Source organism: Lactuca virosa, chromosome 5 (assembly GCF_052849685.1).
Source record: "Lactuca virosa cultivar CGN04683 chromosome 5, Lactuca_virosa_CGN04683_v6, whole genome shotgun sequence".
NCBI lineage: Eukaryota > Viridiplantae > Streptophyta > Magnoliopsida > Asterales > Asteraceae > Lactuca > Lactuca virosa.
In genome coordinates this window covers 449,280,656-449,352,744 of record NC_136430.1, presented here as the reverse complement: position 1 = coordinate 449,352,744, position 72,089 = coordinate 449,280,656, and the positions used below count along the sequence as shown (strand labels likewise).

Genomic DNA, 72,089 nt, shown 5'->3' with positions numbered 1-72,089 from the left:
CTTGGCGCGTTCTGCCACCCTTGTGCATAGTAGGGAACGTATGCGCGATTAGGACAATTTCTGGCAATGTGTCCAGGTGTTCCACAGTGAAAACATGTCTTTTTCTTCCCTGTGAATTTGTTTCTTCCTGCCCCTGGTGGCGTATCCTTTCCTTGTCTCTTATTTTTCCCACAAGCACAATTACAACAGGCACTCTGTTTCACTGGAATTTGTGGCCTGTATTTCTCAACAGCAGGTTGATCAGAAGCAGTTGAGTTCGAAGCAACAGATTCAGAGCTCAAGGAGATGTTGGTTTGTTCAATGGTTTTCTCCTTGTTCTCATCTTCTGCTACTTTACTATCAGACACACTCTCTTCAGCTGCTTTCTTTGATTGGTTTAAGGATTGATCTGCATAGGAAGTAGAAACATTAGTATTTTCAACATTAATAATGCCTCCTGACACAAAACCAGTTGGTTTGCCATAAATCATGAATGGTTCGTTGGCAATCTCCTCTTTAGTCAAAGGGTGATACTGATACGTGTGATTGAAAGGAGGAGGCGCTTTATCGTATCCTAAACCATTTTGCTGGTTATGTTTGAACTGCAGGCAATGGTCAATCATGCTGGCAACTACCTCGCTTGATACATCAAACCTTTTAAAATCAAAATTTGCGGTTTCAAATTGCCCTTTTAATGTATCAAGCTCAGTAATTAACTCAGCATTCTGTCTCTTGATATAATCATAATGTACACATTTGATACTGTAGTCTTCCTGAAGCTTCCTAAAGTCTTTGGTTTTTGCTTCTAATTCAGCCTTCAGGGGTTTCTGTCCTTTCCTAAGTTGATATCCTTCGTATCTCAGGTCCTCGACTTCTCTTTTTAATAAATCAATTTGTTCACGAAGAATTTTAATCGTATCTTCACAAGATGGAGTACATGAAACTTCATTGACCGGGATGCTTGCGGAACTCATTGTTTTTCCACACTTCAAAGCGTCAAGTTCTTCAATTACAGCAGCAAGACTAAGATAATTTAGATCTTTTGTCTTCTTGATGACAGCTACGTTCATATCCCACGACTTCGGAAGGGAATTCAGTAGCTTTTTGTTTATCTCAGATTTAGTTAAGAAGATCCCAACTATATTCATCTCAGTAGTAAGTGTAGTAAATCGCTGCAACTGAGCTTCCAGGGTTTCTCCAGGGATATAATCGAACATGTTGAAATTTTGTCTTAACATATTCTGACGATTCTCTTTCATGTCTTCATTTCCCTTGTTGACCTCAAAAGCCATTAAAAACACAACTAGAAGCCAAAATCAAACTTAAAAGTCAAACTTAAATTTAAAAATGTCATTTGACTATAAACCTCAAAAGTCAACCTTAAAAGTCAAATTTAAAAAGTCAAACTTGAAAAGTCAAACCGAAAAGCTAAATTTGAAAATTTAAAAGTTAAACGAGAAAGTCAAAGTTTAAAGTCAAAGGTCAAACTTTTAAAAGTCAAAGTCAAAATTTTAAGTAAAAAGTCAAAAATAAAAGTCAAAAATTAAAAGCTAAAATTTTTGGTTGAAAATGGAATTTTAAAATAAAAGATTTTGAATTTTGGGGTTAAAATTGTAAAAAAATGTGAAACTTGGTGCGACAGGAACTGGTTATGAATAAAAATCGGAAGGATTAAACCAACAGGTAGCTTGGCCCAAGTGGTAAGACGCGTTGTTGTGTTGGGAGGAGACCCGGGTTCGATCCCCCGCACCCCCAAAATCGATTCCTATTTTTTAGATGCGATGCGAGGCGAGGAAACTGCTGCGATGCGAGGACGCTGTTGCGAGGCGAGGACGCTGCTGCGAGGCTGTTGTTGAACGAGAAGGAGTGCGAGGTGCTGGCAGCAAACCGAGGACCGCAAACTCCGGCCGTAAACCGTCGGGCCGTAAACTCCGGGAAACCCTAGCCGTAAACACCGCCGACCGTAAACCCTTCAAAGGCCGTAAACTCTTCGCAGATTACGTAAAAAACAGCGTTTTTCACCTCTTTTTGCTCCAAAACTCGATCAAAAACACGAAGAACAACCCCCCCCCCCCCCTAATTATCAGAGATCTATCCAAAAACGCAAGAATCTTTCAAAAATAAGATCAAATATGCTCCATATCTGACAAAATTGACTAATACAATCGAAGCTCTGATACCAATTGTAAGTCCCTAATCTGCTTGTGTATCAATCGGATCCAATTGATGGTGCGAAATTCCAACCAATTGGATGATGTCAGATCAAACATAAGAGAAGGAGAAGAAGAAGATGATGAATCTTGAATGTATTGATTAGAATGAAGTTCCCTTACACAAGATTCACACACTTACACACATATGCTCCTTTCTCTCTCTCTCTCTTGGCCGTACACTCCTTTTCTGTTCATCAATCCCTCCTCAACCACCTAACACCTATATATATACTTGGGGAATATGGGCCATAAATGGGTTTACGGCCGTAAACACCCATTGGGCGGTAAACATGGTTTACGGCCGTAAACCTGTTTACAGCTGTAAACACCCACCTGGCCGTAAACCTGACCGTAAACTCATAAAATATTACATAAAAATACAATTGCTCAGAAAAGCAAAGTATAAACCATAATTTTGACCCAACACAATCCCCAAAACTCATTTTTAGTGTAAGAATATAAAATTCTTGCCACTATTAGAATAGGTTAGATTCTAACATTTTATGCAACGACCCTTTCGTAATGTCACTGCACAAAAGTCACCAAGACTCAACCAATGAAATTACAAAGTTCTCTATCTGAGATTGTTTCAAGACAATTCCATAGACCTGAAGTCTCACATTCAAAGTACATTCCTTTGAACATCCTTCTTGCATAAAAGTTCCTAATCTCGACATAGATTCTTAATATCCAACTCCCATTTATGGAAACATTCCATATTTGCCATATGACAACTCATTCTAAATAGAATCTTATCTATTCATAATAATGTCGATATGGTCCATCCAATATTATACTTCCAACTACTCACAAGCGACAAATCCTTAGGAAATCTTAGATCGTCCTTTGACAGATGTTTAATCATTTTAGTCAAATCCGGTTCTAGTCCATTTTCCCTCTTAATGCTCTAGGCATTTGGAAAATTTTAGAACGGTCAAATATTATAGCATATGCAATCGATCCTATACCCGAAGCGTATGGGACATGATTCATAATGTCTCACATAAAGACGTGATACTAGACTAGTCCTCTGCTATAATATTTCTAATTGCCATGTTCTCAAAATTTTGATTATGAAAAGGGATGTCATAATCATAACCAAATTTTGAGAATGCAATTATCCTTTCCATATATAGAATTTCCTTATGTTCAACCATTCCAACATAACATTCGAATATATTTGACTAAATTTGACTAAAAACTCACAATCTAAGCTTTTAGATTTGAAATGAAGTATAATATTCTCTCCCTTAATTATAGCAAAACAACTCTTCATCCCTTGCAACTTTGCAAATTAAAATTCTTGTTTTCTATAATTAGTATTGTTAACTCGCAAATCATAATAATCATGCTCCCACTAACATGATAATTATCTTCTTACCAGCATAACAGTTATAATCCCACTAGCTTTGACATGTATTCAGAAATCAGTTGGACTTCTAGAAATCAATACTTATTGACTTTCTTACCGAAGTTCATATTTCTGATACGAGATGCTTCGATAAGCTTTTATCTAAGCTCATACACCTTTTAGAAAGCTCACGTGTGTGTCTAAACAATTTCAAAACTTATAGCAATAAGTCTTAATTGTTCAAACCAATTGCCAAATCTCACAATTCGAACTATGAAGAGGGATGCCGTAATCATAATCGAATTTGAGCATGCAATTTACACAACTTCTATCTCCTTAAATTCTTTCTTAGTGAAAGCGTTTCCTCACAATCATTTTCATGAATTTGAGAGAAACCTTATGACACTTAGATTTTATGGTGTATGCGTTCCTATCCATGTGAATTTGCCATAACCATAATCGTAAGACAAGGTTTATGACAAAATCAAACTCATATTGACATACAAGCATTGAACACAAAAACTAGAAACCCTAGGAGGCACATGTAATTTTCGAAATTAACATATAATTAGGGTTATGATACATACCTTGATTGTTATATTGTAATAACAATCAAATCCTTGAAGATCTTGAACTTTGGTAGCAAGCGCCACAAGTGTCGCGCCTCTAATGGCTCACAAACAAACCTAGCAACCAAGGATTACTATGGAGAGAGAGAAGTAGAGTAGAATTTCGGCCCTTAGCCTTTCTTGGAGTGCCTTAGACGAAATCCAACCCTATAGGGGTTTATATATGTGATAAGGAAGGTTTAGGATAAGGCAGGTGTATCTTAGATAACCCTAATCTCTTAACTTTCTCCCTAAGACTTCCAAGGCACCCTTAGAGCCCAAGGAAACCCTAGGACACTCTAGATTTCGTTCCCCACCCCTAAGGGAGGTTCTAGAATGCTCAATGCACAACTTTTGAACGTTGTCACCTTTAGTCCCTGCAGTTTCAATTAATTCCTTTAATCCCAAAATTAATTCCAAATTAATTTCTGATTAAATATTAATTAAACAATATGATTTCTAATTAATATATTATATCCATAATACATTAATAAATCATTTATCTTGATTATTAATTTATTAACCAAGCAATAAATTAATAAATCATTCTTCTCTCTCCAACGATTATCCTATTCAATTGCCAGGTTTGAAGGCAACCCAAAAGGACATTGCTACTATCAATTCAAGTACATAACAATTATAGTTATGGGCTTACACACCTAATCCAACAGCTTTTGCTATTGGCGTGCTTCCTGGTAACAAGTCTATTCTGAACTCCACTTGTCTATCAGGCGGTAATCCAGGAAGATCTTCGGGAAATACTTCCGGATAATCACACACCACATGAATGCTCTGTATCTCCTTTTTATCCTTCTTTGCGTCAATTACGAATGTCAAATATGATGTACATCCTTTGGCCAAACACTTTCTGGCTTTCATTAGGCAAATAATCCCAGAACTTACTCTGCGTTTGTCCCCATACACCATAAATGACTCCTTCCCAGGGGGATTTACTTTTACTATCTTCTTCGTGCACAGTATTTCGGCATCATTGACACTAAGCCAATCCATTCCCAGCACGATGTCGAAACCACTAAACTCAATGGGCAATAATTCCTCGTGGAACTTATTCCCATTCAAATCAATCAAGATGTTTTTCATGCAATGGCTAACAGGTATAAACTTGCCACTAGCAACCTCGACTAATAAAGCATTATCTAGTCTATCGAAAGGCAAAGCTAGTTTTCTACCAAATTCACGCGAAATAAAGGAGTAGTTGGCTCCAGAATCAAATAAAATTTGGGCAGGCAATTTGTTTACGAGAAAAGTACCTGATGCGACATCAGCTTCTTCTTTAGCAGCTTCCAGTGTCATCTGGAAGGCTCTTGCTTTCGGCTTTGGGGGAATATTGGGTCTTGCTGCCTCCTTCTTTTTAGGAAAGTCTTTCAAAATGTGCCACTCTTCGTTACATCCAAAACACACTCTCTTGTTGGACTGACACTCTTTGGCATAATGCCCCGTCTTTCCACACTTGTAGCAAGTCACTTCCTCACTACATTTCCTAGAGTACTTTTTCTTGCACTTTTCACATCATTTTGATTCGCCCCCTTTTCCTCCTCCAAACTTTTTCGAATCAGACTTCGAAAATTTGTTTTTCTTGTTGGAACCTGAAGTTCCTTCAAACTTTCTCTTTTCACCAACTTCAACTTTTTTGGCGGTTCTCCCCTTGATCATATCCACAACAGACTTGGCAGCCCAAATAGCTGCCTCCAGAGTAGGTGCCTGACGTACTGGCACTGCGTACTCCCATGGGAGTCCCTTTGCGTACCGGTCAACTTTTGCCAGCTCATCTGGGACGATGCGCAGAGCAAACTCTATTTTGTCTGTAAAGGCATTAGTGTATTCATCAACTGACATGCTGCCTTTTGTCAATGTCAGAAACTTGTTCTCCAACTCTAGCATATTTTGGTCCGAGCAGAAATTACGCTTGAATTGCACCAAGAACTCTGCCCAAGTCAGTTCCAGTGGCTTATTAGGGCTTAGAGTCTTCCCCAGAGTGTTCCACCAATGCACAGCTCCACCCTTGAACTGACGTACTGCGAAAGTGGTCTGCAACTTGCCTTTGCAGCCACACGTCATGAAGGCTAGCTCCATTTCCGAGACCCAATCCATAACTCCGATTGGATCCTCCTTTCTAGTGAAGGTCGATGGTTTGCAAGTCAAAAAGTCTTTGTACTTGCATCCAAGTCCATCAATTCCTCCCTCCTGGTGGTTTTGTCTAACTAACGGTGGGTTGGCTTGACCAATAATCCTACTGAAGTTTCCTCCTTCCGACTGCCCTTCACTTAATTCGGGATGCACAATCGGCATCGAAGGTTCTTCACGATTTTGTTGAAGCAGACGTCTCATTTCTTCCATCTGACGATCCAACATCATTTGAATCATCAATTGTACACCAGCCATTGTCATTGGCTCAGGTGCTGCTGCTACAACAGGTATTTGCTTGATTACAGGTGGTTGGTTCCTGTTTTCGTTCACGTTTCCAACTCCACTTCTTGTTCTTGCCATCGTTGATCTATACACCGAACAAGGTGAATTTAGATCCTTATTCACGACTCACTCCGAAACGTTTACATGCTAGTTCTAATACCGTAGTCCTACGCTTAGAACCCTAAATACATAAGGTTTCCAGATCTGGTAGGCAACAAACAGTAGATCTGAACAAATAATATCATATATGGCAAATATATATCATTTAGCACATAAAAGCATTTTAGGCAACTTTCCTAAAATAAACTAGTGCTCGTGTCTTAAATATAACAGACACTCATCTCACAATCTTCACTTAGCATTCTAAGTTTAAGTCTAGAAATCCTACAAATTCCTAGTTCGCTTAAACTAATGCTCTGATACCAACTGTGACATCCCCAAAATCACGGCCAAAAAAGACCGGTTTCATTTATGCTTTTAAAATAATTTCATAGTAAATCCATTGATTTAAAAGAGTTGCGGAATTTGTCCCCAAAACAAAACATGATAAAATAAAGTTTATCAAAGCATTTCTTAAAGAAATGTATTTTCATTATATATCAAAACTCGGGATGTCATGTTCCGATACAGACACAAAAGCATAAACAATAAAACATAGACCTTACACAGTTTTATACAACTACTGGTCTATAAACAAAAACATCTTCACAAGTTCTCCAACTTATGCTCTCGCGCCACTACTTGTAATACAAAGAAACTGAGTGGGTCAGGCTTGGGAGCCTGGTGAGCATATAGGGTTTTCAACCCATAATAAATAATTATATTTAATTTCACCAACCAATAATAACCCGATTACCCATTCCCGTTATCCTCACTTTATATCCCTATGACAACAACTATTACAAGGGACCTAATCTAGGATTTTCATCGAGGCGGACACTACTGCGAAGGGGTTTCCTCAGCAATGAATGTCCTAAGGCAACCATGAGGGGGATAGAATACAGCAAATGAACACCCAAGTTCACTACACCTACAGGTTATGAGCCTGCCAGCGTTCCACTGAACTGTCTAGAAAAGTCTGTGGTCGTCATCCATATTCTGTTGGACGACTAGATCACAATCACATCGAGGCCTCTCATCATTTTATTTCATCACTCAACAACTGTCTACCCATGTTCTACCCAACATATTAGTATATAAAAATATATACATTTATATACAGCTTAAAACCTGTACAAATCATTCATTCAATAATTATTTCAAACAAGCAAATAATATACAAACACATAACACGTATTTTGTAGAGAATACTTTGTATCTATGTGTTAGAAGAAAAGGAATATACACTCACTCATAACATATACCTAATACATTCAAACAATACTTGTATTAAAATCGTGTTTATGAAAGAGACTATACACACACTTGATCAGAAGATGATCGGACAGCACTACGGCTCTAAGAGTAGTATTCTTCGGTGAAACCGGGAGATCTTCACAAAAACCGGGCTTCTCGTGAGCAGAGTTTCGGCTCGGGAACTCTGTTTCTCAGGATCTTCGGGGCTTCGGGACTCGCTTCGGGTCTCGAGATGATACCGGGGCTTCGGGGGTATACTTTGCACGTAAAACGAGGTAATATGGAGTGAGAGGAAAGAATTTGACAACCAAACTCGGCTGGACTTGTGATCTATTTATAGGGTGAATCCAAGGTTGTAGAAATCGCTCGACGTAGGCTAATCGGTGGACCGGGGTCAAGGGATTAATTGGTTAGGCGGGGATTAATCGGGGACCATTAATTATTAAAAAATTAATAAATATAACATTAATCCTAAGAATATAACATTAAATATAATATTAATAAATATAACATTATATCAATTTAAAAAATTATTTAAAAATTAATAAATATAACATTATAACATCAAACTATGATCACAAAAAACCCCTTTGATCCTTAATACATCACATTTCCATATACATTCTTAAAACAAAAGAATCCATTCTACTCATACAAATGTATCTAGTTATCAAATGAATCCTATTAATACATCACATTTCCATACACATTTCCAAAAGAATCCTCTTAATACATCACATCACATTTCCATACACCTTTCCAAAACAATCCTCTTAATACATCACATTTCCATACACATTTCCATCTACTCATATAAATGTATCAAGTTGTCATATAAATGTATCAGCAAGTTGTTGCACCTTATCAACATTAACACTTTCATTATGAGCTCATAAACAATCCATTCTTATGTCCTGCAATGCACAATCCATTCTTGTGAGGCATGATTTCACCAATCAATTCATATTACATGTTTGTCTATCAGTGTTTGTCTGCATAACCCTCCATCTGTAACGAAAACAATATTCACTCAGGCAATTGATCGAACACTTAGTGGGCAGATGATTTCAGACACAAAACAATTAAAGATATCATGTAGATATAATCCATCCATCTATAACGAAAAATTACTAGGTCGGACATAAATACACGAAGAATAGAAGAGATTGAATTGTAATCGATAGGTTGGAGAAAACATAAGATCAGTAATCATCAAGAAACAGCGAGAAAACGAAATGAAGAACTCATATGAGTCGAGATTGAATTTAAAAGAAAACAACAAGAAAACATCTGATCTTCAATAATCATACCACTTGAATTCTGTTCTTGCTACTAATATGAGTCGAGATTGAAGAACTTACCATGGTACCAACGGTATGAGGCTCTGAATATCCTATTCAATGGAGCCATAGCAGAAGACGATCGCGTGAAGGAAGAGGGTGCTTGTGTTTTTCTTCGAGGGAGCTGTGAGCCTGTCATAAGAACTAAAGAGTTAAAAGTTACCACATCGATGGTGGGATAAAAGATGAAGGCAAAAGTTATTCTATAAAAGGGGAGCCAACTGCTTTGATAATGAAACCCATCTAAGTTTGGGTTAGCCGGCTCCTTTGAGCTGGTAGGTGTTTTAGAGTTAGCAGAACTGACTTGGTCCGATTTGGGTCTGAGTTGGGACGAATTAGTCCGATTTGGACCGATTATGGACTGTCTTTGACCGATATTGACCAAGGCCGACTAGCTTACCCAATAACACCTATTCATAAGCGGTTGGTGTCCGCCAAGCGTCTAGGCGCCGATTAATCGGCCGCCTAGACCGATTTTTGCAACCATGGGTGAATCTGGTCTCGAACGCAGCGCGTTCCCTGAATGAACGCAGCGCGTTCCTTGGACGAACACAGCGTGTTCCGCCGTGCGTCATGGCTTACGAACTTCAGACTTGATATACGACGGGACAGGCTCTGGGCTCCGAACGCGGGGCGTTCCCTATTTGAACGCGGGGCGTTCCCCCTTTGGTAAGCGTGCCTCGAACTTCAGAAATTCATATCTTTCGCATACGAGCTCCGTTTTCGACGTTCTTTATATCCATGCGAAGGTGAAATTATGCTCTACAACTCTCGTTTAGACTCCGTCGGCTAATTTGACTTTATTTTTATTATATTATTTTTAGTAGGTCGGGACTGGAAAACTCCGTTAGAAATTCATAACTTCTTCATCTGACGTCCGTTTTCGTCTGTCTTTTTACCTTTGGACTACTATCGACGAGATCTTCGATTCTCGTTTAGATTGTTTCGGCTAGAAACCACTCGCTCTCATATTCGAACTTTGGGTTGCATACCGCTAAGTCGAAACTTCGAAAAATCATAACTTCCTCATACGAAGTCAGATTTAGACGTTCTTTTTATGCACGCTCTCGGTTTAACGTATTCTACGACTTTCGTTTAGATCACTAAGGCTAAATATCGCTCTATCATAAATTCACTATGACATGTGATCGGGTATTGAGTCAAGTACCTTCTTGTAGGTGATTTGAAGTGAGTTGAAGCTGGTAGAGTTCTTCATTGCTGCAGTGGTTATCCGCACGCATATCGAGGTGAGTTTCACCTCACTGTACCCGTGGGTCGAAGGCACCAATGCCAGCCCACTAATTTTGGTTATCTGTTAGTAAAGGAATGCTCTAGGGACTGTATGTTAGGACATGATTTGTGGTTTATACTTTACTTTTGATAGCTTTTAGAGTTCTCGGTCTAGGACCGAAAACACCATGATTTCGGTGGTGTTTGGACCGAAATCATCATGTGATTTCGGTGGGCTTAATGAGGATTTCGGTTGGGTTTTGGGTTGGGCCTTTGAAATTAGGTATAGGTATACATAGTATTGTTTTCAGCCGTGAAAACGGTTGGTCATTCTAAGAAGCTGAGATCGAGTTTTAGAGAGATAGAGGGAACCAAGAGTTGTTCATTATTGAGGTATTCGGCTGTTACGAGTTTCTATATGTACCAGACGATTTCATCTAATAAATCATGTTCATTAAGTTATTTGTGTGTTCTTGAATCACTATCTGATTTATATTCCGCGTTCTTTAGATAGTTTGATTGATATCTTATTGAGCTAAGTGTTTTGGAACTTACAATTGGTATCAGAGCAAGGATTGGTATCAATCGAATTGGCAGAATATTAACCGTTTCTTGGAATTTTTCTTGGTGTTTTTAGTATTTTTGAGACGAAATTTGTTGTTGTTGTTCTTCGTGTTCTTCATTGTGTTGAAGACTTTGATCGAATTTGGTCTTAATTAAAACTAATTTCGCGTTTTTGGGCGTCTTCGGTCAAGTCTAGGAGTCTTCGGAGGCAAACTTCAGAGTTCTCGGTTACGTTTGAGAGCTCTCGGCGGCCAGCTGATCGATCTCGGTTAGGGTTTCCAGCTTCTCGGTCTCAGCCTCGGTGTTCTCGGTCTCAACATCAAGCTCTCGGCGGCAACTCACTGTTCTCGGCTAAGTCAGTTTCGCTTCTCGATGCTCTTGAGTCTTCGGTCAACATCTTCGGAGCAGCTTCTCAGTTATTGAAGATTTTAGTTAAGGTTCTCGAGCAAGAAAACCTTGTTCTCGGTCAGGTTTCTCTTCGGATAAAGAGTTGACTTTCAAGGTTTTCGGTCAGAGGGCATTTATCTTGGTTTTTTCGATCAAAATCCATATACACAATCAGATTCTTTTCGTTGGTAAATAACGAGTTCCTACAACAATACCAAGAAGGTAAGTGAAACCTCATGCTCTCAGTCCTGTGAAGATAAAATAAATAAATACCGTGAGCATAATGAGTTATTAATTAGGGAAATTGAGGATCTTAAATATGAAGGATATACTCTCAGAAAGGCCCAAAAACCTTTAAAAGAAAAATTAGAGGCCCAAACCAAAGATCTAAAAAGAATTAAGGAAGAATACAGCACCAAATGTGAACACTATGATTATGCTCAAGAAAAGATTGTCAGTCTAACTGCCGAGCTTAACACATTGAAAATTAAGTTTGAAAATGCAGATTTTAATTTTAAAAAATTTGATGTGTCAAGTAAGAAAGTTGAGACAATGATTGAAAAGCAGCTTGGATGGCAAGACAAAAAGAATGTAGGTCTAGGGTATGATAGTGTTCCTCCTCTATTCAATGATAACTACACTTTTACTCCTATGACTGAGGAAGAGAAGGCAAGGGAAGCACACCTACAGTATGGCAAACCTACTATAGTTGAGACAGTAAATAACGATAGTGTGAACGATACTAATGTTTCTACCTCATGTGCAGATAAGGTCACAGTGCAAGATGGGAATGAGCAGAACAAAAATAATTCTAGTTCTGCTGAAAATGATTCAAAAACTTGTGATGATGATACTCCCACTGTTGAAAATTTCAAGCCACAAAAATATGTTAAACAGTCTAATAAATGTTCATGTGCTTGTGCTTGTGGAAGTTCCTTGAAACAAACTTCATTTGGACAATGACCAAGTCACAATCTTATTTATTTAAAAAGACAAACTTGTTTTAACTATGGGACTCCCGGTCACATTGCTAGAAATTGCCCACATCGTTCATATGTTCCCTACTATGAACAAGGTTGGAAGAACGTGCCAAGGGGGAGATCTTCCAAAAGAAATCCTTCGAGGTTACGTTCAACCAATGGTGATTGGAATGCTAAAAAAGCCAAAAATCAGACTCCCAAGGACAAAAAGGGCATGTCGGACAAGAAGTCTAATTCGAGAGATGGTTCTGCTAAACCGAAATCGGTGAGGTCGAATTCATCTCAAGGATTGTCCTCTAGTTCACACTTGCGATTCAAGTCTAAATCAAAAGGTAGTTCCATTTCAAAATCAAGTGTTGAAGCACTCATTAGGTTAAACATTAAAATGCTTAAACCTAATTACCAATGGGTTCCCAAAGGTCACATTTCAAAATCGTCCAAAAGTCCTGTAGCTTCTTTATTTTCTTTATCTGGTAAACAGGATATGTCATGGGAAAGAGTATTTTGTGTAGATAGTAATGGTAAGCCCAGTTTCAAAATGGACTGGATTCCAAAAACCAACTAATCCTGCACTCTGTGTCGAAGCAGCTATGGAGGAATACCATCAGACTTTGGTATGTTGATATTGGTTGTTCCAAGCACATGACAGGAGACATCTCTCAACTGGACGACATTCAGAACTTTAATTGAGGGTATGTGTCCTTTGCGGGAAGGAAGAAAGAAAAGATCACAAATGGGGACCGTATTTAACGGCGTGATGAATTTGAATATGTTAACTTCGTTCCGGAATTGAAACACAACTGAGGCTGAATACGTTGATGTCTCTGCGTCCTGTTCTCAGATCATCTGGATGCAACTTCAATTGCTGAATTACGGTTTGTATTTTCTCGATACTCCTGAGTTTTCTTAAAATGATTCGTTTTGAAGACTAAAAGTTTTTTTTTCTTTTTGTGCATTTTGTATTTGATTGTTTTTGTTAAATTTGTTCATATTTTTCTTCTATGCACAAATTTAGGGGGAGAATTAAAACCAAACAAAAATCATAAAATTAAAAAAATCCAAAAAAAAAACATCCAAAAATATGTTTATTTTTGTTTTTATTTCTTTTTCAGAAAAATAAAAATCCAAAAATATTGTTTTTGAGTGTATTTTAATTTTAATTTTATTCTTAGTCGTTTTATTGTGTGCTAAGTTTATTTTTACTTTTATTTTTATCTCAAAATTTTGTTTGTCTTAAAACGCAAATTCAAAAGAAGAAGAGACTTGTCACACCCCCGAACCAGACGGCGGAAACGTCCGGGGGCGGGTGACTTCATCTTGTAATATCATCACATTGTATATAAATGAATCAAAGACAACATCATCACCATATATAAAATATACCAACCATCATAGTTTTACATCATTGTATTTGTTTATAACAATACATCTAAAACATCAAGTATGGTGAGAAACAAAAATACAGCAAAAGTCTTCATTCCTTATCGACCAACCTGTTTTAACGTGTTCCTGAGAATACAAGTCATTTTGAAAAGCGTCAACATATAAAAATGTTGGTGAGTTCATAAGCAAGTTTGTATGAAAAGTTTTTGTAGTAGTTTGTAAACACCAGAAAATCCTATATTTTCTGTAAAATTTGTTTGTGAGTTTTGTTTCAAATCTAGTATTAAAGCATATGTGATCTTGTTTGATAATGTATAAAGAGAGTTTCCCAGAAAATCCTATATTTTCTGTATGCTGAAAAAGTGTGGTCTTAACCCTAAGACCCGAGTGGTGAAAGTTTAAACGTAAATAGTAACCGTATACTTCGTACTTTGTATCATGAGTATAGTATGTGTATTCCGTAAATTTATTGTGTTATTATTCTCTATGTGAGTCGCTATAACCATACTTGATATGACTGATATGTCTGTCGTGACGTTCTTCAGGCGTCGGTTATGGTAAGACATTTGTCACCCTAGACTGGCCTGTCTAGCTGTAGCGAGTAGCTTAAGTGTGGGGTGTCAACCCCGTATAGATCTATACACAAATTCTCGCTCTCCCTCAAGGAGACTCTGGTTATAACTACAGGACCTACTATGTACACTAGGTAGGTACGAGTGAAGGAGTGTCTCACAAGAGCCTTAACTAAATTTACGCGAATAGAGTATCCAATTATTTAACGCTATAAATAACGTTTCGAGTGTGTATTTTGACTACAACCATTGGCGATAAAAATAAAATTGTTTTTATCGAAAGTGTCAAAATATTTGATGTTATCGTGCAAAACTTGTCGTCATCCCAAAGTATCGTGAAAATTTCGAGTGTATTAGAATTTTCACTAAAGGCCCGATTAACATAAGGTTGGTCACAAAAGGCCCAATTTAAATGAAATTAGCACAATAAGCCCAATTTAAATAAGGAATATCGTAAATTGTCCATTTACATCAAAATAATCATTTTAGCCCAAAATTTCCAAAAATGACATAAAATGCCCACTTTTATCAAGAATGACTCTTTTGACCCAATAAAAACCGATAATGACAATAAAGGCCCAATTATGTTAAATATGATATTTTTGGCCTAATATAACCGAAAATGACAATAATGGCCCATTTATGTTAAAAATGACATTTTCGGCCCAATATAGCCGAAAATGACAATAATGGCCCATTTATGTTAAAAATGACATTTTTGGCCCAATATAGCCGAAAATGACAATAATGGCCCATTTATGTTAAAAATGACATTTTTGGCCCAATAAACCGTAAGTTGTCAAATAAGGCCCATTTTATGAAAAATGACACTTTTGACCCATAAAACCGTGAATATTCAATAGGAGCCCATTTTTATGAAAAATAACACTTTTGGCCCAATAACCGTGAGTTGTCACATAAGGCCCATTTTTATGAAAAATGACATTTTTTGGCCCAATAAACCATGAGTTGTCAATTTAAGCCCAAATAAATCGTAAGTGACACTTAAAAGCCCATTTTGTTCATCTTTATTGTCAAGTGTGATCCTTTTGTATATTTTCTTTAGTTTTCTAGTAACTTTTAACATGTTTAATCTTTTCAAAACATCATAATAAGTTACTTCAAGTAGATTGCTTACTAATATCACCAAGACTTGGAAGATATTTCGTATTTATGAGTGTTTAACATATATTCACACAACATACATGAAAAATATACACATGCATGCATAATACTAAGATTAACCACAAAACTAGCTTGTATTCTCCCCCAAAAGATAGTAAAGCTCGAAAACAAGGGGGTATGAAGCTCACCTTGGTGTTAGATCGGTTTTGAAGAGAAAGGAAAGATGATTTTCGGCCTAGCTTGCTCCTTTGGGAAGAGTTTTGAAACTTAGATGGTTCTAGGAAGCTTGAACACGAAATGAAGGGTTTATGAGGGATAATCTTGGCATAAAATTAAAAGTAATAATTTGTGTATGATGACAACTTACCAAGAGGATGAATCTTGATGAAAATCCCTTGAAAACACACACAATCTTCGAAAATTTGAAGGGAATGAGGAAGGAATTTCTTGTGTTCTTGAGAGGAAAGGAATTGAGTGAATAAATTTTGAAGTGAAGAGTGGAGAGAGGTGGGAGGTCTCGGCCAAGATAAATAGGAGAATGGAGAAATTAAATGTGGTCATTACATGAAGGTTTAGCATATACATCCTAGAAGTATGGTGGGTAATTTGCATGGATTACCTCCATGCATTAGTGAGGTGTCACCACATTAACCATTCCATTATCTTTTCTTTTCTTTTTAAACCGAGAATAGGAGAGGGAAAATGAGAAGGAATTTGTTTGGGCTTGGATTTGGGGTCTAGCCGTGAACCCTTAGGCCCAATAGGGTTTTTGGTTTAGAAGCCCAAAATAAATGAATTTCGGTCCATGAAGGCTATATGCATGAGTTTTCGACCCAATAGGGCCCATTAGGAATTTTCGGCCTTGGAAGGACCAATAAGAGCTCCAATATTAATTTGCGGCCCATAATGTTTACGGCCCAATAAGGCCTTGGAAGGACCAATAAGAAAATGTTTACGGCCCAATAAGGCCCATTACATGACTTATGGCCCAAATATGTGTTAAATGATCAATTTCGGTCCACTAGGGCCCAAATGTGGGTTCTTGGCTCAAAAGAACCGAGTTGAGTGATTTCAGGCCCATTAGGCCCAATAAGAGTGTCCCAGACCATTAAGAGGTTTGAAACCGGGAAAAGGGGAGTTAAAAGCCAAAGTCGAGTGAATATAGCTTAATGGGTTAAGTTTAGAGTTTACACGAGAAGATTTCGACCTAAAACAAGTTTCTGGATGTATAACTGATCTAGTATTGAAGTTTGGTTTACACTTAATCATAGTGTTACATAGTTACAAAAGGAACTATCTTCTTCATGAATAGAAAATCTTAGCCTTAAAATGCCAATTGTGACAAGACTCAAGGAGATTGTATCGGAATTTTCTGAGCAAGGAGAAGAAACTTGGAAAGGAATTAACGGTCATTACACTTCACACTACTTTCACAAGGAATTGAAGGCATGAAAATGTACAAACTGTCAGTTAGGCAGTATCTTTCTAAGAATTGTCGTATTTAAGGAATTGAAAGTCTGAAACTGTACATATTGTCAAAATTGGTCTTGTCAGTTATCTTTACCTAAGAACTGTCATGGCACCAGGGCGATTCACCCAACCGGGAAATAGATATCGTTGAACATCCCGCCCAGGGTCTTGACAATCTCCTTGTCATGCAAAACTACGGAGACTCAAATGTATTCTCGGATACATTCTTCGCAGATAAGGAATTAACGGTATTGGCACTAGGGCGATGCACCTCGTAAGGCACGATTATTTCTGAACGTCCCACCAAAGGGCCTTGACCTCGTGTCATGCTAAACTGTGGAAATATGTCCTTAGATATTTTTGTCAAAGGATGGTTTTGTGAGTTATTCCTAATTAACTCTCACTGGCACTAGAATGGTACACGCATCTGAGATTCAAAAACCATTTAATGTCTCGCCAAGGGTCAAGTTAACTTGTTAACTTGAAAAACTGTATAGAGATCTTTGATTGAGGATATGCAGGGGATAACATCAAAAATATCCACGAGTAGTTCTCCGATACTCAACAAATTGCAGTGCGTTCCTCCATGTTCACACAGATACTGCGAGTAGTCTCCTTCTGAACCAAGGTTGGGTCCTTGAACAACTGTGGTGAGAAAGGTTTTTATGGCTCTGTGATCCACATGGACTTTTTAGTCATGGTTACTTTTCAAGACACATCTGTGATCGTTAAAGAACATTCATTCGAAGGAACTAGAAGTGACGATTATTTTTAACACTCAATCTTTCAACCCCAGAAGCAAGGTGAATTTGTATTTGAAGTTATGTGACGAATTGCATTGAAGCCTCCTCAATCAATTTGCTGTTATTTATGAACCTGCTGAAGTGATCCAAAAGAATTGGTCTCTTTGTAATTATATCTGAAGTATTTCAAAGCTGAAAGTGCTGATTTTCAATAACCTTTACAAGAAGCTTCTATACCCAATGTGCGTTCAAAGTCAAATTTTTAAAAGGAAGTCCCACTGCTCAAGATAAAGTCATTCATGTAGAAATTCATATGTTCATCTTGAAGTTGTGAAGAAATCGAGGATAAAAGCTGAAAGTCAAGAACAAAGAGAAGATTGAAAAGAAAATAAAGCTATAAACCAAGGGGGATATTGTTAGGACATGATTTGTGGTTTATACTTTACTTTTGATAGCTTTTAGATTTCTCAGTCTAGGACCGAAAACACCATGTTTTCGGTGGTGTTTGGACCGAAATCACCATGTGATTTCGGTGGGCTTAATGAGGATTTCGGTTGGGTTTTGGGTTGGGCCTTTGTAATTAGTTCTAGGTATATATATAGTATTGTTTTCAGCCGTGAAAACAGTTGGTCATTCTAAGAAGCTGAGATCAAGTTTTAGAGAGATAGAGAGAACCGAGAGTTGTTTATTATTGTGGTATTCGGCTGTTAAGAGTTTCTTTGTGTACCAGACGATTTCATCTAATAAATCGTGTGCATTAAGAGTTATTTGTGTGTTCTTGAATCACTATCTGATTTATATTCTTCATTCTTTAGATAGTTTAATTGATATCTTATTGAGCTAAGTGTTTAGGACTTACACTGTATATATAGTCATGTAAGATAGACTGAGGACTCTTGATCTAAGCTCTCTTACCTGTTCCTTGTTTGGTTGTGGTTCTAAAGTAGGATCACATGTCCGGGTGACTATCTCACCTATGAATATATATGGCCATGCATTCCTTGGATTGTTTATATTTAGTATGTTGTTATGTTGTAGTGATCTGTTAGATCTGTGTTCTGGTATTGAGTATGCTGCTATGTTGTAGTAGTTTGTTAGATCTGTGTTCTGGTATCGAGTATGTTGCTATGTTGTAGGGATCAGCTACATCTGTCTCCTGGTATTAAGTATGTTGCTTTATGGTAATAACCTGTAGAACTATATGTTATCTGTGCTTGTTGGTTATCATCTATGGAGTGCCCTTAGGGACTATCGGTGGTCATGTAGGATAGTCTGAGAACTCTTGGTCTAGGTCCTCTTGCCTATTCCTTGTTTTGTTGTGGCTCTAGAGTAGGACCATCTGTTCGGGGGGCTATCTCACCTCTGGTTACTTATGGTTACGTATTCTATGGAGGTTAGCTGGTAGTGGGACTGTATGTTATGAGAGGATTAGTAGGCACTAATGAGATGTATGATTTTTGTTTGCCTGGATTGTGTGCCTACTTGATCCTGATTGTTTATATGTCGACATATTGTGTTTGGTTGGGTTGAGGCGGTCCTCCTTTGTGCGGTAGGCCAAGATACCCGGTGTGGGTCGGCTGTAAGCCATAGGCACGGAGGCTCGGGAAGAGCGGTAGGGTTGAGGCGGTAGGCCAACAAACCCTGGGTATTCCAGCCCGATGGCTGATTGGACCTGTTGTATATTGGCATTCCAACTTGGGGTATTCCATCCCGAGGATGACTGGACCCAGAGGTTGACTGGGCTTGGGGTATTCCAACCCGAGGGTTGACTGGACCCAACGTATTTGATTATATATGTGATATGTTTATATGGTGGTATTTTAGGGGAAACTCACTGAGCTTTATGCTTACCCCAGTTGTTTATGGTTTCAGTTATCATCGGTTATTGTTGGAAGGCGAAGGCGGGACTGTACATACTCATTAGCAACATTGAAGATTCCACGTTTCTACAATACTCTGATTTTTAATAAATGTAATTCAGAATAAATGGTTTTCTTATTTAATGGATTAATAAATTGGGGAGTTTTTATCTTAATAAAAATGAAAATTTTTGGTTGTGAAATTGGGACGTTACAAGTTGGTATCAGAGCCCTGGTTTGAGTGAATTGGATGAACACTTATGTGAATCCAGTCTCAAACTAGGATTTGAGAGTTTTTGAAAAAGAAATTATAATAAAAGAGTTGGGTTAAGGGCATGGGCTCGATCTCTTGTCATGTTCTTGTTTGATTTTTGGCTTGGGGTCAGGAACGTGGACCTTGACTTAACTTTGATTTTTCAGGAAAATATGGTGTGTACAGTCAGCCCAAGCCCGGACAGGAGAGTGGTTCCCAAAATACATATACTTGTTATATTTGTTGAGTTTTGATCTTGCTGATACATGATTTGTTTAAAAAAAAGCATGCTAGTGATAGGCTAGGGATCTTCAGGAACTGCATGATAGAATTGTCTGATTATATGATGCCTGATAGCCTATGGTTCTTCTTGTATGAAATTGACATCATTATTGTAGTTGCTTAGTGTATGAAGTATAGTTGTACATAACTAAGATTCTATAGCCTGAGAATGTTTGGTTTAGCCTTATTTCCTGTTCTTGCTTTATGAAGGGCTTAGGGTAGAATCAGGTATTCGATTATCTATAGGGCCCAACGTTATGTATGATTAGCATACACGAGTGCTGCAGGGTTGGTGGAAGTTTCATGGACAAGTTGTGTTGGGTCTGCCGACCAATTGTGTAATGTCTAGCCTTCCTCTAGGATGAGAGGATAGAGTGTATGTGTATTTTGCGGGTATTGTTAGGGTTGTTTTGATGATCTTCTTAGACAAATACGAGTAGGTGTGGAAGGTAGTATGGGTCCGTACTACTGGAAACATAGGACCCGTACGCATAGCAGGTAAGTCACAACCCCTAGGGTTTTGTTGGGAATTGGTTCCCCTGGTGTTATATGTGTTTTGTCTAATATCTCCCTGGTTTATTTTTAGTATGGCGATTACGAGACGATTTGAGGCTGGATCCGAATCAGGAGCAGGAGCAGATGGCTAAGATGGGCCAACATTGACTGAGGACCATGTCAGGGATATCATTTGTGAGGAGGTTATTTCTTTTGTACGGGGGCAGATACCGGAGCTGGTTGAATCTATCAAGGCCGCTATGATGGAGTACTTTGATGACCGATATGCTACACTTTCTAAGGTTGTTGTTGTTGTCGTTAGGGCTCGAGGAGAGAAGGATTTCCAGTATCGGGACTTCGATCGCACGAAGCCCCCGGAGTTTGATGGGGTCTCGGACCCGATCATGGTGATGAGATGGTTGTCTGACATGGAGGGTTGTTTCTTCACGTGTTCTTGTCCAGATAACCAGAAGGTCAGGTGCGCTCTGAACCTTTTGAGGTTCGGGGCAAGGGATTGGTGGAGACTGGTGACTAGTTCTTATACTCATGAGCAGAGGGCCGCGATGACTTGGGAACAGTTCTAGGAGATGTTCCGTTCAAGGTATGTCCCCCTGGTAGAGAGGGAGAGACTTTCCCAGGAGTACCTGGATCTAAGGCAGACGACCGAGTCGGTGACAGAGATCACCACGATGTTCACTGAAAGGGCCTTGTTCAGTTATGAGTTCGCAGCTTCAGGGCAGGCTCAGATGACTCGGTATTTGAGCATGCTCAAGACGAATATTCGACAGTTCATGTCCATCCAGCACTATAGCTCTCTCTTTGAGCTTCAGGATGTCGCAAGAAGGCGAAAGATTGAGATAGAGACCCAGGAGAGGGAGCAGTGTCAGACTCTGGATCAGTCCCAGCCTACAGCGAAACGATTCAAGTCCGTCGTCCAGAGTTCATGATCAGCTGGAGAGAGGCACAGATCTGTTGCCTGTCGCTGGTGTGGCGAGGAGAGTCATTTTGGAAGAGACTGCAGGCGGAGTGTGCGAGTTTGTTTTCATTGCGGTCAGGAAGGCCACATTAGAGCTCATTGTCCTTTTCTCAGTGAGGTGTTGGATCCTACACCCTTAGCATGGCAGTTACCCGATGGTCGTCATGGGATCGTCTGGGCCCCGAGGACCAATTGGCAGTTCTTCTATTTAGCAATTGTGGTAGTATTGGTATTTATCTGTCATTTATGTTTGTGTTTCAAGGTTCATTTGTAATTTTGGATGATCAGTTAAACGAAATTATCTTATTTAGCTTTGTTTCAATTGATCTCTTGTTATGTATGGATTAATTATCTTTGTCCTCGATTGTATGCGTATTGGAAGTTGTGAATATTATGTAAATTCAGATCCTACCATGTATTAGGATATCAGTGGTTGGGGTCAAGTAATAGAGTTCGAGTTAGTCTGAGTATCGAAGGACTATGAAGTTCTCTGTCTCTAGCATATTTCAAGCGGGGGAGAGCGGAACCTCACAGCAGGCTGACTCTTAGCCAAGATTTGGTTTTCTTTCGGATTTCTCTAGGTTCCAGATTTCTGCGCAACTACTAAATCTTCGGGTTTTGCGACAAGATCATTGTCTGTTGTTGGATTTTCCCTTCGGTTCTTATTTGTCTTAGTTGTGATAGCATCCCTAGGTCATACTTGTGCTTAGGCCCTAGGGTGTTAGGAGCTCAGATTGAGGGTTTACTTGTCTGTTATCGTCTGATCGGGGGTGAAATCGAGTGTTGATCGTGGATAGCTCAGTTGGGTTGCCGGAGCAGAGTAAGAGTGTGGTTCAGTCCAATATGAGATCAGTTAGTTTTCATTGCGGTGATGCCCTTTCTGGTGCGGGATTAGAGTGTTGGTGTTTGGCCGAGAAGCTCTAGAACCGATTAACTCTGATGATTTTTGTACATCTTGGTCGTTGTGGGGGAGTGCATCATGAAGTAAAAGCGAGAGCAGATTTCGAGAACGAAATCTAATTTAAGTGGGGGAGAATTGTAACATTCCGTTAAAAAAATAAATAAATAATATAAATAAATAATAAGCCCTAAGACCCCGAGACGTACTTTATATTTTATTTTATTTTATCCTTAAATCCGTAAAAATTTATCATTGTTAGCCATAAGGAGTTAAATGGTATAATTTCTAGAATTTGGGGTCTATATTATAACATTAGGACTTGAAATGTTAAGAAATTCGTAAAGCAAGGGTTGTTTGGTAATTATTGGATTTAATTTGAAAAAAGGATTTAGGGAGGCAGGGACTAATGTTGTATAAAAGAAATGAAGTTTGGAAGGGCGGGATTTAAACCTAGCGCCCCCTCCCCCCCCCCCCTCGTTTCCTTCATGCTAACCCTAACACTAAACATATCTTCCAGCCGCCACCCTTATACCTCCATTCCTCCAGCCACCGTTGCCACCTTATCCCCGCTTTGCACCACCAAGCGACACGTCGTTGTTCCCGACGTCGACGAATACAAGAACCGCAAGCCCGACGCCGTAACAGTGGGGAGATCGGAGAAGATGAAGGCTCGTGATATCTGTTGCTGCCATTTTCAGTCGGTTTTGCGCACCTCCCTTTTCTCCGATTCGTTTTCCGTTAACATCGTCGCTGCAGCCGCTCCACGCGGTTGTTCTTTTCGTGGTTACTCCGACCATCGTCCTCCTCCAAAGAGGAGGTTGCAGCAGCGTGGTGAGTGTTTTCGAAGGTGTGTGTGTGCATGTTTCAAAATATGTCGGCGTGTGTGTGTGCATTTGTTGGCCGAAGATCGTAAAGGACCACCATGGCAGCCAACCATGGTGGTTGCCGCCCATGCTACTTCTTATGCCGCCACCAGCCACTGTGAGAGGTGGTTGTATATGTGTGTGAAATGGTGTTTATGTGTGTCTTTATTTCAGTTGAATGTTGTTTTTGGGTGTTGCTTGACCTGAAACTGAAGAAAAACCACCACCACCACCGTGAGGTGGTGGTTGCCACCACATGTCGCCGTTCTACCACCACCAGCAGCCACTTTGGGGGGCTATGTGTATATGTGTGTATGTTTGTATGGATGTTTGAAATGCATTTGTCGCTGTTTTGGCCTAAAATCATAACCACCACCACCGTGAGGTAGTGGCTGTTGTGACATCCCCAAAATCACAGCCAGAAAAGACCGGTTTCATTTATGCTTTTAAAATAATTTCAGAGTAAATCCATTGATTTAAAAGAGTTGCGGAATTTGTCCCCAAAACAAAAGATGATAAAATAAAGTTTATCAAAGCATTTCTTAAAGAAATGTATTTTCATTATATATCAAAATTCGGGATGTCATGTTCCGATACAGACACAAAAGCATAAACAATAAAATATAGACCTTACACAGTTTTATACAACTACTGGTCTATAAACAAAAACATCTTCACAAGTTCTCCAACTTATGCTCTCGCGCCACTACCTGTAATACAAAGAAACTGAGTGGGTCAGGCTTGGGAGCCTGGTGAGCATATAGGGTTTTCAACCCACAATAAATAATTATATTTAATTTCACCAACCAACAATAACCTGATTACCTATTCCCGTTATCCTCACTTTACGCCCTATGACAACAACTATTACAAGGGACCTAATCTAGGATATTCATCGAGGCGGACACTACTGCGAAGGGGTTTCCTCAGCAATGAATGTCCTAAGGCAACCATGAGGGGGATAGAATACAGAAAATGAACACCCAAGTTCACTACACCTACAGGTTATGAGCCTGCCAGCGTTCCACTGAACTGTCTAGAAAAGCCCGTGGTCATCATCCATATTCTGCTGGACGACTAGATCACAATCACATCAAGGCCTCTCATCATTTTATTTCATCACACAACAACTGTCTACCCATGTTCTACCAAACATATTAGTAGATAAAAATATATACATTTATATACAGCTTAAAACCTGTACAAATCATTCATTCAATAATTATTTCAAACAAGCAAATAATATACAAACACATAACACGTATTTTGTAGAGAATACTTTGTATCTATGTGTTAGAAGAAAAGGAATATACACTCACTCATAACATATACTTAATACATTCAAACAATACTTGTATTAAAATCGTGTTTATGAAAGAGACTATACACTCACTTGATCAGAAGATGATCGGACAGCACTACGGCTCTAAGAGTAGTATTCTTCGGTGAAACGGGGAGATCTTCACAAAAACCGGGCTTCTCGTGGGCAGAGTTTCGGCTCGGGAACTCTGTTTCTCAGGATCTTCGGGGCTTCGAGACTCGCTTCGGGTCTCGAGATGATACCGGGGCTTAGGGGGTATACTTTGCACGTAAAACGAGGTAATATGGAGTGAGAGGAAAGAATTTGGCAACCAAACTCGGCTGCACTTGTGATCTATTTACAGGGTGAATCTGGTCTCAAACGCAGCGCGTTCCCTGAATGAACGCAGTGCGTTCCTTGGACGAACGCAGCGTGTTCCGCCGTGCGTTATGGCTTACGAACTTCGGACTTGACATGCGACGGGACAGGCTCTGGGCTCCGAACGCGGGGCGTTCCCTATTTGAACGCAGGGCGTTCCCTCTTTGGTAAGCGTGCCTCGTAAAGGACCACCATGGTGGTTGCCACCCATGCTACTTTTTTTGTTGCCACCAGCTACCGTGAGAGGTGGTTGTGTGTGTGTGTGTGTGAAATGGTGTTTATGTGTGTGTTTATTTCAGTTGAATGTTGTTTTTGGGTGTTGCTTGACCGAAAACCGAAGAAAAACCACCACCACCACCGTGAGGTGGTGGTTGCCACCACATGCCGCCGTAGGGTTTAGGCGGTAGGCCAACAAACCCTGGGTATTCTAGCCCGATGGCTAATTGGACCTGTTTTATATTGGCATTCCAACCTGGGGTATTCCATCCCGAGGATGACTGGACCCGAAGGTTGACTGGGCCTGGGGTATTCCAACCCGAGGGTTGACTGGACCCAACGTATTTGATTATATATGTGATATGTTTATATGGTGGTATTTTGGGGGAAACTCACTAAGCTTTATGCTTACCCAGTTGTTTATGGTTTCAGGTATCATCGGTTATTGCTGAAAGGCAAAGGCGGGACTGTACACACTCATTAGCAACATTGAAGATTCCACATTTCTACAATACTCTGATTTTTAATAAATGTAATTCAGAATAAATGGTTTTCTTATTTAATGGATTAATAAATTGGGGAGTTTTTATCTTAATAAAAATGAAAATTTTTGGTTGTGAAATTGGGACGTTACATGATCCGAGAGTATGGATTAGACATAGGCATTCATTATTGATCCGAGAATATAGATTAGATATAGTTATTCGTCCCTAGTCCGAGAGTATGGATTGGGCATAGTTATTTGTCAATCATCCAAGAGCATGGATTAGACATCGACATTTATTGTTGATCTGAGAGTATGGATTCATTTCTTAATCTGAGAGTATGGATTATGTCATTGTATAGGATTAAATTGTGAGGATCGAAGGAATGAGGTAAACTACTTATACGAGGTATAGTTGTATATTACAAGTTTTAAGATATATATATATATATATATATATATATATATATATATATATAACATTGTGGGATTGAAATCCGTATGTACTCACCAGGTTTTCCAACCTGACCCACTCAGCTTCTTTGTTTCATAGGTTGTAGTACAAAGATACATGAACAATGAGAGAATCAAAGAGATATAGTCTGTTAGTCTAAGACATTGTAAGGCATGTTTATGTTTATGTTTTATATCAGTTATGATATCCCAAGCTTTTTATAAATTAATGAAAAATATTTCTTCGGAAATACTTTTACGGGACCAAATTCCGCATTAACAAATAAACTTTGGTTTTGAATAAGCATAATAAAAAGTTTTAAAATGGCCGTAAATTTGGGGATGTTACAGAAAAGCCCTCAACTTTGTATTTTTTTTTTTGAAAAAAGCCTTCAAACTTCTAAATGATTCCAAATAAACCCTCAACTTTTTTATTTTTTCTCGAAAAACTCACATTTTATAATTTTTTTTTGGCAAAAAATGACTAAAAGGGCCAAATCGGGAAAAATGAAAAAAAAAATACAAGGTTTTTTTTAGGAAAAAAAATTGAGGTTTAATCCGGAAAAAAAAACACAAAATATAAGGTCTTTTTTGAGATTAACTCAATGCAAATTTAAAATTTAATCCCAAAATAACTAAAAAAGTTTCTTAAAACTATTTTTATAATAATTAAGAGTTTCCAAATAAGTAGCTTAAAATAATTTACAACAACAATAGTTAAAAGTAACACTATATACAAAAATTATATTGTTACATTTAAAAACAAAAACAATATTTGATGTTTTAAATAATTACATAGAAAGAAATTAAAATGTTAAACAAATCATTTTAAAAAATTAATTAATCATAACAACAACTATAAATATCATTAAACCATATATTATATTTAATTTTGTTCATGAGTAACATGTGGGGAGAAACCATTAAGACAATTGAAATTATAAAATTTTAAAAGATGTCTATATTATCATTTAACTCAACAAACAATGTTTTATATCAACTTAATATTAGAATTATTATATCAGAGTAAAAGCAACATCATTTTATATTTAAAAATCCTATATTTGTAAAGATTTTGACTCTATTGTTGTACTATACGCAATGTATGGATATTCACCTAATAATTATTAAAATACAATATTTTTTTTAAAATATCGTGCATAATAGTTGGTAATAATTAGGAATGTAAAATTATTACATTAGTTTTCGGTATTATTAAAACATTACGAGAATTTCCATGCATACAAAAAAATCATCTTTATCGGACATAAATCATTTAAAATGAAAAAATCAACATGTATTAGAATTAGTTATGTTTGATCTATTTTATGGTATATTATTTTAAATATTCTTATAATTAACAACTATAATCATAAAAGTATAAACAGATAAACATAATAAATAATTTTTTTTATTATAGTATGCACTCAAAAACAATGTAAGATAAAAAAAAATGATTTTATCAATTGTTTTTAAAAAGATCATTTAATACCAAGGCTTTTTTGGTTCGTTGAAATATAATGGAATCGGGAGAATTGAAATTCAATTTCACCACATTCCAGTATTTGGTTCAACTTTTTGAGATGAAATTGGATTCCTAATAAAAGTATTTTCTACTAAATGAATGAAAATTAATTCCTTCAAAGTTTGGAAGGAATTAATTTCAATTCATATGGAAAAGTACAAGATTGTCATATTACCCTCTATCGTCACTACCACCACTGATTCCTACTGTCATCGACCACCGACCACAAACCACCACCATCATTGCCACTGCCACTGCCACAAGCACCACCACCATCGCCTTCGCCACCACTACGCCCGCCAAAACTGCCACCATAGCACCGCTACCACCATTGTTACTGTCACTAGCCATCACCGTCTCCGCCACCATCACCACCCTCACCATCACCACATATAACCTATAAAATTAAATTAAATTAAGCATATATATATATATATATATATATATATATATATATATATAGAGAGAGAGAGAGAGAGTATGTGTGTGTGTTGTGTGTATGGTTTAAATAGGAACCAAAATGGTTTGGAAGGTCATGAACTATTTTTTTTAGTATTATCATTAATGATGTTTTTGTCATTGTAACCTTATGGAAAATACAATCCACTAATCTTAGTCTTTTATTAAGTAAAATATGAATGGATCTCATGTAATTATTAAAATCTTGTTTTTTGTTTTTTAGTGGAAAATGACTAAAACATCATTTTCAAGATTCAACTAATATATATTTAAAGTTTAAATACTATATTCAAAGTTTAGTAAGCATATTAATTTAGTTATCCAAAGTTTAAAATTTGTTTATACACTAATTCATAGTTTAATACACTCAATTACAGTTTAAAATAGTCAAACTTAAACTCTATCACCACTGTCAACTACCACACACCACCACCAACCATCGGTTCCACCGTTACCACTATCATTTTATCCTACCATCATCAGATCCCGACCACCACCACCACAACTACCTATTGTCGCCGCCACCTAGCATCGTTGCCACTCTTCCTTCCTGCTACCACCATCAGACCTAGATCTTTTTCAGTCTAGCAAGCTGCAAAAGTCATATTTGGATATTAAAAAAAATCAGAATTCACAGTTTAACACAATATTTCATACACTCATCCACAGTATTTACAACTTAAAAGACTAATTTATACACCCATTCATAATATTTATAAGTTAAAAATAAATGTTATGCCTATATATACAAGGTAAAAAAAAATAAGTAAGATTTAATTATCTTTCTGGGTTTTTGGCATTGTAGCACAACAAAGTTTGACGAATTTACACATTTAGTCACTCAAGTTCTTTTTTTGCGTAATAGACCATTAAAGTTAAATTTTACCTATCAATTACTTCATTATATAACCTACTACAGTTAGAGCCGGTAACTTGTATGATGTGGCATTTTAAATTCAATTTCTTTATATCTTTTTTGTTGACATGGCATTTAATTGGAGCCATCCATTTCAGTTTGGGAAAAAAAATGTGTTTCTTCTCAAGACCCACCGGCACCAATGGTATCTTCATTTCTCCACATCAAGACCCACCATTTTCTCCGGTGAAGGTTGAAACCTATGCACAACACCTTCAAGGAAGAAAGCTATGTTGTTGGAGCTCGTGAAGTCTATTCCTGGTGAAGCATGTGCAGTCTCCGGCCACCGTTGGTTAAAGGTATTTTGGACTGTTACTGACAAGCAAAACACGTATTTATTTGGTCTCAGAAATCGTAGCCACCGCCACCATGGATCTTGGGAAGAGACGGTTTCCTTCCGATGATTCACCTTCCCAAAACAATCGGAAATATCTCAATCGACACTATCGAAAGCTTTAGCGAAACCAATCATTCATCATCGAAAGAAAATTTTAGTTCATCATTCGAACCATGGATTTGAGCAACGAACTCGAAAAAATATTCACCCACCTAAAATTCAAAATTGTACCCGTCTGATGGTTTTTAGATCAAAGACGAGATTCAAAGTATAACAAAAACCCAAACATACCTTTCAACAAACAACTTATAACAAGATTCGAGATTCGAACTGCAATTTGGGAAAAGAAGCACAAATTCGAACTGCAATTTGGGAAAAGAAGCACAAAATCGAGCTGCAATATAACAAGATTCGAGATTCGAAGTTCAGGTGGGCGTCAATTTCAATTTCACATACCGAGGTGAAGGGCAAAGTGTTGATTTTAGATTCGAACTTCACATTTTTCTATACCGAGCAGTGGTGGAGAGTGTTGGAGGTGAGGCGTTGCAGGGAGGTGGTGTTGCCAGAGATGAGGTGTCACCGGAGTTGGTATCATCGGAGGCGAGGGGTCGCAGGAGGTGGAGAGCGACAACGGGAACGAACGAACGGATTTTTGGGGCAGAAGGCAGCGAAGTGTATCTTTTTTATATATTATGATTGTGAGTTAAAGAAAAAAAAAGTCATTTAGATTATAATCTAACCTGTAAACCGGATAAAATTTGGTTTGATCCCTTAATTAGACGGTCATTCTTAACTTTAGTGACTAATTATGCACAAAAAAAACTTAAGTGACTAAACGTGTAAAGTGGTCAAACTTCGTTGTGCTACAATGCCAAAAACCCTTATCTTTCTATATAATAAATTGTATTTGTTGATAACTCAAAACTATATAGATAATTCGTTTTTCAACAATATTAACCCTTTTTTAATAATATCTAGTACTTAAAACCCAACCAAACATAGTCGGTTCCTAACCGATTCTCACTTTTTATCAAGTGTCATTTAAAGTATTTTAAGATGATAAAACAATCACTATTGCTTTCACATATCTAGATGAAAAAGACATTAATACTCACTATTTCTACTTCCCTTCACATATCCATATATAATAACCTTTTTCTACTTCAATCCATCAAAAACAACCGTCTAAAAACGTAACAAGGAATCAAAAGTTATAACAAACCACAAAACCGATGTAGGAAATGGCATTTATCTTTCACTACTGGAATCACTTACTATAATTTTTAAACCTAATACAAATCTCTTAAAAACTTCACCTGACATTTTCTCCCCCTGCATTGATGTTCTGACTCAAGGCTTCTCCGTTGATTTTTAATACTTTGTGCGAAGAGTAAAGATGGACCTCAAAATGTTTGAATTAGACAGATTAGCAATGGAGACCGAATGTGCAACGGATTAAAATTTCATGTTCCTTCACGACTCAGGCCATGTGCATTCGCACACCTAACAGCTCCTCAAGGCCGGCCATCTCCCACAAAGCATAATTCCACTATTTGGAAATGTTGATTCTTAACATTATAACATACAACATCCCATGTATCATAAATTATACATGACATCTAACATACAAATACATGTATAAAAACAAAGTAATTTGTATAAAAAATTTGTCAAGTAACAAGATAAATTGTTTTTGTGAATAAGAAAGAAGCATCCAAAAGAAGAAAAAATAACAGAATTGGTCCATGCAAGTGATAGAAACAGGAAACATTAAACAGAGGATACGAGACATGGACATAACAAACAGGGTCGATTTCACTTTCATAGGAACCGACAAACCGTCACATATGGTTTGTGGCAGTCTAGAGGGCAGTAGGGTATCCTGTTCTTGACAGCTTGTAATACTGTCAATAATGTGATATGGACTTGACACATTCTAAGCTCAAACTGGTCCCTGGCCCCTTACTTCGTATGACAACCTATGAATCCGTCGGTGTCTGTGATATTCCTCGATGGAAAAGGGTAGGGTTTAAGAGAAGAATAAAATTGTAACAAGTTTACAAAATTTTGGTTTTTTTTAGTGTGAATATAAAATTATATATCTCAAATTGTAATCAACTGATGATCTCATTCTAATCATAGATTCTGGATAAGGGACTTGGCAAAAGTTTACCATAAAATAATCTAAATTTTCAACTCCTACTGCCTACAAAATAACCGCTAATTCCGTAGTCAAATTCAATTTTGTTGTGAAATTGATTCCTTCTATCTAAGAAAAATTTTAGACTTTTCATTATTTTAACATCAAATTTATTTTGGAATATCATTCTTAAATAGGTGGCAATTGGGTTGGGTTCAGGTTAACGGGTTACGGATAAGAATAAATTAACCCAACCCAATCCATATAATATATAGGTTAGTGGGTCACAGTTGAGGGGTTTGAAACATCAACCCAACCCAATTCATATCACCCGATTAAGTATATGGGTTTGTGGGTCAATGGGTTGATTTCGGATCAAAGAGTCGACGAGTCATTTTCGCATAACTTTTCACATGTTAAATTTCTAAGAATTATACACGTCTCTAAATTAATTAATAATTAACATTTTACATTGACTAGAATGAAATTAACATCCAAATACAAGCCACTCACGTCTGGAACTCTGGATCGAGAATTGGATTTGGAGTAAGGAGTGTTAGGACTTAGTCACTTAGGGCACGTCGTATATTGACTATATTTCTTTAATTCATAAGTATTTTTTTAATAATATATATATATATATATATATATATATATATATATATATATTTGGGTTGGCGGGTTGATCCGCAAACCCAAATAGGTAACGTAAACCAACCCATGAAATAAATGGGTTGACGGGTCAGAAATCACAATCCAAACCCGTTTATTTCCGTGTCGGGTTATAGGTTGGGTCAAGAATTATCATCCATATTCTTAGAGGGTATACTTCTCTCACTTTTACTTTGTGAATCAATGTCACGTCATTTCCTCTTCACTTTCTTTTCACTTAGAAAATAGTCACCTCTCACTTTTTTTATAAATAAAATTATAAATATATAAAATTAAAATTTAATTCTAAAATCATATTATATAATATGATACATGCATACATTATGTATTGTAATCTTCTGGGATCACATGAACGTGTCTAGAGTTTGAGTATATGTCAACGTCTCTTTAGGATATCAAATGCTCTTTCCACGTCCTTCCTAGTTGCTTCCTGGATAGTCTTAAATTTTAATTGTTTATCGTCGTTTGGACATGTTAACGATATGACAAATATAGCTAACTAAGGATATATCTCATTAGTAAGATAGTATTGATGCTTATATGATACTCCATTATCTTGAAACGACACATCATACGTCTTTCCAAGATAGATGTTGTGGAATATCGGCGACTAGTCAAGAACACTGATGTCGTTGGCATCTGCAACACCAAAGAATGCATGTCATATCCAAAACTCATAGGGCAAATATGCTTCTAGAATTATTGTCGGCTCGTTATGATCATCTCGAATTTATTGATTGTGCCATGAATTATAGCACATTACCCTCGCTCAATGCATACATCAATGTTACTTAGCATTTCAGGGAACATGTTTTCATGTGGTGTGTACAATTGGTGGATGTCATTAATAATAGCTTTGGGCAAAATGTTTCGCGTAAACCAAAATCACAACTTTAACAAACTTGTAAATATTGTCACATGTGGTCTACCCAGACATCATCAAATGCTCATCTCATGATTCTGCTCTCATGTTGTATGTTAATTGACGAATTACAGTTGTGCATTTTTGTATCGAATAAAAACTTCCTACCACTCGCATCCAATTTCAATAGAAAGTATGTAACCAACCTTTCAAGTCATAAACTATACGTAGGAATAACTCTTTCTACATACAGAAGCGACGTACAAACTTTACAAGCATACATGACATTATCGATAAAGTAGTCTTCTTTGAGACTATTGTGCCCGACATCACGAGTTGTCCATAAAGGACTTTTTCTCGTTCCTAAACCTTGAACTTTCAGCTTCTTGTTCTCAATAAATTGCGATTGTTTTTTCTACAATTTTTCCGATAAAAATTGAATCATGTAATGTCAATGAATCTGACGAAAAAGAAGATGGTCGATGATGTATTGTGACATTGTGAAATTGTTAAAACAAATATATATATATATATGATTTATTGATCTCTAATGTCTACAAATAAATATGGTGGGGTGCGGTGTAGGGATGAGCATATGACCCGTTGGACCGGACCCGGACCGGACCGGATATACATATTAATGGGCCGGTTTTCGGGTTTTGTTTTTACCACTAATCGGGTTTCGGGTTTGGACCGGACCGTACCCGGAATACGGGATTTAACCCGGACCGGACCGGAAATTTTTTTCTCCTTAAAATATATAGATAAGGATATTGAATTATTAGTTAATGTTATATATAACATTATGTATAAAACTTGATGTTTTTATTGTAACATTATTTATAAATCTTGATCAACGTTTGTTCCTATCACTTTACAAGAAAGAATGTATCTAGCATGCTATTTTTTGTTCAAACATGCAAAAAAAATTTATAAAAACATGCAAATTTTTTTATAAAAACATGCCCTTTTTTATAAATAATGCTGTTTTTTGTTGTTTTTTACACAAAAAAACTGTTAAAATACAGTTTTTTATTAACAATGTTGTTTCTTTTTTGTTAAAACATGCATTTTTTTATTAAAAAATGTAGTTTTTATGCTAAATAGTGTAATTTTTATTTGTTCCAAATGTTAATAAGGTTTGTATTTTTTTTGTAGACATCTCATTTGCACGTGATCTAAGTAAAGTCCCGCATTGTACCAATTTCAAAGCCTAGTTCGATCCAAAACCCGAAAGCCGGTTTAGTACCCGAGACCGGACCGGACCGGACCGAACCCGAACCCGATACATCCAAAAACGGTCCGGTTTTCGGGTAAGAAAATTCATGATTTTCGGTCTTCGGGTTTTCGGTCTTCGGGCCGGTCTGGTCCGGGTTTGGCCCGTTGCTCATCCCTAGTGCGGTGAGTTCTTCTACAGCAGCAACCTCTATCGCACTAAACACACCACATGGTGCGGTGTTACTGCACTCATGCGGTGTCATGTGGCATTAACCGTACTATGCGGCATGACCACACCTCCCGGCCATATGCACTACGATGCTACTTTTTCCTGTTAAATGGTTTTTGAAGATTCCAAAACTCAGACAAAAATAAAATTTTGTAGGAAATAACAAATTAAAATTTTCATGTAACATGAACAATATCGCAATATATGAAAGAAAATTCCGCAATACTCAAGTAAATAATAGTTTTTTAATTTATTTTTCTGTAAATTAAACAAAAAACAAATTTTGAAGCAGATAGTGCACTTGATCGAGAGAAATCAATTGTTATTGAAGTCAAATGTCATTTTTTTTAACAAATAATGCCATAATGGCTAAACTTGTCTTTTTCTATAATCACTTTGTAAAAGTGCATCCAAACACCCTTCGAGCGATTTTGTATATACTTGATAACTTGACGGCCTTTAAAATTCAATGCATGATCCTGATCATGATCGAAAAATCCTACCTCCGTAAAACGATCAAGATCGTATTAGGATATAATGTGGCATAAGATCGTATTTGAGATCATCAAATCGAAAAAAAGATCATAAGATCGGGATCAGGTATGATCTTACCATTACATCAAAATTTGAATTTAATTATTACCTAATAGGCTCGTACTCATTTACCCTCTATTTTTTTCACTTTTTTGACTATAAATTACTAAAGATGTAAGGTAAAAACTGTAGAAATTGAAGCTATTTAACAAGAAAAGGTTAGGTCATGCTCTATTATATGCTCAAACAAGTTTACTTACGTGTTGTTTTGTACATTTTTCTTTTCATTTCTTGATCTTGATTTTGATATAAAACTTCATAATTTTTTATCTTCACTTTGATATAAAACCCAACAGCTTTTGTACATTTTCATTTTCTAATTTATGTGTACATCTCCAAGTTTTGATTCCTATCTACTACTATGGCTTCCACATGGTACATAAATTACCATGATAGACATATTGGACTATTGGTTGGTACATCTTGCTGCAAAATATCATCATTTGTTATGTTAGAATAGATCAGATAGTATTTGTTATCACTATTGTTTGAATTTTCTTTTATAACTTATAAATAACCAACTAATTGATGTTCATGCTTTAAAATTATAAATATGATATTTTTATAAGATCTTTGGATCTTAATCCAATCTTACAATCACGATCTTACAAAGCAAAAAACAATCATACATCGGATCCCGATCTTGACATTCATGGTCCCATGGTTATAGATTCTATTCAAAAAAAAAAAAAAAAATGAAGAAATGACAGGTTTCGTTCAAGACTTTTGTGGTTTTACACGGTTTTGAAATTTTAAAACCTAACAAGAGAGATCTGATTTGTCAAGAAGCGGACTAAACCATTGAATACACATGATGTCTTTGTTGAACATTTTGGGCAAAAAAAGACATAATCAGAATGACTCACATGAGAATAGTCATCATGCCCAAACGCTGGTGACATAGATGAAGCCAAAACCAGTAGGACCAATTCAATAATTGGGTTTACATCTTACCCAAAGAGCCTACACTTTCAATCTTTTGTCCAAGATTTACAGAACCCACAACTTTTATGAAACTTTTACATCACCAAGAATGTTCAGAATTGTTCTATATAATTTTCACGTATGTAAAAAAGAGTGATGTGCACATCAAACACAATCCATTACACGCTTAAACACCGTATAAGTTGTTACGTCATGTCTTGCCATATGTAACAAACGAAGGGAGTAATAATTTTCGTTTTCACATTGTTCCGTATTATTTAATGTCTTTTTCTAATTTTGATGTTGACAGATTATATTCTTTCTCTGAGCTGCATATTCATCATTACATCAATACAAATAATTTGGTCAATGAGATAAGGTTACATAATCATCATTACAATAGTACAACTCATCAATTCAATTACCCAAGATCTAATTCTGTCATTATAGCAGAACCTTGAGTCTTTGATAAAACACCTTTATAAGGCCCATAAAAGTAATTTCTGATAATAACCGATGGTCGACTTATAAGCTCCAATTATTGTTCATATTTGTCATCAACAAGCCATATTCCCAAATCTTTCTTTAATTGCTTAGTATTTACACTTCGATGTGGATGGCGACAACTCTAATTGCTGGGGTTCTTTTATTGACAATTCAAACCCTTCAACTATCCTAATTAACCCACCCACACCCCTGAACAATGAAGTTTGCCAAGATTTATGTAATCACAAGTTCACAAGGCCAAAAAACTAAAAGGCTTACCCCACAAAAAAAAGGCCCATAGGCTTACATTCCACAAATACCCAAAAAAAAACAAAAAAAGTTCAAGGCTTTAGTTTATTTGAATAATAGATTTGCTAATTTCATCTTATAGATGCATGGCTACCAACTAAGAGTATAGTTTTTTTTTCCCGACTTAAGTCATGTATGGATAATGATTTCTGTTTTGATAAAATGTTGATAGAATAAATGTTTGAACGAGAGACTAAATGACCATTTTACCTTACATTCCAAAAAGCAAATTTCACAATATTTATCAATTTTAACGAGAGGAGTTGGGAGGAAAAAGAATAAAGGTAAAAATGTAATCGGTTGCTAACCCATTAAGCCAAATTCAGTCCAGATTAAGTAAAAAAGAAACAATATGCCCATTAAGCTTGTTAAGTCAAAACGAAACAACCCCTAAAATGGATTTTGCTAATGTCCTCGATCTCAATGAAAATGCAACATTTGGAGTTTTCTTAATTTCATCATAAGTTTACAATTTGAAGCATAGGTTTCGCACGAATAAAGAAAAAGGCGACAATATTTACAAATAATCAGCTTAAATTAAGATTCACGAACGAGCATCCACCAACCAGAACGTGAGCATTTTGAAATAAAAAACAAGAAAAGATGAATTAAATACGTTTACGTAAAAGGAAAAGTGTATATTAAATATTAATATAGGTAGAGTAGAAGGCGTATCGTATTGTGTTTACCAAATTTCAATCCTTCACGACTCGAATGACTATGCCACCTGGCGTGTGGAGTGTTTTGAGATGACCGGATCCAAGCAGATCACGCAGATGAAATCTGATATCCAAAGGTGAGAAACGCAGACGTTTCTTCTCAACAAGACCCAACATCATCTCTTTGTATTTCTTACGATTCAGTAGAGACATCACCTCTTTTCTTCCCTATAATGCCACCACTCATTATCAAAATAGCAAAAAAAACAAAAGGACATACCACAATTATATTATGATATTCACTACATGTCAAATACATATAACCTAATCTCATCATATTTGGAGCAATCACATTTACACACATACATGCTGGAATTTCTGACAAACATGGTTTGCATGTGAAGATACCCAGCAAACACTGTGATGTTACTATTCCAGTGAAACCAATCACATTCTATATTTCTATTGTAATACAAAATGACAATGTCATATATGTGGAAGTAGTTTTTTGTTATGTTAAAGATAGATAGATAGATAGATAGATACCTGTGTGAGGGCCTTGAGAAGTGAGCCGATATTTGGAATTGCAAACCAGTACATGTCAGGGTCGATAAGCTGACGAGTCTGAAAATGGTAAAACAGCCAAAGTGAAAAAGATAATCATAAGAGGAAGATACTATTCTTCATAAAACAGGGTACAAGAAGAAAATATCACAACTTCAAAGTGAAAATCTAAATCCAATAGTTACTATGTTATAAATAATAACTGCAGATTTACATGATTATTAAGCATGGCACAAACGTCTTTTGAACATCCAAATAAGTTGTTGATTTACTGAAATCAGGTTTGCCAGAAATAAAGAATCGCCATTTTTTGAGAATATTCAATTCGAATGTTGTTCTTGTAAACTTTGCAAAAGTAAAACTTTGTCATTTTCCATTCGTATACCCAATGTAATTCAATTCAGCCTTTTGATTTAATACATAATGATATTTTGTTACATTTATTGACGATTACAGTCATTTCACATGGATTTATTTCATGTGTTCAAGAGAGACATGGCACTCAACCCGATATCTCTTTTTTAATTCATACTATAAGCAAATTCAAATCAGCAAACTATGATAGGCTTTTATTGTCATTGTTTGTAAATATTTAGCAAGTTGTTTTATAGGCTACAATTCTGTAATTTGAGTTAAGAACTAGTTTGTATGTCGAGTATATAACGAGGTTTCTTCTCAAAGAGAAACAACTTTTGTCCAAAAAAAGAAGTCTCTAATTTTTCACCTATACATCACCTTCCTTGGTTTTGGGGCCATTGTTAGTAACCCTTTCTTGGTGGGGTTTGTTGGATCTGGATAAAAACTGGGCCAAAATTCGTATAACTATGTACCAACACATGGAACATCTTTGTTAGGTGTATGGTGAAATTAGGGTTTTTTGGTTTAAAGCCTATGGTTAGATTAGAATTTTTTTTTATTATGCTTAAGGAGACTAATCGTGTTATTATGTATGTGGAAATAGTGATGAAAAAACCTTTAGGCATATCTCAAGAATGAGAGACTACCTAGTGTGTGGAAGATTCGCTATAGATCATCTAAAATACAATGTGTGATTTCAAGTGTTGAAAGATGGGATACATGTCAATATGTGTAAATTACTTTTGTTATATGTTTTGCTTACATGAGTTGTTTGCATACTTATGAGTTATTATGTTTTATAAAGGAGTTGCATGGTTTACAATATTATTCATGCTGATTATATTGAAATCATACGGGATGTTGGTTATCTAGACTTTTGTTGGGACATGTTGAGAACTTTGATATGTAGACCCACTCATTGTAACACATTGTTAAGACTTAAGAATATTATGTAATCTACAACAACATGAAAAACCCATCTCCATAACAATTTTACTTTTAGGGGTGGAGGCTATATAGCACTATTGCATACCAAGTTAAGAAATAACCATCCGGGCACTAAAAATTAGATATCGACTCTCATTTGGAATTATTGGAGTCTTATCATTTTTATTAAAAAACCAGAATATATCTACGAAATCTCATAATATCTTAAAAGACTTAAAGCAACAATATTTGAATGTTGATAAAAAGTCAACAAGTCAACTGTCAACATGCCAGCATTTACTTCCCCCTAGAACTGCAAAAACATATCACCAAATTGACTTACCAGAAGACCAGCATTTATCAAAAGAGATATGTCCTCGTCTTTCACCTTTCCTCCTATTGATAAAAGTGAACACTGCAATTCAGTAAAACCAGATATAGTAAAAAAAAAATAACAATAAACATCTCATGCTTACAACTGTTTCGAATAATCACTTATAAAGTCAACAGTCTAAAGAACTTGGTTTAGTAAAGAAGTAGCAATTCAACTTAATTTTACACAAACAAAAATTAAGACATCATCATAGTTTAACTCACTAGCTCTTGATGTCCAATACAAGGTTCAAGCTTGCTATGGATGACATGCACTTCAAACCACTCAAAAACTGGAAGAACACTTTGCTTTTTAGCTTCCATGATTTTCACAGCCCGTTTCATCTATGATCAAAGTCAAGTTTCGTTAATCATGTCCTGATAATGGAATGGTACTTCTAAATTGCAGAAAAACTTGATATGAAAAATAAACAATGTTTTAACAAAACTGAAGAGGTCACTAACCTGGTTCAAATAATCTTCCATAAACATTACAGCATGATCATCTTGTCCAGTATTTAGTTTGAAAATGCGCAAAACTTTCTCCCTCTTCAATGACTGAGTATAATGCAAAGTTTAGAGCAATTCTAATACATACATAACTTCAACTATGCATGATTTCCCAAAAAAGACCATGCTCTTCCCAACAGAACCCTTTTACAGATAATGTATGCTCAAATCACATAAGAAGACAACAAAACAAACCTCTAATTCTCTATCAACTTGTGTCCTATCCTTCACACTGCTGTACAATTGGGATCGTAAGATAAAAGGCTCAACTGTAACCTGTGAAAGAATAGTGAAGTAAATTAGGATGGCAACTATCTTCAGTTAGAAAATGGACAAAAACACACAGGTTTCTCCAATGGTCTACTGATACGAACGCAAGAACTGCAAATAGAATAAGGCTCCTCTTTGATTTTTAACAAAGTACATATCAAACTGTCATTTCAAAAGTACCAAATTCAGCATGTAAAAGTCTTCCATACCTTATCAATATGAGGAAACTGTCCGCGCATCATGCGAAGAGCAACCATGGTGTCGCTGAATATAAGATTATCTTCTACATCATCGACATAATACATCTATGATCAGAAACCAACCATTACACACACAAAAACACCGCCCTGATAATCAAGTTAACGGAAATTGACGAGAAGGAAAAAAATTTAACCTAATGAAAGAGATTGATTGGAGCCTTGAGGCTCAGGTATCGCCTCCACTTCGCCTCGTTGTCTTTTCCGTGATGTTGACGAACTCTTACTAGTTTCCATCGAGCGTACAATTTTATTTGTTTTCCTTCCTCTCTTCCGGTAGGGTTTTTATAATTCGTTCTTTGCTCAACCTCCAATCTCGTATATCGCCACTAAAAGACTCTTCCGTCGCTGTCAAAATTCGAGTGCAAATATTCATTGCATTGTTCTCACCGGCGACAAGTCACCCGCCACCGCCTCGCCACAATCACCGCCAACCAAAAAGAAGAGTGGATTTGTCAGGGGTGGAAAAAAAATTGTTAAAGGTGTTTTTTGTAAAATAGTTTGAAATACCGTAGCTAGCACAGCATTGAATAATGACTATTAGGTTTTTAAACAATTAGTTAAGAATTTTGAAGTTAAAGAATGACTTTTATCCAAAAGTACTTTATTGATTTATAAAAATGGGAAAAAAGTTTTTTATTTTTTATTTTTTATTTTATTTTTTTTTTTTTTTGACAAAAATGATTGGATTACAAAGTGTTTGGCTTGATTTGGTCTTTTATCTATTCTGTAAACCAAATAAGTTATAAGTTGTTTTAAAAAAATTAGAAATCATGACTTTTTAAAATCTCATTTTCAAATAGTTAACAAAAAATTGTTTTAAAATGTCTTTTTATATACCCAAACACTTTAACTTATTGATTTTTTAAAAAATCAATAAATTAATAAGTCATTTAAATGAAATTGCAAACATCCTCTAATTAATGTAGGAAAATAAAAAAGAATTGGATAAAGCCATAAAACTATTTGATAATATGATTCTATCGTCATCATCTTAATAATCAGTTTTTTAAAATAGTTTTTTCTTCAAATTATATTTATTTTTTGACATCATTGATAATATTTTTACCCAAATCTTAGCACTTATCAGAGTATCCATCATCTTCAAATGTAGTTATTTTGAGATTATTGATAGTCTCAATAGAACAGCCATTAGATTAGACCTTTCACAGGTTCATTTCAAACCTACATAAAGTGAAATCAGAATCTTGTAAATCTTTTAAAGTCGCATTTAACGTTAAAAACTTTCAAGAGAAAAACAAATCGGTAATGTTTAAAGTGTTGGGTAAGTCAAAAGTCAAAACCCATAAATACATTGTGTGACGTAAATGGCTCGAAACACTTTATATATATATATATATATATATATATATATATATATATATATATATATATATATATATATATATATAAAATAAGTCCAATCCCATTTTTTAGCAAAACACTTTAGAAAAGTGCATACATTAAAGATACACTTTCAATAAACTTATATTAATATTCAACATAATCTAAATCAGCTCATTTATCGAAATTAAAATCTCTACAAAAAGACTTGGACTTCTTATATCTCTAGTTCATGGAATCCATGTGATTTTTACCAAATCACCCATCGGTTTTATTGTTTTTCAAGCGGATTTCACCTTGGATGATGTTGAAGCAAGGTGCGAAAGGGCCCTATGACCCACAAACAGCAAGAACATTCCTAAAACTCCCAATGTTTTCAATGTTGTGAAAAGATCAAGCTGTAGGCAGAAACAAGAAACTCAAAATTAGAGCCAAAATGGAAAGAGTTGTTTGTTGATGATGTAAAGACAAAAGTCCAGAATCAAAAACATACCTTCAACCATAAAAGAATGTAGAGTACAAGAACAGCTGCAATACCACCATGGAATAGAATGGCGAATGTGGCGGGTGCTGTTGATGTAGGGAAATTCTTCATGTTGGCACCAAGACGCGACAACTGTAGAGAAGAATTTAATCATAACTTTTTCTTATGATGAAGATGAGAACTTGAGAAGGGCATTAACGTCTTTTGCACAGACAAGAAATCAAGAGCGAAACTTTGTCCCCTTGTTCCACCTTTTGTAGGCAAGACAAAAATCAGCAAACTTTTGTCCTACTGACATCAGTTACGGTCTTAGTCCAATGCATGCCAGACACAGTAGTACAGTACAAACTGTTATATCTTGGGATGATGAATAAAGGACTTACCCCGACCAAAAATGCAAGAAACGGAACAAAAACGAGACCCAAGAAAGCATAAGAGAGTTGTTGAGAAGGACGCGTCTCCTGAGGTCTGAATATGTGACTTATTTCTGGCATCGGGCCAAATCTTGAATACGGGTCAACAGCTTGTGGAGGCGGGCGGGTTGCCTTTTCGGGTACTTCAGGTAGATCCAAATCGATATGGCCATGAGCTTGTGAGAAAGAGTTCTCCTGGAACATAGAAATTGAGCTTGAAAAAATGACTGATAAATAATATGTGGTAAAAGTCAAAAGTCAAAAACAAGGTTGAAGCATTTATTACCATGGCAGCATCACCAACTGTCAACTCAATGTCGTATTTACCCGAGAGATAAAATAATTTCTCAACAAGCCCAAGAAAATCCTGCAACAGAGAAAGTAGCATATAGTGTCAAAAATATACATAAAAGTACAAACTACTTTTTTACATTTCTATTAATTTAACCACTGAAGTGTCTAAATTGATATAGTGGTGAAAGTATGTTGGTTGTATTTTACCCATCTTCTAAACTGGGTAACAGGAATATGGTTAATATGGTGATAGTACAAGTGTTTTTCTTTTTTTTTTTACTAATTATTTTAACAAGAAACATGAAAATGGAAATGGTGAAAGAAAATGACCAGTGTTATCTTAAAATGTTCGCGAGAGTTCCCCACAACAAAAATATGTTCAACTCCAGATTCGTGTCTCAACTTCAACAATGCTTGGTGAGGGTTGAATGGGTTTTGAAGTGGAGTTGTCAACTGAAAAGACAACCTCAGCTTTTGAAGATGGTTTGCTGACAACGCCACGTCATTCTTTCCAGATAAATCAAGCCTAATAATAAATCATATTTTTTTTTAAATCATAATCAACGAAAAAAAGTGGAATTGTAAACACAATTAAAGTAAACATACTTGTTTTGAGACTCTACACTGTCGCTCTCGAGTATTTCAATTTTGGCATTATCAATTTTGATGGCTCCTGTGACATAAACGGGCACCTTTGTGCGTCCTCCAGTTGCATATATTTTTTTATGTTCTGGATCTGAAAGCACAATCTACAAGGTACAAAATATAATCAAAGATTAAAGATGTTTTGTTAATAACTTAATATAATAATGTAAACAAGTCATTATGGATATGTTTTTTACATAATATGAAATACCTCGAAAGCAAAAATATACTTCCCAACATCAACACCTGCTGGAAAAGCATCAAGGGTGTGGACCTCTTCTTTAGGGTCAAATCTGAGTTCCTGAAAATGGACAAGTGAAGATTATTAAATAATTAAAAACTATGCATAAAACAATACATAACTGCAGCAGAAATGTAAGAAGAGATTTTTCATGGTGTACCTGATTAATTATTGAAGCGTCCTTTGATCCAGAGGTGAAAACTTGCATGAGTTTTACTGATAAAGGAGGTGTGGTAGATGTAGATCCCAGTACAGTGGTCACCCTGACCTGTAAGCAAAAGCTATAGGATAAGTGACAAGCTAAAACCTAAATTCTAAATAGAAATCATTTATAAAACTTTATATTAGTGATTGAAATGTAGGAAAAAGTCTATAATTTAACAATTTTGAAACATAAAATGTAATGAAATAGGTCTACCAAATGAATCAACACACCTTAAGTTTGTCTTGGCTGGTAAACGAAAGGACACTAGCTGGAAGTGATAAAATGAGAGGAACCAATGCCCTAAACGAAAAATAAAAAACAAAAATGTCAATAGATTCAAGAATAAATGTGTTAAGACTTAAGAGAAAATATTATTCACTTGCCTGTTTTGATCTAAGCAAGCTAAAGCATCAACTTGGTGATATAAATCCTTGCTATTGCCATGGATTCCAATCCCAAGAAAAAATCTTGCCAAACCCAATATCTTGTCCCCTGGTATCTGCAAACATCCAAAAAAAAAGAACTATAAATTTTAAAATTATGATCATAGGAAATACAAGTGGTGTCTAGAAACATAACAAGAATGTGTCATACATTTAAAGTTCCGGAAGCGGAAGCGAAAGTTGTCAGCCCATGAACAACTGATGAGGTGGCTGAAACAGGACCTTGATGTTGATCATTGAAGAAATTGGCCCCATCATCTACAAAATTGTAGAAAAAATAGGAATCATGTATAAAATTATGATATCTCCCATGCTAGAACATAAAAAAAAATATGCAAAAAGAACAGAATATAATTCATGCACTAACCATATTTATCAATATTTTCAAATAGCTTCACAACATCCTTTTTCAGTGCCTCAATCTGCAGAAAGAAAAGGATAATTAGAAAAGATAAGACCCTTAATACAATAATATGTCCGGTAAACAAGAAAGTTAAGAAAAGGGCACAAGCAGCTGAAATTTGCCAAATTCTTCAATGTACAAGTACGATTGTAGAAGTTTATAAAAATTTATAAATGCCACAACATTTTAAACCAAGGGAATAAACTTGGTGTTAGCTTCAAGATTGGTTTGCACTTATGTGGAGTAGCAACAGTTCATACAATATACTATATAAAGCAGAATATGAAACTAAATTACCAGATTGCCATCAAGTTCAGAAGACGTCAAAGTAATAATTCCAGAAAGTGTTTCAAGTGCTACTCCTGAGTCAAATAAGCATATTAACTCAGTGTCATATAAAATAAAACAAACCTTTACAAACTAACAGCAACCATACTACAACAATCTGACAATAACAAAAAGCCTAAAATACATCTCATTTGATAAAAGAAATAAATATATTAGAAAAACCATAAGATACTAATCTCATTGGGTGTAGAAGGCTTACCTGCAGCATAAGTGCTTGAGTCAGGATTGTTAGAGCTGTAACGCCACCTTCCATCACTTTGACTAAGAGCCTAAAAAGAACATGCAATGTCAACTTGGTTTTGGAAAAAGTAACAGGAAAGTTCATGAGATTTTTAAAGGAGGAAATGGGATTAGCAATTTCTATAACAAATAATATAGGCAACTAACCTTTATGGATTGAAAAATTCCATCAGCATCGTCAAGAAGCACATCAACTTCAGAAGTTTGATCCTGCGTGATTAATAAAAAAGAAACCTTTTGATGCAAAAGTGACAGCAAAGTGATATTCATATACAACTAGTTACTTGCAGACAAGAAAAGATGGTCAGGATTTGATGCAAAATTGAGAAATGAAATGTTGAATTTGTTCCAAAGACTATGTACCTTGATTAGTGTCAAACCTCCTATCGAATAGTAGAAATCTAGAAGTGACTTTGCATCTTTGACAGAGCCTTGAAGCCTTGATGTAACACCCTAATGATATAAAACACCAAAACTTAAGATTCCAAACATTTTCAGCTTAATCTGAACAGAAAATGGTTGCAAGATTAAGTATACCGTTAGAGCTTCTTTGTTAATCTTGCATTTTAATAACGAACTAACTCGTAATGCATGATACAAATCCTTTGAGTTGGATGATTCTGAAGAAAGAATATCCACCACAGATTTACAAGTGGAATCCTTTAGATCAGGTTTTGTGTCTATTCCAAGGATTTCAAATGTCCTTAAAGCTTCGAATGCTTCTTCTAAGCTGAAGCAGAGAAAACCTAATCAGATGTCTAAGTGATATATCAACAATAAAGTATACCCGAGAGATGAAAAAGGAATCGCTCTGAAAAAACGAATTAGACATAAGTTTCGATTATACAGGCTTCTGTATACTTTTTTTCACTCACTCAAATAGTCACACACCCCTTAAATGTCTCCCATGAAACTTGACCCACAACCTTTAGGTTGATGCGTATGAAATGAGCCCTTAGATAGTAATTAAGCTAGACACTTTTCAGTATAAGTTTTGATGTGCTTGATGGAAAACGCACTGAGTTTACCATATGAGGTATGATTTTTCATTATAGAAGTTAAGGAAAACCACTGAATTAAAACAAATAGTACTACAACATCGCTCGTATTCTGTACATAGTTCCCTAATCAAGCTACACACTTTTAGTTACCACATAATACTTCATTTCATTATATTTTATCAATATCTACAGTTCTGCAATCCAATTTGCATAGGTGCATTATTATTTATCCTTCCTTCATCCAACAAATCTACTAAAACGAAGAGCAAAACGTATATACGACGTGAATAGTTATTATATAGCCCCTGACGCCCAATCAATAATTATGCTAACACTAAACAGAACCACGTAATCATACCAAATGAATACCAATGCAACCAATAACTACACCAGATAATCCGTAAATAATTCAAGTACAGGCATATGAAACAAAAAATGATATGGACGTTACAAGGGTTCAGGTCGACCTCGAAAATGAACCATCGGCAGGGGAAAACAGTTCAATTGCCGCGGACTTGTGAGATTCAGAGATCGGGTTAAATATTGCAGCAGCCTCACAGATCGACGCTACTGCTAGTAGTAAAAAAGTAAATCCTAATTTCCTCGCCATTGCCTGTAAGAAAACGAGGAATTACATATAATTCCGAAAAAGAAAATTGCAGGCATCTGCAATTGAGATTTTATAGGGATCGTACGAATTTGATCGCCGGTGAAGACGGAGGAGCTTATCTACAGAGTACGAGCATGTAACACCAGTTGAATGTGGAAGCTGGAGTCTTCCTCTCTGGGGTTTAACACAGAAAAGCGAAGACCATGTAATTCTCGATTTTACCCCTGTGTTGGATGTTACCGGCAGCTTGAGGCTTGAGCCCAAAACGTGCTCCGAGCTAAATGGACGTTATTTTTAAAAACGGGTCGACATTTGGACATAAGTTAGTCCACAAAAATGATTGATGGAATTTGCCCATATAAAAAAGAAATTCATTTTTTATTTGTTTGTTTATTTTTAGTTTAATTTTTTAGTCGTTTGAAATAAAAATAATGTATTCAATCATTTAAAAGTAAATATATTAAAGATATTATTTTTTATTTGACCAAATTCCTTGGTTTTTTCAGTTTAACCTCAAAAGATTTTTTTTTCTAGTTTAATCATTAAGAGGTTTTTCTTTTTAACATAAGTTATATAAATCTTTAAATTCTTTAAAAAATTGGAATTTATTCATTTTAACCACTTATAGAAATTATTTTTATGACTTAACTATTAAATTTTTTTTAAAACTAACTAGAAAAATATACTTTTTATTGTTTTTTTAAAATGATTATATGAAAAAACACAGTAGTATTTCTAAAAGGAAAAAGGAAATCATTGGTTAAAAAGAAAAAAAAATCTTTAGGTGTTAAAGAAAACAAACTATAATGGTTTTTATGGTCTTGAACATATTGATTTTCAACAAAAAAAAAATATGCAAATATAGTATAACTAGTTTCAAAACTGAGCAATATTTAAAATATCTAATTTAATGAAAAATGAAATATAATTTATTTATTAAATTCATTAAATAAGCTGTATATAGAAATAGTTCATATTGTTTAAAAATATAGTGTCTATGTATTTCAATTAGTTAAAAAATTATTTATCATTTAAATATTTTATAAAAATAGATAAATAAATGTCAATGTGGGACTAACCCACTTTAGATTACATGTTTCGAGTTCTATTCTAGACGTTGACGGTTTCGTGATACTAACTAATAAACAATTACCCTGTCGTTCAAAAAATAGATAAATAGATAACATTATACTTAAAATTAAATTTTTTTGATAAAAAAAACATAAATTTAATCGAAGTTTTGAAATAACATTTAGTGAAGAATAACCTATTTAATTCTTTTGACAGTTATGACTTTTTTTCATGCAATCCAACGATTCGTTATTTTCTATTTTCGATTAATGTAGGTCAAACACAAACTGAATCTCGTAAATAGTATAAAACATTAACTTATAAAGGTACAATAAAAATCTATAGCTTTAAAATAAATTTGATTTGAAAGGCTGTAGACACACTACGCATGTTTTTTTGACAGTTGATCTGTTTGACCCATTTTGTAGTTGATTCTTTTACACACTTAATCCATTAATAATAGATAATTAAAATCAACATATACACATAATAAAAAACAAAATAAAATAAAATAAAAACTACACACCTAATTTCCAACCGCATATGACATACACTCCACTTTTGCTCGATTAAGCGCATCTGCTTGAGATATAACTTAAAGTTAACACTTCGGATTATAGAACAACACATAGTGAAGATATTAATCAGCCTACCTTGTGTCATCAAAAAAAATATTAAGGATCAAGTCATTTCCGTGTTATAAGAAATTAGACCAGAGATTGACCAAATACATCACCAAACCACTTTTCCTCTTCTTATAAATAAGAAGTGCTAAAAATGATTACTTAAATTACACCGGTGCATAAATGATCTATTTTCAGCAGACTCTCTCAATTCCTTTTTGGCTTAAATGTTTTGATTTTACATATTTGATCCTTTAAAGATAAACACATTCCAAATCAATCATCTTGTCATTAAGAAACAGCCACAGGTACTACTAACAAGTTGCAGTAACTAATTAAGCTAACACACATTAAACATAACAATCAAAAGTAGCAATTGCTCAATACTTCCTTGCTGGTTTTTGGGTAGGCAGCAATCCAAAGCGCTTCTTCAACAAAACTCTCTGCCTCGAGAACTTGTCATCAGGGGAAAACCGAGCTGTAAATCAGTCCAAGAGTTATACCACATAAACTTCACTAATGACATAACAGGCTGTACTATGTCTGACATACATTGGACTAAGATTGTATTTGACATGCATTCGACTATGAATTAAATCAATGAAACAAAAATTGCAGCTTTTTGTCTAGTCCAGTCGTGTCCCGTGTAACAAAATTAGACAAGTAGCATACCAGGATGAGCTGATTGTGTGGCCAAACCAACGGGTGATTCTTTCTGCATACAAATAAGGGTTCAAATTATTATGTGGCAATGATAAACATAAAATCAAGGACTTCAACGACAGGACAGTCAAAAACTACATAATAATATACTGAAAAAGAAAATAAACAATGAACTCAAAAATTAAAGCAACAAACCTTGGTGGTGTAAACTTTGTCACCATTATCATTTATGTAAAACTGGAGATACATTTTGGCTTTGAGCAAACTGTTCGAACAACAACACATATGGTTAATAAAATACCCAAAATTTGGTATAAAGATAATAGAAGTATGGTCAAGTGACGCCTAGCAACTTTTTTCAGAACTCATAATTCCGAATAAATGAGTAGCTACTAGTGATAAACAAAGGAAAATATAAATGAAACACGGAAACTAAGCCACCTATTGAGGAAAATCTATGAGACAATCAATAAAATACATAGCAAAAAGAAAAAAAAGGTACTGCGATTACATATACGCATCGAGCGACAGAGTTCAGGCAAATCGAAATATTCAAAAAAGAGAATGGGATCAGGAATCAAACAAACAGATGAATCAAGTAACCAGATATGAACGAAAAGTGAAAGTTCGGGTACCTTATACAACTGATAACACTCGCCGGGGAAGAATGCGCACTGATGCCTGCAACCGAATACGTCTAGGGTTTCGTTCGGGGTTTTAGGGTTTTTGTATTTATAGCGAATGAAAGGTAAGACTAAAATCCCTACACTTTAGCTTAAATACACTTTTTCCCTCGTCTTCATAATTTTTACAAGAAACCTCTTTTAAGCGGTCTTTGGTTCGCATAAATAAAACAAGTAAACATGAAAATGGTGAGTTTTAAAACATGAAAATGGTGTAATCAATCCATTCGTATTTATATTTGGTGTTTTAGATGTTTGTTTTTCTGTAAAAAAAACTTTTTTGACTTTTTTTTTTTTTGTGCGGCATAGTTCACGTGCAACACTTGTCATCTCGCTACAGTCTGTTTTTTAAAAGGTTTCAGATTAAAATATGTATGTGCTTATTCTGTACCATACATCACTTGACTTGTCTCTTCAAACCATTTCCAACATAAAACCGAGAGAGAGAGAGAGAGAGAGAGAGAGAGAGATCATACACTCAAAAAAACGCCGCTCTCTTCTTCCTTCCCCCATCGAATTTGTCTCCTTCTCCAGTCAAACCTTGATCGTCGCAGCCTCACAGTGTCGTCGTCGGTCAGTCCCTCATTCGTTGTCATCGCCTCAGCCTTCCTTCGCCACTGTCATCCGTGTGAACAGGTATGTTTCTTTTTTCCGAAATTGATTGTTCCTGAAATTGCCAGTTGTTAAAATCGATTGTATCCTCTTGAAATCAATTTTTCTTTTCAATGTTGTTGTTATGCTAATTTTTAGTTTGTTAAAATCGATTTTTGGCAAAGTTATAAATGGAATGGATGTTATTCAAGTATATAACATGTGACCTCAACTAGTTTTTTTTTAATCTTGGAAATTGTGAGAATATTTTATTCTATGTACTAAGTTATAACTTGTGGACACCACGAGTGAGAAAGAAAAAAATATATAAAAATAAATTATAAGGTAATGATTGACCAATAATAATAAATTTTTTATTAATTTAAAAGCATATATGTTTTTAAATCATAATCTATAATGAAAATTTACATTTCATAAATCTAAATCGTATATGACTATTTACAAAAAACCAATCTCATAAACGCTAACAAAATATCCATATGTAACACCAATATACATCAAAGTAGCATCCCTTGATAAACAAATCAATAAAAGTACACTGTTATTTCTTACTTGGTGAATTATAACATCCAACTTTCCTTATATGTCTATCTTTTTCTTTTTCCTATTCCTTATCTAATTCCATATCCATGTCAATATATTGCATACTTTGTAAACATAATTCAACCATTCAAAAGTATTAAAAAGCTAAAATTGAAACCCTTTGGTATTTTTTTATCCTATATAAACATAATTTTGGCCAATTCCTACCATAACACCAGATACCATGGTCTACGATACTCAGAATAACGACCCTTGGAGCATTATCACCAAGAAACCCAACCTGTGGATTTAAATAACAAACCAAATAGATTTGAACTGAATATAGTAAAAGATAAAAAAACATCAAAATATAAAAGAGAACGAATAATATACAATCTTCGTCATACCATTTCTATTGTCACAAACAAAGGGCTTAATATTCACATTATCAATCATGTTCTATAAGGATGAACTTCAAACCTCTAATCAACTTATAACAAAACTTTGTTATATGTATCAATCATAACAAATCTCCTATTCTTGCATTTATAAAGTATAAGAATTTAAATTTAGTCATGGAAGTTGTTGGTTTTATTTCATATTTAGCATACACATCAACTAAAGGTGGAAAGCAGATCAGTCCGTATATGTGAACATGCATAACTTTCTCCAGCAATGTAAAAATCGAACTACCGAACTTCTTGTTTAATAGAAACTAGGTGGGGACCCCCGCGTTGCGGGGGTCGGATGCGACAATTTTTTCCGTTGTTTGTTCTTTGTAAATGTCATTTGATCAACTATTGATAAACACAGAATTCCCAAATACCCTGTAATCAAGAACACATAAATCGATTTTTCTGACCAAAATACTTAAAAAAATAGATTTCAAAATAATCACAATTTAAGTCGCAGCTTTCCATCTGACCATAGCAGCCTATTATTATGAAAAATTGTGTAAAATATCCCTTAAGCAGCTTCAGTAATAAAGTCATAAAATAAAATAATGCTCCGGTTTAATAAAACAGGTTGCATATCTTTTAATAAAACAGCTTATTATTACGATCAAAAGTTTTACGGGAAAAAATTTCAATCAAAACAGGAAAGATTTTTTAAGTTTGAAGTACAGTGCTATTCACTGCATGTATAACCTAAAAATGGAAAAGTCATCAAAATGACAATGCAAAAAACAGAAAAAGAAAAATAGGTACAACTTCAAAGTACATTGTTATTTAGGGCATTTTAGTACCAAAAATAGAAAATGTACCTAATGGCAATGTAGTTAGGTTTTTGGAAAAAATAATCAAAAGAAAAATGGAAAAAAATAATAGAAGAAAAACATGAAAAGTCAAAGTATGTTGCTATTTACTGCAACTATACAAATGCGTCCATGTCACATGCAATATTAAAACAAACAATTATAAAAAATGAGTAGTTGTAATTGGAGGCAGATAACAAACAAAATGATAGTATTAGTTTAAAATTAGCAAAAAATAAAAAATGTTCCAACCTTGCAATTATAAATGTATAAATGCAAAGTTCATTGCTATTTAGAGCATATTACTCCTAAAAATGGAAAATGCACCTAATGCCAATGTAGTTAGGTTTTTGGAAAAGAAAAATCAGAAGAAATTCAAAAAAAAGGGAAAAAATTGTAAATTCATAGTACGTTGCTATTTACTACATTTACAAACTAAATATGGAAAAGTTTAATGTCATATAAGTGTCAAATATAGATCACATGCCTTATTTCCAATTGATTATCAATGAAAAACAATAATTTTTAATTATAATAATGCCTAATTTTTAATTTAATAATAAAACATATTAAAAAAAAAGGGAAAAGCTGTTAATTGAAAATTATACCCCAGCATAGTAGTTCGACCTGCTCCCTTGAGAGTGTACATCCCTCAGGTGTAAAGGTTCTTGCCACCAGTGTTGTCGGCGCAATTGACAGTGGCAGCCACTGGCAAACCAAGTGACATACGAAATTTGTTCCCAGCGGTACCTCCGCAACCTGAAAAACATGAATCACATATCAAAATTTGTTGATGTTTTCATAAACATAAGAAATTCGTTAAAAATACTATACAAATTTTTTTCACTTATGCACTCATACCTGAAAAACATGAATCACATTTCAAAAAAGTTAAAGACTCACAGCTTCAATAAGCAACTGTATTTCCGAATCTGCAAGTTGTATGTTCAACTTTTGCAATACGGTTTTTAATTCTTCAATTGTAACATTGTCATTTTCATCAATGTCAATCTTTTTGAACATTTCTTTAATGTCTTCAACCGCTTCATTGGATAAGAAATAAAAAATCACATATATATCAAAAAGCATAAAAAAAAACACAGGCCCATTAACTGTATTAATATATGTGTGTTTGTTATGAAAAGAAAATAAAGGGAAAGAGAAAAGCAAACCAACCCTCAAAGCTTTTTTCTTGAATCGATAAACTTCCAGGTGTACCCACAAGTACATCAACTCCTCTCTAAAGGTCTCTCAAGTGCAAAATAATGAATCAACTAATCAACTTAATAGTTATATAAACAAAAAAATATTACTATAATATCCCCAAGTTGTAATTTCATGTTGATTAATAGGGGATCTAAGATAAACAACTACAATTTCTTCTTCCCCATACGTCCATAACACATGTTGATCTGAATTATCACATTCAGGCATAACATCAAACACCTTGCAGAAGCAATTTTGTTTCATAAACTTCACAACAGCTGTCAATTTATCCAGTTTGATATAGCATTTGCCGTGGAAAAACAATAAAACCCTTTAGTAACTATGAAAAAAAAACCTTACAATTCAAGGTTAAAATGGTCCGGTCTGGGTTAAATCTCATATTCCAGGTACGGTCCGGTCCAAACCCTAAACCCGATGCAGAGCATGAATCGACACTCTTGGCTTCTCGGTTTTCTTGGTTCAGGGGAAACCGGAAACATGTCTGATCTAAATCGAAAGCGGAAACAAAACCGTGAAGAAGAATAAGTCTCGGTTTTCTACAACCTACAAACCTTTTGCATTATCATGTACCAAACTTGGTACTTGTCATCAAAAAACGTTACATGTAACTAACCAGAAGATGATCATTCTTGGCCACCATTTCTATTGTTGCTCTCCATTTCTTCAACATCCTCAAACCTTTGGTCATTTATTTGATGCTGTGTAATCATCAATATTGCATACTTTGTGTCAGTTGCATAAATTTGTAAAAAAGTTAGAAACATTGTTGCATAAATGTACATGGCTTATACATTTTTAAAACCATATGATTACAAGGTTATCCATTCTTATTCACTCACTTTCTTATAAGCATGTGGTTCCAATTACAAATGGAATCAAGACAAACAGATGAAACAGAAATATAAAAATCGAAACAACACTTGTCAAGAATTCAGTTATACATGAAATCAAAGTTGGATTGGAAAAGTTGTGTAGAGTTCATACCTCAAGCACATTGTGTGCTAGATCATGATCTCCATTCGGATGACCAATTGTGGTGAAATGAGTTTGTGAAAAATCCCATTCCTGATCAACTCCATCTAAACATCACAGTAAGTTGCATAAATATAATATAAGAATTGATTACATTAAACGGAATAAAGTAATTAACATATAGAAGAGGTAAATAGTGTTTATACCTATTATACCCATGGCAGGTCCCAGCTGATCAGCACTGAATATCCAATTATGCTCCTCAGGTTCATCCTCTGAAGAAAGAAGTAAATATCAGTAGAAAGCTCAAAAAGGCTTCAAATGTAAATTTAAGCAAGCAATATACCTTCAACAGGTTCAGGGTTGAGCTCTGCACACTCACAGAACACCTCGAAGAGAGCATCCACTATCAACCAATTTAAGTTAATTTATTAGGATTGTGAAGCAGTGTATTGAGATTTAAGATGGAAACTGAATTTTGATTTTCTATATGTATTGAAGTTAGATTTTGGAAGTATACATTGATTAGGGTCTGAAGGCACTAGTCTCATTTCGGTGATCTTTGATAAATCAGATGTCTCATTAGATTCTGAATCTGATTTTCTGATTCATCATCATCTTCATCACCTGTATCAATCTAAAATAATGAATCACAGAACCTTCATTCATATCAAAAAAGTTGATAAACTTCATCTCCAAATACTCTTAAACACAACACAATACATTCCAATTAAATATTGCTTCAGTCATTTAGTGCAATCTAAACATAATACATTTCACATCGAGATAAAATACAATCCAAAACAATATAAGTACAGTTGTGTTAGAGGCGTAATATATGTGTATATATGCAGGGAGATGTAAATGCCTCAGGATCCCTAGACACCGCATAAAGAGACACCGAGAAGAAATCAACAGCGTAGCCTTTTGTCCTCTCGGTATCGCTCAACCATATCAGTTGTCTACAAAATTCGAACGAATCTTAGGGATAAAAATGAAATTATTTACGTAAGCAAATGCAGAATTGTCAGAAGAGTTGGAAATTTACTTGGTAGAGATGTAGACCGTGGCAGAGATAGTTCAAATCAGTTACGTACCTAGAGCAATAATCCCTAAATCGCTGGTTGCAGATCGATGGGAAGTCGAAGGCGATAGACAAAATCTAACCAATTGTGTAATAGATGGACGGAAAATTCATCTGATCGTCTAAAAATAAAATGAAATTAAAACTGGATATAAAGGTAATGGCATAGAAAGAAACGAAAATAGGGTTGAAGTTCATTACATGAACCGATTGTAGACGTGGGTCCTATCTAGGGCTCGAATGCGTGAAGACATTGGTGTTGTGTAGGGGTTGGAAGCAGTGAGTGTGAAGATGAGTAATAGGCGTCTACCTCTTCGGTTTATCGGAAGCCAGAAAGGGGAATTGATAAGAGAATGGTTTGAAGGAATCTGGGTTCTGATATAGTGTTACAAAGAACGGAAACAAATGGGAAGCGAGAGATGAGACATGACTGAGGAGATAAAGTAGAGTAGAGAGAACATACCTGGAAGCCGACGTTGATAACTGCGGAGCAGTCTCCGAGTTGGCTCGATGGAGACGGTGGCGAAGTGGCGGGGGTGAGCGTTCAGTAGAGACGTTGGAGCAGGAGGGAAGATAACGTGACCGAGGGTGCGAAGCAGGGAGAAGAGAGAGGCGGTGAAGGGTATGGATGGCACATTGAAACAGAAGAAATCGAGATCCGATGTTAAAAATTCAATGGGGGAAGATAAGGCAGAACCGGTGGAGGAGACGTGTGAATGACACGTATCAAGGCCCATCCTTATCTTTACACCTCTATTAATAATTTAAGGGACCAAATAGGATGAGAAAAGGAGGACACGTGGGATAAGGCTTATAAGAAACAACAAATAACACCCAAAACCCAAAATCATAACATAAAGGACCAATCTTGCCAAAAAGGACAACACTTTACTATTCAAATTCATGCTCTTCTTTAATATATATATATATATATATATATATATATATATATATATATATATATATATATATATATATATATATATATATGAATGTCTGAATGAAACTAACTGACCATTTTACTCTAAATCCATAGTGAATTTCTGTAAAAGTAGTAAATCTTTATGCTACATAACCAAAAAAAAAATGAAGATCTAGTCTTCCATACGAAAAATAAAAGTAAAATTTTGACTTTTGAGGCTAAAGACTAACTTTTTATTCCAAGATTGATATACATTCTTCATATTTTTAATTAAAAGAAAATTGTAACTATGTTAAAAGCATGCCAACATATCTAATGCATGATGTTCATGTAACATTTGTGACATTTTTAATTTAAACTCCGATTGAAAAAAAAAAGTAGATTTGACCTTGGATAAGTTGAATTGGTATTTATAAGCAATAAACAACGATTTAATGAAACTACAATAAAAACACTTGCATAAAAGAAAATTGTAACTATGTTAAAAGCATGCCAACATATCTAGTGCATGATGTTCATGTAGCATTTGTGACATTTTTAATTTAAACTCCAATTGAAAAAAAAAGTAGATCTGACCTTGGATAAGTTGAATTAGTATTTATAAGCAAGAAACAACGATTTAATGAAACGACAATAAAAACACTTACATATATAGTAGCTTCTTGCGCAGAAGTTATGAATGCAGCAAAACCCAATACATATGTATCGTCTGAACCTGGATTTTATCAAAATTAGGTAAAACAGGTTAAATAATATGAAATGTGTAACGCTCGCAGATTTGGTCTAGTCAATTCAGAGACAATAAGCGTCAAAAATTACTTTTTGATAGAAGATTATTTAGGATAAATAAGCTTAACCAAGTTATAGTATATGTCACAAGGATTCCATACATATAAAGAACGCTGAAATCTGACTTATAACGAAGAAGTTATAACCCATCGAAGTTTTGTGACAAAACCAGCACGACGTTGTGTGTCGCAAAAAGTGAATTTTTTATAAACTACTTTTTAGCCTTAGTGATCTAAACAAAAGTCGTAGTAGACGTTAAACCAAAATCGTGCATATATAGAACATCCAAATCTGACTTCGTATGAGGAAGTTATGATTTTTCTAAGATTTGGCATAACAATATGCAGCCCGGAAATCAAATTTTAGATCGATCAATTGTTAGCCGACACAACCTAAACGAGAATTAAAGATCTCGTTAGTAGGAACTCAACGATATAAAGACAGACGAAAACGGACGTCGGATGACAAAGTTATGAATTTTTAACGGACTTTATATGTCTAAGCCTGTTAAAATATAACTTTAAAAAGAAAGTCAAAATTAGTCTAAACGAAAGTTGTAGATCACGTCGCCACCTATGCGTGGATATAAAGAACATCAAAAACGGAACTCGTATGCAAAAGTTACGAAATTTAGAAGTTCATTAAATTATGGAAGGATGCGAGGGTGACATGTGGGTGAATCAGGGTCATTCCTTTCTCTCCACGGTTTTCGCTTCAGATGATGACACCTACCCCCCTCATACGCACAGTGTAGGGCTTCGGACGCCCCTCATACTTAGTACGCCCCGCGTATGCGCAGCCCCACCAACCTATAAATAGAAGTGTTTTTCTTCATTTCTCTTCACACCTTTCTCATTCTTTCTCTCTCAAATACCTATCTTAGCCCCTCCCATTCCCTAGCACTTCCCAAGTGTTAGAGGCGAGTCCCGGAGGGCCAGAAGGCTCCGAGAAGAAGAGCTTTCGGCTCAGAAGTTCTACACGCGCAGAGCCCAGTTCTTCGCTAAACCCCCTTATAAGTGAGTTATGCTTACCTTACTTTAACTATAACTAATGTTTAAGTTCATTATCGTTATTATGAACCTACAAGCAATATATGATGTAAGTATAATAAAATATAAATTATACAAAGTGTTATTATAATACCTTTTAACTGCTCGCGGTACGAGGAATCTGGTTTGAATGGCCACATAGGTTGTTTGATTTCAGAACAGCTTAAATGCCAAAATGGTCCTGCCCTTCGGTGTTTCATGTCTGGCCCCTGTCTGTACATAGTAGTTGAAAAGTATTGGTTAACACTTATAAAACAGTATAACTCGTAGACCTTGAGTTAATAATTAGTCGCAATAAATATTATACTAAAATCTAGTGATAATGATACTAGGTTTCGTCGAAGGAAAATAAACTGTTAAAAGCGAAGCGCTGCCCGAGTTTGGAGTCATCACTTTAACAAGTGAGTGCATAGTTACTTTCATCTTACACATAGATATGAAGTATTTAATATAAATTACGTGTTATGTGTGCATATTATATGTGTTCTTGATATCTATGTTGGATGAACAAAATATACACGTTTTACTTGATTTAAACTGTATATGTATTTTTATACCTATAAATATATTGGGTAAAAATGGGTAGATGAAATATGAGATGAATGAAGAGAGATGAAAGATGATATAGATGATGAGAGGTGAAAGATGATGAGAAGCCTTGACCCAAGCGATGATTCAGTCATCTAGCAGAGTATAGATGACTACCACAGACTATTCTAGACAGTCCAGTTGAACGCTAGTAGGCTCACAACCTTTAGGTGTTGTGAACGATGTGTTCACCATATGTACTCTAAAAACTCTGGCAACTATGGACTTAGTGTCTTACAAATGAATGTTGGCAACTATGGATTTAGTTCCCTATAGATGAACATTGGCAGTTATGGACTTAGTGCCTAATAGATAACATCGGCAACTATGGACTTAGTGCCTGTTGGTGAATTATAACATCCAATTTTCCTTATCTGTCTATCTTTTTCTTTTTTCTATTCCTTATCTAATTTCATATCCATTTCACTATATTGCATACTTTGTAAACATAATTCAACCATCCAAAAGTATTAATAAGCTAAAATTGAAACCCTTTGGTATTTTTTATCCTATATAAACATAATTTTGGCCAATTCCTACCGTAACACCAGACACCATGGTCTACGATACTCAAAATAACGACCCTTGGAACATTATCACCAAGAAACCTAACATGTGGATTTAAATAACAAACCAAATAGATTTGAACTGAATATAGTAAAAGACATCAAAATATAAAAAGAGAAAGAATAATATACAATCTTCACCATACCAGTTCTATTGTCACAAACAAAGGGCTTAATATTAGGGGTGAGCAAACCCAAACCAAGAAACCGAGAAACCGACTAAAACCGACGAAACCGAAGCAAAACCGACGGTTAGGGTTTGAATTTTTTAAAAACCAAAAAATCGGGTTCAATTTCGGTTTTTACCCAGAAACCGACCCATCCAACCTGAGAAACCGACCCATACTTAAAACCGACAAACCGCCCCAAGAAACCGACCCATCCAACCTGAGAAACCGACCCATACTTGATTGTTTTTTGGTTGTAATAGACTATTTCAAGCTTTGGTTGTCACTTGTAATAAACTATTTGTTGTAAGACTTATGTTTTTTTGAAGTATTTAACTTAAATTTGGTGTTTTTTGAAGTATTTAATTTGTTGCTTCATTTATGAAAAATGGGTTAAAACCCAAAACCCATGGGTTTAAACCCAGAACCCGTGAATGTATGGGTTGAACCCAAGAAACCGAAAAACCGAACCGACCAGAAACCAATCTTATCGGGTTCTGAAAACCAGAAACCGACCATTTATGGGTTGGGTTGGGTTTGGGTCCAAACCGACCCAAACTGACCCATACACAACCTATTGAAAAGTTAACTTTTAACCTAAAACAAATACAAACACTTTTTAAAGATTTTCTTTTAGAAAAAATCACTACCCAAAAATAAAAAAAAGTAAAAGACTTTTATCCTTAAAAAGTAATCCCAAACGTCCCTCTTCGAACACCGCCGGCAAGCCGGATTCCTGACTGCACACGCAAGAGCACCTATGCTTTCCTTCTTCGAAACCACGCATCACCTACTCCACCGGTTACCTTCATTCTTCTATCAGACGTTGGAACAGAAGCAGTACAAAATTCAACATTAATAACTTTGTATTTCCAATTCCAATCACTGTAAGCTTACGAAATCCACATATTTCTTAGGTCGAATCCGCATTCACATTTGTCGATATTTAAAGAACATAACGATGTCGTTCGACTTGGAGGAAGAAGAGTCCTTCGAGCACACGTTACTAGTGGTTCGAGAAGTTTCCGTTTTTAAAATCCCGCCGCGATCCACCAGCGGCGGTTACAAGTGTGGCGAGTGGCTTCAGTCGGACAAGATCTGGTCCGGCAGGCTCCGTGTGGTTTCATGTAAGGATCGGTGTGAGATCCGGTTAGAAGATCCAAATTCCGGCGATTTATTTGCCGCTTGTTTTGTTTACCCTGGGCAGAGGGAGAACGCGGTGGAGTCCGTTCTCGATTCGTCGAGGTATTTTGTGTTGAAGATCGAGGATGGAACGGGGAAGCACGCGTTTATAGGGCTAGGGTTTACGGAGAGAAATGAGGCGTTTGATTTTAATGTGGCGTTGTCGGATCATGATAAGTATGTCAAGAGAGAGAACGAAAAGGAGGATGGTGAAGCTAGCGATGCCAATCATATTGATATTCATCCTGCCGTGAACCATAGATTAAAGGTGCACGTCTTACCTCATTTTCCGTGCATACGCATTGGAATTATAATTCAGTGTTTGATCAGGTCATATGATCTCACATTTGGAATCGGTTTTGGAGCTTGTTTAGCTCACAATGTTGAACAACTGTGGATTTATTTCATCCAAAACTACCATAACACTTGATAAGCACAACTACAGCTATCAGAGTTTTACCTGGTGCTGATGATCATGATTTAATCTAGTTAACACCACCAAGTTGGACATGCAAAATTGACATAAAGATTCTGATTAGCAAGAACTATAAGAAAATTTACGCAAGATATGCACCTAAAAAGAATGTTGAAACACTGTGATGAAGGAGTCAATCTTAGAAATGGAGTGGATTTGTGTTCATGCATTGATTAACTTAAACTAACTCTGTGCAACATGTGTTTCAGGAAGGTGAAACCATTCGGATAAGTGTAAAAAACAAGCCTGCTGGTGGATCTGGGATGCTTTCTTCTGCTGGGTTGTCAGGAGGTCCTGCTGGAACTGGAAACATTAAGCCTCTAAGCATTGCTCCTCCACCAAGTTCCTCTTCAAGAATCAGATCTCCTCTCCCACCCCCACCCAATGATCCTGCTGGTGTTCGGATAACTTCTACAAAAGTTAGCATCGCTATTGAAGGAACCAAGGAAACAGCCAGGATTTCTACGAATGCTTTCACCGATTTCTCTCAGCTTGAGGTATCTTTATCATTTGATGTCTTTTACCATACTTCAATCATGATTCCAGTTTCCATTCCTACTCTTTAGTTGTTATAAAGGTTTATGCTTTGCAATCACCTACATTACCTTATTCCTAGGTTTAGAATAGTCTATCGTCATGAAATTGCCACTTTAGCTTATTTAATAAGATTATTTTATTGTTGCCTTCAAATCTCTATCAAATATCCAACTAAATACATAGGATATTAGGGTTAAATGCAGGAAATAGCAATGTACTTTCATTAATTTGTTTAATATAAGTCTATAACATCCCATTTTCTACTTATTATATTACAACATTGTACTTTGAATAATTTACCCAATTACAGCAATATCATCCTCATCAACACACAAAGCATCTTTCAAAGTATAATGTCATAATAAGAAACAAATTGGAAATACAAGGCTATAGGTGGGACTTGGGGTAGATTTTTTTTTCAAAGTAGAGTGCCAAAATATATAAAAATAAATAATAAAAATACAGTGTATAATAGAATGAAATGCAAGTTAGATGCTATAATACACGAATAAATGAAAGTAGGTTGCTATTTCTTTCAATAGCCCGTAGGATAAAATCCTTATTTTTTCTTTTCTGAAGAACAATCTCATTGTTTTCTTGCATTTAGCTAGCAAGTAGTTTACTCATAAGTCATAAATATAAATGCATAAGAATACTAATTCGACAAAATTACATTGTTGACCACTTGACCATAACAAACAGAATATGCCATGCATATAATAACCATCTCTTACAACCGCCATTATTATTGTAATTCAGCATTTATGAGTCTTTAAATCACCTATTAGAAGTTTCCATATCTGACAATTCATACCACATCTATCAATGAGCGAGAAATATTATGAACTCCTTATAAGCCTTTTGTCGTTGCTTATTAATAACCTACCTAGACCTTGGTTTTAAGTTGATTGAGATGTTATTTGTTTGAGTCTCATCTTTAGTTGTCATGAAGATACATACAAACTGCTTTCTCACCATATCTGAGTAGTTATGTATATAGTGCATGATATTAATGGTTTTTAAAGGTTCTGTTATGATATACTTATGATCGTTGCAGAAGAATCTTCCTGGATCAACTAAAAGTCAAACAGGTGCAGCTGGATGGGCAGCATTTTGATTCTTTCAACTGTATACAGTATACTTGTGGAGTGTTTGAAGAAAGCAACCAAATGAATAGGAGGGAGAAAACAGTCAACAGTACACTCCATTTTTGCTACCAATATATGTTGGTATGTTTCTTTCAAATTGCTTCGCCTTTTGAATGTATAATGGAGAAACAAACTAGTTTCATATTGTTATTATTCAATCAATCACACCCTTGCGGTTTTTTGTTGGGTTAAAGTAACTGAATAGCAACTTACTTTTTACTTGGTCCATTCAAATCACCAATCTTTTTTCCTAAAGTCACTGTGATTGTGATGTTAAAAAATTAAAAAAAATCACTCACTCCATGAAGCTCATCTTGTCACTTTTTCGACTGTTTTAACTGGTAACCAAGGCGACGTAGTATTTACATGGCTGGCCCATCTCCGTCACCGATTTTTGTTTTCTATAAATAATAAGATTACGTTACTAAAATGTTCTACTCACGTTTGAGTAACATGGTCACCCTTAAGGGAAACTTGTTAAATCTGTGGCCATAGTTGTCAAACTTGAACTAGTCACCGGTTGACTCGTATGAGTACGAGTCTTTTCAAACCATAAAAGAATCGACTCAGTAGTTTGACTAGGTTCAAAATTGTGAGTCATTGCTTGACTCGTTCGGAGTCGAGTCAACTCGTGACTCAAACAAACCATATGTCATGTAGGTAATTGGGTTATCTAACAAGTAATCCGGTTATCCAGTGGGTAATAATGACGATTCTTCATTTATTGTGAATGTACAACTCATTTTGGATCAATAATTTTCAAAAAAAATTAACTAAAATTTAGGCAACTTAGTCAAAATCCATATTTTAAGGGATTTATTAACAAAATTAAATGATTTAACTAGTTAATTTACTATTATGTCTTTAAAATGATTGGTCCACAATAAATTATACATTTATACAATGGGAACTGATTTGTACACAACAAATTTTTTCCATACACAACAATTTGTGTATTAAAGTATTGTATTGTACAACTCCATAAAACATAAAATGTTGTGTATGGATAAAAATTGTTGTGTACGAATCCCTTTCCAAAATACTTAGTGATTTACGTTTGATCCTCTCTCTCTCTCTCTCTCTCTATATATATATATATATATATATATATATATATATATATATATATATATATATATATATCATGAATCTTATAAGTCAAGTCAGCAGTATAAAATTTATATTTTTGAGTCATGGCTTTTTGCGAGTTCCTTTGGGTCAGTAATCACAATCTCTTTAATGTGTGACTTAATTGGTGGTTTCGGGTGTGGCAAGTAGGGTAAAACATGCTTTTGATAAGTTTGTTATAAGAAAACGCTATAAGGTCATCCGTTATACATACCACTAACCATAAGGTCGTCTGGTATACCAAGGACGAAGGGGTTCGTGGTCTACATGGCCACGAGTATTATCCGTGCACACTAGCCCGGACCTTCGTGGGTGTGGTGATTTGTGGTGGGGAGGACGGAGGACCACGACCAATCACATTCTTCTTCTCTCTCAGGCGTCTCTCTTCTTCGCCCCTTTTAATTTTCGTTCGTGATCATCGTATACATACCACCACTGATTCGTGGTTCGTGATGGTGATTGTGGTTCGTGGTTCGTCAAATGTATAACAGATGGTCTAATAGTGGTGAGTGTCACATTATCACCACACTCTCTACTACTAGCCATGAGATACCTACCACTAAACACTCAAGTCCACCTTATTTTTTTCATTAAATTTTAAATAAAAAATACTTTAAAAACATATAAATTTTTTTAAATACTAGTTTTTCATTAAATTAAACTACCAAATTACATTAATTAAAATAAAATAAAAATAAAAATAAAAAACCTAAAAATACCAAAAATAACTAAAATAAACTACCCCTGTTTCTACGCCGGGCTCGAACCGATTCTCTCATCGCGAGAAAAAACTTCAAATCTTCGCCTTCGAGGTCATCCACTTTCATTTTCAAAATTTTAATATCGGTTTTTGTTTGAAGCGTCGTTTGTGCCTCTTGAAACCATGTTCTCTTGAACTTGTACATATCGATCAAATTTCTCACCAAATTGATCCATAACACTCGATCCCGAAGCCGTCGAAGCCGTTTTTTTTTGCTTTATTTCTTCCAACGGGCCGACAAAGAGGTTGATCGTTCTCAAGATCGAACGGGATCATCGTTGATGTCGATGTGCGTTCGCCCGTCCAATTGTTGGGAAGTTGCATCGAAGTTTCTTGAACGCTTTGAACCGGTAGATTGTGAAGTTCCTTCCGTTTGCTCTTTCCATTTTGGAGCATCTTTCAATTTTAGCCACGATTTCACGTACGGAAAAAATTTGCGGGTTGGAGTTATTTTTTCAATTTGATGCAAGGCCGCCTTGAACACATCAAAATCATTTGATCCGCTTTTGCGTATGTTTAGGAGGTTGTTGTAAATTCCTCAAAGTTTGGTGCATTTTAGTCGAATATCGCGCCACTTCGAGCTAATTTGATCGGGATTTCGACTTTCACTCCCCGTTAGCCCATAAAATACGGTTCAAACTTTCTCCCAAAAATAAATGAAGGTTTGACTATCTCACCAAAATCAACCAAGAGAAGTTTAATCTAGCATGACTAAACTCAAGAAACTAAAATAAAAGTTAGAAGTACCAAACATATATCAAGATTCAAGGATGAAAGGAGTTTTTCAAGGTTTTTGGGTCTTCAAAAGCTCTCAAATCTTCAGAGAAAATGCTCCAAACTTGGATCCAAAATATAGTGGAATGTGCTCACCAAACTACCTTCAAATATCACATAATGCGAATTTTCGGAAATGCCCTTCAGCAGAGCTTGCGCGGGCTGCGTATGGCTGTGCGGGTGGCATGCTGAGTGGGCTTCTTGTGTCTTGGGCTTTCATTGCTTTAGCCCACTGGCCCATTTGCTTCCCATCATCTTGTAGCCCATAGTTCTCCAAGTTTTCTTCAATTCTGGCTCACTTTACCCTCTCTAAATCACTCGTTAGCTCGTGCACTCACTCGGTCAATTAATTACGCATGCTCAAATATTCCTTCATCTTCTTTTTAAATACAAGTCAATCTTCTTCAAGTTTCCATTTACCAACAAACCCACAATTTGCATCAACTCCACGAGTTGCCAAACCCATAATTCATTGTCCTCCATGTCCATTTGCTTCCCACAAATCATGAACATCTTAACTCCGTATTAGTCTTCTAAAATCTGCAATTATGCTCAAAGACTAGAAAATACCCGATATAGTCATAAAATAACAAAAATGAAAATATGCATGATGATTAACTAAATTTGGAATAAAATATGCTAAAATAAAATATAAAAAAAACTATCAACTATATAAATAATATGTACATATTAATGTACTTAGTATATACTTCAAAGAAATTTTGACAAAGAAAATTTGTTCTAAAAAGGAAAGACTGTTATACGTCATGAGTAACCCATAAGACATTGGCTACCTTTCCTCATCTCGTCGAAATATGAAGAGCATTTTCAGGTAATACATTTCCGACTTCACAAAAATGCATCAATTTACAAATTTTGAGGGCAATATCATGAAGCATAACAAATAAATAGACATATTTCCTACATTATGTAAAAATGAAAAAAGCAACATAGCATTGGTGTCCATTGTAGGATGATCATGTTCTAATTGCTTTTCTCGAATACCGATGCATTTTCCTCCTAATCTAAGACTACCCGGTATGGGCCACAAAAACGCCGTTATCGGCTGAGGTGACACACAAAAACGGCGTTATAACGCCGGGAACACCCTCCCTACCTCCCGTTATGGTATCTCATGTTATAACGCCAATGAATTGCAACGCCATTTCCAACCAATCAATGACTTTTTCTTTTTCTGCTTTTCTTCACCTCAACGGGGTTGAGTAAATGGAACACCACCCCCAACAAAAGTGATGGAGATTAAGAAAACTTTTGGTGCTTACGTGGCCTCACCACCCTCTTGCTCATACCCATCAGCCTACCAATAAGGTAAATTAACTTACACAAACAAAAGTAGACTTATCGTCATGAATGGATGTCATTTTCTGTAAAACCCGATGGTTATTGTCTATATTTTTGTGAGAAATATTGTTGTGATCTCAATGGATCTTTACTCTCTTTTTCTCTTTATATATAATATATATTTGAACGGTGACACGATATATTAAAAATAAAACAAAATTAACATGACACTAGAACAAAGAATTACAAGAAACAGAGAAGAAAAGAAAAACATCATGTGGTATATAAAATAACTAATACCTTAAAAAGTTCTTTTCAACCAGACCCTAAAATTTTGGTCGTCAATCCCTTACCCCAATATGATATTCGAACCTAGAAACGGTAGATTTTTAGTCCAAGTATGTTAAAAATGGTGACATAATTACACGAATAGGTCTAATTTCAAGAATTGGGTTGTTAGTATCTTAACATAATTATGAATTAATTAAATCTTAATCATAATTTAATCTATAAAATCTATAAAATCTATAAAATAATAATAAATCACTACCGAAACCAACGTGGTGTGTTTGTCCATTTGCGATTTAGCTTCTTCTGCCTGTCTGAACCCTAACTATGCCGGCCATGGCTGCCCTCTATCACTATTATTTATATATTCATGCATATATATCTGTATTATATGTTAAACACACTCTATTTTGGCCTGCAGACCCTTTAAACCTCACTGCAAACCCTTTCATTTGCTCTCTCTCTCTCTCTCTCTCTCTCTCTCTAGAATTCTTAAACGTACAGAAGCGGAATGAGAGCTGGATTTGACGTGGTTCAAGGTGCTCTTGAGTTGATCCAGCCCCATGAACAATGGGACTACAACAACACTCTTGGTGCTTATGTTACCTCAACTGCGACAACTTCAAGCTCATTGAATGGTTTTAGCGACTACAGTTCAAAGGCGCCTGCAAACATAGAGAGACCAAACGAGCTCTCTGAATGGGTTGAACATGTTACCAAGACGCTCGTTGAAGACTTGCCTCAAGAGTCCAACCTTGAAGATCAGAGCTTCCACACGGATGCCACTTTGCCAGCTGCTAATTACGGTGTTGTTTCACCTGACGTGTGTGAAACAAGACCTCGGAAGATAGCCAGGGGGAACTGGTCGGATGATGTTAGGTCATGTGGTGATCAGGGTAATAAAGGGTTGAATTTGATTGCGCTTTTGTTTGAGTGTGCAGTTGCTATTTCGGTTGATAATTTGGGTGAGGCTCATAGGATGGTTCTTGAGTTAACCCAAATGGCTTCTCCTTATTCACCTTCTTGTGGTGAGAGAGTTGTTGCTTATTTTGCAAAAGCCATGGCTAGTAGGGTTGTGAACTCATGGCTAGGGGTTTGCTCACCATTGACTAATCACAAGCTCATTCATGGTGCTTTTCAAGTCTTCAACAACATCTCTCCTTTTGTCAAGTTTGCTCATTTCACCTCTAACCAAGCCATTCTCGAGGCTTTTCAACGTCGAGAAAGGGTCCACATAGTGGACCTTGACATCATGCAGGGTTTGCAGTGGCCAGCACTGTTTCACATATTGGCCACACGAATGGAAGGGCCACCGCATGTGAGGATGACTGGCATGGGTACTTCCATGGAACTTCTTGTGGAAACAGGGAAACAACTCTTGAATTTCGCAAAACGTCTAGGAATGTCTTTCGAGTTCCATCCTGTGGTCAAGAAATTCGGAGATGTAGCTGATCTCTCCATGCTACAAATCCGAAGAGGTGATGCACTAGCTGTACATTGGCTTCAACATTCGCTTTATGACGCCACAGGGACTGACTGGAAAACCATGAGACTCCTTCAAGAACTCAAACCTCGAATCATCACCCTTGTCGAACAAGACATATCCCACGGAGGCTCATTCTTGGATCGTTTTGTTGGTTCCCTCCATTACTATTCTGCCATATTCGACGCTCTTGGAGCGTTCCTCCCAAGCGACGACAACAGTCGCCACCGTGTTGAGCACTCGTTGATCCATAGAGAGATCAACAACGTGCTTGCGGTGGGCGGACCAGGGAGGAGCGGTGAGGATAAATTCAGGGTGTGGAGAAGTGAACTTGGGAGAAATGGGTTTTTACAGGTACCAATGAGCGGGAACTCACTGGCACAGGGTCAATTGATTCTTAACATGTTTCCACCAACACATGGATATACTTTGGGTCAAGTGGATGGGACGCTTCGGTTAGGGTGGAAAGAGACTGCTTTGTACACTGCTTCTGCCTGGACTTGTCATGTCTCAAGATAACAAGTCTAATCATGTTGAATATTAAATGTTTGATTTGCTACGTAGTTCTTTTATTAAATATTAAATTAATATTTGCAAGGGATCAAAAATTAGGAAGCAGTTGTGAAATTTACAAATTGAAATTTGAACAAAAGAATGAATATATAGCTTTTTACGAGTAAAAACCATAGTCTTTTTTACTTTGATGTGATTTTAATTAAGGATGAGGATTAGGTGGTTTTGCAGTTAGTTTATTCAGTTAGGGCTGTTTGGGTGTGAGGCAGTGAATTAAGTGTGTACAGTAAAATTAGCTGGTAACGTTTTGTTAAAAGTTATAAGAGATAACTTTTAAATTTAGAACGTTTTGTTTAAACTAAACGTTAAAAACATGTAATGTCAAATGGAACTTTTTGTTCAAATTGAACGTTTTGTCAAACGCTAAAAGCTATAAGCTCTCAAACGTTCCGTATCAAATACGCCCCAAGTCGTTTATAAACCGAACCACATAAGATGCATTTGGGTTTATTCGGTTGAGGTAGTCAATTAAATCGTTTATAAACAAAACACATAAGATGTAGTTTTGTACATTATTCGAGTGTGTTTATACGGTTCAGTATGGTCAATCATACAAAATTAAGTTTTTTTGTCAAAATTATTGTTTTGTTTTTAATGATTGGAATGAAGAATATTCAAGTTTGAGAGTTGATTTTTTCCATAACATTGATTCATCCATATAAAATATAACATCTTTGCAGTTATCGTACAAATGAATGAAATATATTGTTTATGTAGATGAATCAATTTATTAAGTGGAAAAATCATCTCTCTTCAAGTTTTGGAGGAACGAGACACCACAGAAAAGAGGAGGCTTGCATAAAAACATAATTAACTAATTATATCTCATTAATTTATAACATATATCTAAAAAAGGATAAAACTTATTGTGGTTTTAGACAATACTACAAATAAAATGATATTTCATGATATAAAAAAGGTGTCAAAGAAAACCCAAAAAACTGTCACTAAAAACCCCTTGACAATCAACGGCAAAAAATGTCACCAAAAGTGCTACGGAGAAACGGAGATGGTTCATAATTTTCGTGAAAATATGGAAATGACTTTTCTTATATTTACAAGCACACAACATTAACCATTACTGGTTTTCTCTGCTTATAACCCTCATGATTAGAACTTGTGACCTAATGATTATTTACTATATATATATATATATATATATATATATATATATATATATATATATATATATATATAGGATCGTTCAATTCAAAAACATTTCTAATTTCGAGAACAAATTTAGACTACACAATGTTTTTAACTTAAAATCATCAAATAATATTAATATAAATAAAAAAATAAGTAAAAAATAAAATAAAAAACTCACTAACCAACACCACTCACCACCTAAACAACACCATCCACCACCCCCACCCACCACCATCAGGTTGCTCCTTATATGATTGTTGATGCCTGGCGCCTGCATCAGGTAAGTTCGGACTCCGATAAACTTGCCTCCGTTAGGGCCGAGCGGGATGATTTGAAAGTAAAGCTGCTGGAGCTGGAGAAGGAAAAACAGTCGTTCGAGGAGAGTTATAATCTTCTAGTTGGGGAGAAGGCGTCCTTGGAGGAGCAGGTGGTTACTTTGGATGGATCAGAGGAGCTTTTCTCTCAGCGAATTGAAGCTTTGGTGGGTGAGAAGAATGTTTTGGAGGACCAAGTGGAGGATGGGCGTAGACAATTGGGGTTTGAGGAGATGAGGAGGAAGGTGTTAGAGGAGGATTTATCGGCTCTTGTAGAAAGGCATTATCCGTGTTGTGGACAAGGTGGGTGAAAGCGACATATTTTCTTTGGGCATGAGGCGTATGAAGGCAACTTGCATGGCCGTCGGGGTTGAAGGTGGTAAGCAGGTGGTTAAGGAGCAGATTGTCATCGGGAAGTTTGTTCCTGGTGAGCTAAGCACCCTTCTAGAACACACCTAGGCAATGCACGCTGAAGTGAAGTCTTTCTTAGAGACGGATTTTGCCTCCTATCTCCATCTTGGCGAGCTCGACATGGAGGGCCTCCGCCAGCTGTGCAGTGACCCAGACGCTGAAGGAAAACATCTTGAGGGTACCACCTCTGAGACGGGGCCTTCCTCCCCTCCTCCTGGTATGTGATCTTTACCTTGCTTCAGGTTGTTTGGAGCAATATTTGAACTTGTTTGGTGCTTGTGAGACAATATCCTGGGATAATTTTTAAGTTTGTGTTGGGCCCT

At 35.7% G+C, this 72,089-nt stretch overlaps 4 protein-coding genes and 1 pseudogene across 8 annotated transcripts; 2 read left to right on the top strand and 3 right to left on the bottom strand.

Moving 5' to 3' along the window:
* Positions 1-37,286: 37,286 nt before the first annotated feature.
* LOC145114424 (Serine/Threonine-kinase) lies at positions 37,287-41,343 on the bottom strand. Of its 3 annotated transcripts, none has more exons than XM_079050431.1 (8): positions 40,916-41,343; positions 40,731-40,801; positions 40,447-40,527; positions 40,207-40,299; positions 39,967-40,086; positions 39,713-39,784; positions 38,068-38,145; positions 37,287-37,749 (listed from the first exon to the last, which is right to left on the bottom strand). In XM_079050431.1, the coding sequence occupies exons 1-8, from the start codon at positions 41,013-41,015 to the stop codon at positions 37,558-37,560; spliced, it is 807 nt and encodes a 268-aa protein (XP_078906557.1). In that variant the 5' UTR covers positions 41,016-41,343; the 3' UTR covers positions 37,287-37,557. The 3 variants fall into 3 exon arrangements, with proteins under 3 accessions (XP_078906557.1, XP_078906556.1, XP_078906558.1); XM_079050430.1 differs by having other exon boundaries at positions 40,731-40,804; positions 40,916-41,340; XM_079050432.1 differs by having other exon boundaries at positions 40,731-40,826; positions 40,916-41,339.
* Positions 41,344-42,237: 894 nt separating this feature from the next.
* Positions 42,238-47,681, bottom strand: LOC145114423 (dolichyl-diphosphooligosaccharide--protein glycosyltransferase subunit 2-like). Its single transcript, XM_079050429.1, has 19 exons — positions 47,535-47,681; positions 47,307-47,452; positions 46,376-46,568; positions 46,202-46,291; positions 45,986-46,048; positions 45,798-45,867; positions 45,548-45,612; positions 45,215-45,269; positions 44,999-45,105; positions 44,788-44,903; positions 44,635-44,704; positions 44,360-44,467; positions 44,170-44,259; positions 43,920-44,062; positions 43,644-43,839; positions 43,306-43,386; positions 42,990-43,214; positions 42,616-42,738; positions 42,238-42,520 (listed from the first exon to the last, which is right to left on the bottom strand). Exons 2-19 carry the CDS (start codon positions 47,447-47,449, stop codon positions 42,404-42,406), a joined length of 2,055 nt encoding a protein of 684 aa, XP_078906555.1. The 5' UTR covers positions 47,450-47,452; positions 47,535-47,681; the 3' UTR covers positions 42,238-42,403.
* A 1,731-nt stretch (positions 47,682-49,412) lies between these two features.
* On the bottom strand, positions 49,413-56,824 carry LOC145114422 (H/ACA ribonucleoprotein complex subunit 3-like protein). 2 transcript variants are annotated; one of them, XM_079050427.1, is made up of 14 exons: positions 56,625-56,824; positions 56,363-56,536; positions 56,126-56,283; positions 55,598-56,039; positions 55,424-55,483; positions 55,284-55,352; positions 55,090-55,184; positions 54,055-54,803; positions 53,487-53,921; positions 50,966-51,156; positions 50,442-50,639; positions 50,002-50,071; positions 49,816-49,858; positions 49,413-49,598 (listed from the first exon to the last, which is right to left on the bottom strand). In XM_079050427.1, the coding sequence occupies exons 4-8, from the start codon at positions 55,626-55,628 to the stop codon at positions 54,729-54,731; spliced, it is 330 nt and encodes a 109-aa protein (XP_078906553.1). In that variant the 5' UTR covers positions 55,629-56,039; positions 56,126-56,283; positions 56,363-56,536; positions 56,625-56,824; the 3' UTR covers positions 49,413-49,598; positions 49,816-49,858; positions 50,002-50,071; positions 50,442-50,639; positions 50,966-51,156; positions 53,487-53,921; positions 54,055-54,728. The 2 variants fall into 2 exon arrangements, with proteins under 2 accessions (XP_078906553.1, XP_078906554.1); XM_079050428.1 differs by lacking the exons at positions 50,966-51,156; positions 53,487-53,921; positions 54,055-54,803; ... (5 more) ...; positions 56,363-56,536; positions 56,625-56,824 and having other exon boundaries at positions 49,413-49,621; positions 50,442-50,574.
* Positions 56,825-60,920: 4,096 nt separating this feature from the next.
* On the top strand, positions 60,921-63,777 carry LOC145114421 (uncharacterized protein At1g03900-like). 2 transcript variants are annotated; one of them, XM_079050426.1, is made up of 4 exons: positions 60,922-61,082; positions 61,160-61,692; positions 62,109-62,396; positions 63,494-63,777. In XM_079050426.1, the coding sequence occupies exons 2-4, from the start codon at positions 61,204-61,206 to the stop codon at positions 63,551-63,553; spliced, it is 837 nt and encodes a 278-aa protein (XP_078906552.1). In that variant the 5' UTR covers positions 60,922-61,082; positions 61,160-61,203; the 3' UTR covers positions 63,554-63,777. The 2 variants fall into 2 exon arrangements, with proteins under 2 accessions (XP_078906551.1, XP_078906552.1); XM_079050425.1 differs by having other exon boundaries at positions 60,921-61,692.
* Positions 63,778-68,347: 4,570 nt separating this feature from the next.
* LOC145114263 (scarecrow-like protein 23 pseudogene) lies at positions 68,348-69,838 on the top strand (annotated as a pseudogene).
* The last annotated feature ends 2,251 nt before the right edge of the window (positions 69,839-72,089 follow it).

Excerpts from the sequence above, each read along its gene's own strand:
- LOC145114424 (XM_079050430.1), bottom strand. The coding sequence starts at position 41,015 with ATGGAAACTAGTAAGAGTTCGTCAACATCACGGAAAAGACAACGAGGC. Across the intron at positions 40,805-40,915 it reads CAATCAATCTCTTTCATTAG|AAGATAATCTTATATTCAGC; the intron begins GTTAAATTTTTT and ends TCGATGATGTAG. Across the intron at positions 39,785-39,966 it reads GTATTGGACATCAAGAGCTA|TGTTCACTTTTATCAATAGG; the intron begins GTGAGTTAAACT and ends ACTGAATTGCAG.
- LOC145114423 (XM_079050429.1), bottom strand. The coding sequence starts at position 47,449 with ATGGCGAGGAAATTAGGATTTACTTTTTTACTACTAGCAGTAGCGTCG. Across the intron at positions 45,613-45,797 it reads CTCAAGCACTTATGCTGCAG|GAGTAGCACTTGAAACACTT; the intron begins GTAAGCCTTCTA and ends TATTTGACTCAG. Across the intron at positions 44,904-44,998 it reads CCGCTTCCGGAACTTTAAAT|ATACCAGGGGACAAGATATT; the intron begins GTATGACACATT and ends GGATGTTTGCAG.
- LOC145114422 (XM_079050427.1), bottom strand. The coding sequence starts at position 55,628 with ATGAGACTAGTGCCTTCAGACCCTAATCAAT. Across the intron at positions 55,484-55,597 it reads GCCTTCAGACCCTAATCAAT|TGGATGCTCTCTTCGAGGTG; the intron begins GTATACTTCCAA and ends ATTGGTTGATAG. Across the intron at positions 55,185-55,283 it reads ACCTGCCATGGGTATAATAG|ATGGAGTTGATCAGGAATGG; the intron begins GTATAAACACTA and ends TGTGATGTTTAG.
- LOC145114421 (XM_079050425.1), top strand. The coding sequence starts at position 61,204 with ATGTCGTTCGACTTGGAGGAAGAAGAGTCCTTCGAGCACACGTTACTA. Across the intron at positions 61,693-62,108 it reads CCGTGAACCATAGATTAAAG|GAAGGTGAAACCATTCGGAT; the intron begins GTGCACGTCTTA and ends CATGTGTTTCAG. Across the intron at positions 62,397-63,493 it reads CCGATTTCTCTCAGCTTGAG|AAGAATCTTCCTGGATCAAC; the intron begins GTATCTTTATCA and ends TGATCGTTGCAG.